This window comes from Mixophyes fleayi (assembly GCF_038048845.1).
Source record: "Mixophyes fleayi isolate aMixFle1 chromosome 1 unlocalized genomic scaffold, aMixFle1.hap1 SUPER_1_unloc_2, whole genome shotgun sequence".
Classification (NCBI taxonomy): domain Eukaryota; kingdom Metazoa; phylum Chordata; class Amphibia; order Anura; family Limnodynastidae; genus Mixophyes; species Mixophyes fleayi.
The window spans coordinates 545,454-617,542 of record NW_027445876.1 but is presented as its reverse complement, the minus strand read 5'-3'; the positions used below and the strand labels follow the sequence as shown (position 1 = coordinate 617,542).

The following is a 72,089-nucleotide window of genomic DNA, read 5'->3' as shown; positions in this document are numbered from 1 at the left end:
TGTTCCTGTAGCAGTGAGTAGTCCTAGAGGTACCAGCGGTGGCTGAGGGGTACAGGGACATTATAGGGCAGCAGGAATGTACAAAAGCATTGAGGGTCGGTAGGGATCAGCACTAGATGTAGGGCTGAGGGGTTGGTGGATTAGTGTGTACTCAGTTCCAGGTGTGAGGGGGCTGTCTGTAATTACCCCGCAGGGGGTCTGGGGGTTATGAGCGGGCCACGGTGCAGCAGAGAGTCTGGGAGTTATGGCAGGATGTTTGCCCCAACTCCTGGTAACATTAGTAGGTGTGGCCCACTTACTGAACAAGTGCCGTCGGCAATGCAGACGTCCTCCAGTGGGGACGGCCTTTAGTAGCTTTAGACACACCCACTAGTTATTGAGCCACACGCCAGTGACGTGAACACACGTGCTGCAGCCCCTAGAGGGGCATTGTCATATATATGTCCAGTACGTCACCTCAGGTTAGCACTTGTCACCCAGCACCCAGTCATGAGTTCAATTCCCAACCATGGCCTTATCTGTGTGGAGTTTGTATGTTCTCCCTGTGTTTGCGTGGGTTTCCTCCGGGTGCTCCGGTTTCCTCCCACACTCCAAAAACATACTGGTAGGTTAATTGGCTGCTAACGAATTGAACATAGTCTGTGTGTCTCTCTCTGTCTGTCTGTGTGTTGGTGAATTTAGACTGTAAGCTCCAACGGGACAGGGACTGATGTGAATGAGTTCTCTGTACAGCGCTGTGGAATCAGTGGCGCTATATAAATAGATGATGATGATCTCTAAACATATGGTGTGTAATTGCCATTTTTTGCACCAAGGCTGTATCTGGGTTCTGTCCAACGGTCCTTTATTAGTTTTACATTTATAATTCATTTTGAACACTTTCACAGTGTTTAAAATTAATTTAATATATTATGTGAGGGACTATAAAGGGTGTTTACTAGCAGAGGAAAGTGTGAGAAAACATTGGATATAAGGTATCTCCCACCTACATAAAGGTAACGTGGATCTCTGTCTGCCTGTGTTATATCCTGGGGATATAAAAGGGACACGTATTCCCCTAATAAGAAGTATTTATACATCAGCCCCTGCGACTGGGAGCAGAAGGGTCTGGTTAGGGCTGGGTGTGTGCTTCCCATGATATATCCGTGTATTCCAGGAATGTGGACACATGGATCAGATTAAGTAACATGATCCCACAGCTGAAAGCGTCTCACATAAAATACTATTCCTCCACCACCAATAGGAGGACGGCGGCCTGATCCCTCTGCGTCGTTACCTTCATTACTCCACTCATTGTGGAACGTACAACACACTCAGATCTCATTATACAAACCAATATATCAATACATCTCTGGGTTAACTTAGAACAACCTTAATTACTGGTTTATAGGATTGAGGTAGCAATTATTATCATAATTATAATGTTAGAAGGTTGGTGTGTATATTAAATGTACTTCAAAAACAAAAAATATATATTAATATGTGCTGATTTATTTTATGAATAACTAAGTTTAATTGTTTTAATGTATACTTGTATACCCAGGCCTGTCCTGCTATTATACCGCAGCGCCCCGCCAGGGCCGCTCCTGCTGTTACACGGTGCCTCACCCAGCACCTCCCGCCAGGGCCCCTCCTGCTCTTACATGGTGCCTCACCCTGCGCCTCCGCTCCCAGGCCAGTCCCGCTATTATACCGCAGCGCCCCCCGCCAGGGCCGGTCCTGCTGTTACACGGTGCCTCACCCAGAACGGTTCCTCTTCCTGCACTAATTTTGGGTAAAATGAGATCTCGTCCTATTAATAATGGATGATGAAATCACTAGGAATACGGCAATTTCCCAACGATCACCATCCACAGTCAGAGGGGGCCGGATGAGATTATTCTGGTGAATCCAGAACCAGAAGACGACTTGGAGACAGCAGGCATCTGACTTTACACTGGCGGCGGACATGAGGGGACATCTCTTCTGCAGTAGAAGGAATCCCCCATCCCCCTCCTTGTTGTTTGTTTTAGGAAGTCTGACAAAGGGGCTGAGTTGAAGGGGGAGGGGGGGGGGGGGGTGCTGCACAGTGAAATCCTCACCCCCCTCCCAATTAGTTCTGCTTATGCCAGAGGTAGGATAAGAAGCACACAGGGCCTGATGCATTAAGTGAAGTAAAACAGACAAAAATGAGGAACTTTCCACCTGGGCAAAACCATGCCATACCATGCACACAAATATCAACTTCAAATGTCAGTGTAAAAATAAAGCTATCAGGTAGTTGTGTCCTACATGAAAAAACAGTATTTTCCTTATCTACAAAATAATAAACTAATTTGGACCCCTTGCATTGTAACATGGTTTTGTCCAGGAGAAAACTAATTTTTTCCTTTACTTTTCTTAATAACTCAGGCGCACCGAGGAGAGACCTGGGGTGGAGCGTGACATAGGTGAAGACCAAGGGCAAGTAGGGTGTCCAGAAGAGAGTGGTTGTACGGAAGCAGCATTGAGGTCAAGGAAGACATGGAGGGAGAAGGGGTCCAGTGACTGAGTAGATGATTGGTCACTTTAAGGAGGACCGTGTCAGAGGAGTGTAGAGGGCGGAAGCCTGACTGCAAAAGGGCGAGAGAAAGTGGGTGAGGTGGTTATATATAAGCCCCTTACGTAGCTCGGAAGCACCGTGGAAGAGAGAAGCGGGGCAGGAGCTGGAGAGGACGTAGGTTTGAGAGATGGATTCTTGAAGAACAGAATTTGCTGGCGCTGTATAAATAAATGTTGATGATGAAGATAGGATAGATGAGCACATGGTTAAAGACAGAAGAGAAAGTACCAGGAGGCATTGTGGGGAGGAAACTGGAACATCAGGACTGGTTGAGGGAGAAAAGGAAGAGAGAAGTGTGAAGACCTCGGGCCTGATTCATTAAGGATCTTAAATGAAGAGGTGCAATACATGGGGTGCAAACTAGTTTTTTCATGTAACACACAAATACTTGATAGCTTATTTGTACACTGAAATTTAAAGTTGATATTTGTGTCCTACATGAAAAGTCAGTATTTAACATATGTGCAAAACAGAAAACTAGTTTGCACCCCTTGTATTGTAACATGGTTTTGTCCAGGAGACTGAAATAAGAATCCTCTTCATTTAAGATCCTTAATGAATCAGGTCCCTCATCTTCAGTACCTGGAGAGAAAGAACGAAGAAGTAATGAAAAAAGAGTTAGAGCGGAGATGTTGGAGAGGGGGGAGGTGGAGAGTGGACAATGTGTGTATGAGAGAAGACAAGTGATTCTAGAGGGGTGACGAAGGAGGAATTGTATGGGGCAGCCAGGACAGGTCAGTTGGTGGGTGGTTGTAGATAAGTTGATCGCCATTCGGGAGCGACGGAGTAAGTGATGGTTGATAAACTTTTCTCCTCTCTGTAGTCCTTTAGAAAAATCTTTGTATTGATCTCAAATATATTTAAATATACACTAACTAGGTCACTTCTAGGGCACATTTTCCCACAAATTAAACAAATCTAGATTTTCTAACCATTCTTTGTAATTTATCCCTTCCCTTTAATAATAAAGTTTCTGGCCTCCGAACCCTGTTGACTTCTCCTATGTCCTTCTTACTGGACCCAGAGCTCCTACAGTTATCTCAGGCAGCTCAAGTTCTTGTCCTCTGTCTGTATCTTAGTCTATGACCCCTGACTATGGTTTGTTTCTAACCATTGTACCTGCACCTTTCCAGATCACAAATCCAGTTTGACACAAAAGCATCCATTAGCGTACCAGTATGGAGAAGCCACATGCACGCGTCGTAGTAAAACTATATCCTGGTTTACCCCCAGTATTTCTCCTTTACCCCATCATCTCTGCAAGAGACTAATTTGTCTCTTTTCTGGTTTTTGGGTTGTTTATTCCTCTCTAGTTTTTGAGACGCTAACTTTTGAGTGCTGAAATAACACAAAATACCCTGAATGTAAGATTTGGGAGTTTCCCTTTTGATTAGAGTCCAATGTTGTCACACTACGCTCCCCGGGTATTTCCACCTGAGCCTCAAACACTGACTATCACTTTAAACCTCTCTTCTTAGTACGTACAGGCTGTCAGCCACGGTTGTACCTGTGATTATTTCACCTATGTGTTAGTCAGTTCTATCATTGGTCAGTCTCCCTTTATAAGGACCCTCCTTTTACCTTTTCCTTGCTGGTTCTTCAAGTCTACACCTGACCTGGTTCTATGCCGGCTCCGTGATCCATATCCCGTGGTATCTGTGCTCCATTGCTGCTGTGTGTCTGGACTCCGCTGACCTCTGCGCACCTGTTCCGCTTACCTGTGGGAATCACTGTGATCAACATCCACTGCCTACTGCTGCCGTGTTCCACATCTCTGTGGTAGCTGTGGCCTATCATTGCTGTATATACCTGGACTCCGCTGATCTCTGTGCACCAGTTCCACTACTGTGGTAATCGTTATTAACGCCCGCTATTCATCCAGTCTACACCGCTGACTACTGCTTTGTTCCACATCCCTGTGGTAAGCTGTGGCTCATCGTTGCTGTATATACCTGACTCTGCTGACCTTAGTGTACCTGCCGTGGGAACAACACTTGCTATCTACCCTATCAACATCGTTGTCTAGTGCTGGCTCATTTTCCATCTCCGTAGTGAGCTGTGATTCATCACTGCTGCAAATCTAGATGTCATTGATCTGTTCATCTTCAGTAACTTCTTTGAACTTTATATTATGTTCCACTCCTTAGTGATATAAGTGGTGACTTTGCTTATTAGGCATTCAGTCTGCTTTATTAAACTTTACTGATGGTTCCTACTCTCTGTATATTATCAGGATCATCATCTACAGTTTATTCAACCTTCAGTGAACTTTGTATTATATTTTACAATAAAGTGGTAATCCTTATTATCACCACTTGATGTCCGAATTGGATTTCTTCTGCTATTAAACCTGTCCTCCATCTGTCTCACTGGGAACTTCCCTGGAGGGCCGCGACCTGCAGGGTAGAGGCTACTGAAGCCCAAATTCCCTTGCGGGAGTCTCTGATAAATACCTTCCACCTTGTGAGACTCCACCCCTCTAGGGAAGTCTAGCCAATACCAGTCAAGACAGCAGGATCTCACGCATCTATTCGTGAGCTAACCTGACACATGTACTGCATAAAGCCGATATTAAACACGATGGGAGATCCTTCTTCCTATTCCAGCTCAGTCCTATGGCTGACTGTGTAGTGGTGGACTAGGTGTGCTACTTGAGCAAGTGGTGACTTTATCCACAAATGTTAAAGATGACTTCACCTTTCCACATATCCAAGTCCTGCCTGAGAGGTCTCTTATACTCCTCCTGGAGAGATATGTAAACGTGTACTTTGATGATTGCAGACCACAATTTGGATAATACTCCTGTGAAGGAGCATACTGGTTCCAACATCAGGACCTATCTGTGTCTAAGTGTTGCTGTACCACCGATACAGTCCTTTGTGTAAGATAATCCCTTGACTTGTTGTACAGGACTGTGAGGTGTGCTCTCCGCTCATTCCAGCTTCTAACTCTTCTTCAGCCGATCATTCTCTACTTACACCAGCTTGGATCTGAATCGTTTGACATTTTAGTTCGGATCTGCATAGATCAGGGATTCTGACCTCGGTTTTCTTCCAGAGCTGCAGTCTTGCTGCCCCTGGTTTAGGGAATTATGTTCCATGGTGTAAAAGCTTTCCAGATATTTCACCTTTAGGAACAGTGCCCAGCTGTGCCAAGCCATTTCCTGCTCAATTCACCCCGAACCTGCGAGGTATTTTCAGATTTAACCCAAAACCTCTGGGAAGTATGAAACAAGGAACATATTAAAAACTGTACATTTGTGAAGCAGATACAAGAGTCTGAAAGATTTTGTTTCCTTCTATGTTTCTCCAATTCACGTTCCTGCCCCAAGGGGCGCGCTACTCTCCATGAGATTTAGGAATAACATTACAGTGCAATAAATGTAAAAAATCTTACAGACGAAGAGAAAAATGAGTTCTGTTTGTAATTATTATATTCTTTGTTTGAAAGGAGCTCTTGTGCTAAGGAAACATCTCATTCAGCCTCTTACAAAAAAAACCCCCCAAATACTTATTATTAATTTTCTGTGCCTTGCCTACTATGGAAAGCTTAGCCTGTTCCTTGGTCCAGAATTTTTGTAATGACCCCAAGAACTAGCTCAGCATCTACTTGGTTAACAGCTTTGTGTTGTGGAAGAATCGCAAGATTTCAACCACCAGTACAACACCAACAAGTCTGTTCCAGATTAGTGGGCAAATCTCCCACACGTCTGATCATCTCCACTGTACAAAGACTGTCCCCATTCCCACATTATTATTGTTCAGTGCCTAAGATCTAGGGACTTATTCCTGCTTGTCCGATTACCTCCTCTGGGTGTTTTTCTGTGATCATTGAGATGTTCTCATTCCTGTACGGTCGCTTCCAAAAAGTCTCCATTAGAAGCACATCCGACTTGTGTGCAATTCCAGAGCATATATAAGCACCTCGAGCTGCTCGGGGTGCAGGACACACTAACCTCTCACTTGTGTTGATGGTGCAGAATGCAAAAGAAACACATTAGTTCTCTGGCCACGTATGGATATGTAAGAAACCTTCATCAAGCTTAAAACTGTATCAGATTTAGGAAAAAGTGGGACTTGGAGACACTTATATGGACATAAAATGCCAGATCTGAGCCATTCCTCCTGAATGACCGCGGTCTTATAGGGGATGTCGCAGCAGAGCTCAGTCGAAGTTATTACAAAGTTCACTTCATTTAAATGTTACAGAACACCCACATGTACTAACAATGGATCTCAGCAGGGAGGACTCCAGCTTGATGCCCCCACACAGGGTCAAACTCTGACCCAATTTTTATTTTGCAGGTTGCTACACAGACGGGGAACCAAGACGCACAAACCACAAGGAAGTAGGGAAGATTCATGGGAGCAAGGTCCAGAAAGCCACCGACTGCTCTACACAAGACTCTGGATTGGAAAATTTACTTATTCAAAATGGGTAGACTATTATATTTAATAAAAAGGAGTTTTTCAAAGATTCTAATACAAGCGTTAGTTAAAGTGGTCAAACTCATCTTTACTTTAGTTCCCTATTCCCACCCCCGTAATCACCAACAAGTCGGAGACTACTCAAGAACAGTTTCAGCGGAACTAAATGAAAAAAGATAAGATCTGAAAACGATCACGTTGGAGAGACAGAATATTTAAGATTGCGTCAGTGACCATTTCCTATGTAATAGGCTAGGTGACAATGCTCTATTGTTGTAGTTTTATAAATAATATCAGAGTATTACAACACCTCAATGATCAAAGCTCTTGGGATCCTAAGGTTTAAAGATGTCATTGACCAGATAATTCTGGATTATTTAATTACATTACTGAAACTTCTGCTAGATTTCTTAAGATTCAATTTGTCCAGCTTTGTATACAGTAGCAAGAATTCATAAGGAATTTACCCCCCCCCCCCCCCCCCCCCGTTAGCCATAGAATTCCAGCAGTCTTTATTACAACCAAGTTTTTAACTCACTATAACTTTCAGTCCAAAAATATGATTATAGGAGGTATAGAGTGCGCTGTTAGGAGAAAGCACTAAAAAAAAATCTGTCTATCCTGCTCTCCTCCCCTCTATGCCCCACTGGCCACCATATTTGGATTCTTTAACTAAAAGCTGCCAAAGAGGGCAGAACACAGCCAGCAGAAAAAACAAACAGAACTGTCAGAACAAGGGTGGGAGCGCAGTGTCCCCCAACGGGGTTAAATAAAAGATTTTATGGTAAGTACAAAAATCCCATTTTCACTTGCACCAGCAGTTGGGGGGGGACACTGCTCACCCTGGGGACATCCCAAAGCTGCCCCTATGGGTGGGACTGACGTGACCGTGTGGCACATTAAACCTTACGGCAGAAACAAGCGTTTTTGGAAGTAAAGACGTGGAACCTGCAGAAGTTTGTGAACGTATGGACATAAGACCAGGTAGCGGCCCTGCAGAGATGCTCAACTGAAGCCGCATGTTGCACTGCCTAAGAAGCGCTAACAGACCTAGTAGAATGAGCAGTAAGGCCCTCAGAAATAGGAGATCCATCCGAAACGTAAGCCTGACGAATTGTCTCAGTAAATCCATCTGGCAATCGTCCGTCTCGTTGCTGGCCAGCCACGCCTGTGAACATCATAAAGCACCAGAAGACTCTCGTCTTCCACACAGAAGACATAAGAATTACATAAATCTGTAAGGCCCTAACCACATCCAAGAGAAGAGTAGAACTCTGCTGATTTGAAGCAATGTCCCAAGGCAACACAGGAGGAACAATCTCCTGGTTGATGTGAAGTTTTCACACTACTTTTGGCTGAAATGATTGCAAGGTGCGTAAAACCACCATGTCATCATGAGAGATCAAGAAGGGAGGGCGACAGGAAAGAGAGGCTAATTCGGACATACGCCTGACCAAAGAAACAGCCAACAAAAACTAAACCTCCCAAGTAAACAGATACAAATTGATTCCAAAGGTTCAAAGGGCGCTTTCCGCAATGTCGAAAGGACTAAATTAAGATCCCGCGATGCTACTGAAGGATTAAAACCGGTGATTGGACATGCAAGATACCCTGTAAAAATGTCTGAACATCTGGCAATAATTCCAGACACCTCTGAAAATAAGCCAAGGGCGAAACCTGCAACTCAAGGAACGCCAGACGCAGACCCTTGTCCAAACCATCCTTAAGAAAAGCCAATACTCTATCCAACCAAAAGGAAAAAGGTCGAACACTGAAGTGTTTCACACCAATCAATTTAGGATTTTCATATGCAATGGTAATTATACCGCTTTCATACTGTCGCCCCGGCAATATCCCGGGTTTTTGCCAGGGCTCGGAGCGTCCCAGCTCAGAAACACCATTCATACTAGAGATGAGCAGGCTCGGATATCTGAAATCCGAGCCCACCCGAACGTTGCCGATCCGAGCCGGATCCGAGACAGATCCGGGTATTCCCGCCAATTGCAAAACTGAAACCGAGGCTCCGAGTCATAATCCCGCTGTCGGATCTCGCGATACTCGTATTCTATAAATTCCCCGCTAGCCGCCGCCATCTTCACTCGGACATTGATCAGGGTAGAGGGAGGTTGTGTTAGGTGGTCCTCTGTCCTGCTATATCTCGTGCTGTGCTGTATTTTTCAAAATAAATCCAAAACCTTAAATCCGAACCAAAACCTTTCGTCGGGTGTTTTGCGAAACAAATCCGAATCCAAAACACCAAAAGTGGCCGGTGCACATCCCTAATTCATACTGCACCTCGGACCCGGGAATTTCCCGGGTGGACCCCATTCATACTGCACAAGTCTGTGCCCTGGCACTTTGTGGGAGTCATCACCAGAGCAGTTTTCATTGGCTGAAAAATGGTGATGTCATTGAAAGGTGACTTTTTTTTCTTCCACGGGCTCCCACCGATGACATCATCCTCTAGAGACAGGCAGACAGCCAATCAGCTTGTTTTCTGTGCAACCCGGGTTGCACCATTCATAGTGCAGGCAACCCGAGTCCGACCCGGGAATTACCCCTCGATAAATCCCGGGTTGAAGACCCGGGATTTTTGACTTGTACCATTCATACTGCACCAAGACCCGGGTCGTTTGAGCATGCCCCGGCAAAAACCCGGGATTTTGGTGCAGTATGAATGGGGTATTACTAGAAGCTGAGGGCTTCCTTGCAAAAAGCATAGTATGAATTATCTTATCTGAGAGACCCTTCTCCCTTAAGATTAGGGTTTCAACTTCCACGCCATTAAAAGTTAATTGCTCTAGTACCTGATGAAAGAAGGGACTCTGACTGAAAAGATCCCTTCCTGTGTGGAAGTTGCCACAGACGATCTACTAACATGGCAAGAATATCCACATACCAGGCCCTCCTTGGCCAATCAGGAGCCAAAAGAATCACTGGAACTTTTTCGCATCTTACCTTTTTTTAACACGCGAGGTAACATCGGAAGTGGAGGAAAGATGTATACCAACCTGAAATTCCAACAGATCGTCATGGCATTTGTCAGAAACACCCGATTGTCTAGAGTCCCGGCACAATACCTGTCCGTCTTGTTGTTCCAGCGAGAAGCCATCAAGTCCATCACAGACTGACCCCACCTGTGTACCAGTTGTGCAAACACTTCCAGGTAAGGAGACAATTCCCCCCGGTGAATGGGATGCCAACTCAAGACTGCCAAGATGGCCAGAACCCACCATTCCACCCACTTCATGATTTTGAAAACTTCGTTAATCTCCATGGAACTTCTGGTTCCGACCTTGATGATTTATGCAAGCCACTGCTGTGGGGTTGTCCGATTGATTTCGAACTAGTCTATGCCACAGTCACGACTGAGTCTGAACTAAGGCATTCAACATTGCCCTTAGTTCGAGAACATTGATGGGTAATCTCACTTCTCCTGGAGTCCATGTCCCTTGCATCCAAAGAGAGTAACCGCCCAGTCTCAAATGGAAAATGAACATCCCCTGTTGAGGTTGGTCATTTTTACCCACCATATCAGAGACATCCAAGTTGTGGTCGACAACAGGAATAACTGGACCGCTAACCTGGTGTCTGATCATTTCCAATGTAGCAGAATCGCCTTTTGAAGAGGCCCAAGAGTGAAATCTGGCCCACGGAACTGCCTCGAAACAGGACACCATGCGACCCATCAGCTTCATGCACTGAAGCACTGACACGCTTAAGAGCCAGTAAATGTCTCACTTGGTTCTCTAAAGTTAAAATCTTTTCTCGAGGAAAAAACACCTTGACACCTGGTGTCGAATAGGAGCCCCAGAAACATCATGCACCGAGTGGGGATGATGCTGGATTTCTTTACGTTTATAATCCAGCTGAGAGCTTGCAACATTGCAAATGATTACAGAGGCGAATCTCGAATCTGCTTTTATCAGATCGTCTAGAGAATGAATAATCGATACCCCTTGTAACTGAATTGTCGCGGTCATGACAGTTATTACCTTGTGCCGTGGCTAAACTGAAAGGAAGTACCAGGAAATGAAAATGATTCTGATGCACCAAAAACCTTGGCTGGTGGTGACCCGACCATATCAGGAGATGTAGGTACACGTCCTTGAAGTCCAAAGACACCATAAATTTGTCTTTCTCCATAGAATTTACGATGGAACGAATGGACTCAATCCAAAAACTTGTAACCTGCAAGTGAGTGTTGAGATCCTCGAGATTGAGGATCCAATGGCCTAAATGATCCAAAACCTAGCTTTTGTACAAGGAAGAGGTGTGAATAATAACCCAGACTCTTTTCCTCTCTTGGAACAAGATGTCACCAGAACCCCGACAGCTCCTTGAAGTGCAACCTTCCAGACCCTGTCCCTGGGAAGAGGAGATATGAAACGCCCGGGAGCTGGACCCTCCAGATCCAATATGTATCTCCTGGAGACCACACCCCTTACCCAGGTGTCTGTGGTAGAGCAAAACCATTGATCCTAAAAGTGGACCCTGGTGGTAGTGCCAGCGAGTTTTGCCATGGGTTTCTCAGAGGGCTAGGTTGTGGGACAACATCCAGACAAAGCCTGTCTACTTCTCTGACCTCCCAAGAGGTAAACCTTTTGTTCATACCACAAACCAAAAGAATCTCCCTTTGGATTTGGAAGCAGCCACCGGAAGAAACTCTTTCCCCCCATAGTCTGCACAATAAACTTTTCTATGGTCTCTCCAAACAAAAAGGTAGCCCATTATTGGGAACGGCTTCCAGAGCCCTCTTGGATTCGGCGTCAGCCTCCCAAGATCTCAGTCAAAGAGTACACCTGGCGGCAATAAGGAAGAAGTGTGTGGCAACCCCTAACCCGCATCCATAACTGCGTCTACCAAATATTCAGCAGCCTCCTTTACATTGTCTGCCAAAGGAAACCGTTCAGCTCTGGGTAGTCCCTCCTGGATACTCTCAGAGCAGAAGCTTTACTGCCACCTTGCTCACCCAGGTTGCTTTACTTAAGCATCAGGCAGGATGGATTTTTAGACTTCATATTGTGGCCTAACTCTGAGAGGTCTGGGAATCATGGTCTGTCAGTATTACACATCTCACGTTTTATCTATTGTATAGTTTTAGTCTTTGATTGAAGAACTAAATGTTAATTTAAGCTTCAGATCCACAAACTATAGGCTCCATTCTGTTCTTCTGCTGCCCATACATAGAATAATGTACCTGGATTGCGGTCAGTGTCAAACATACAATTCCCTCACAACAATTTGTTGGTTCATTGACCAGATATGTATTATATTCTGTGTGACAACTTATCTCTCAGGGTTTATGAATGGACACTACACATTGCTGCAGGACGGACAGTTTGACGGCTTTATCCAGTCTATGAGTAGCGTTTACATCACTAACGGTCCCCCTGGCTTTTCATTAAAATAAGTGATCACGTGCGTTTCCTTGTCAGACACATGTATGTGTTACTCTGGTCCTGATAGTATCAAAATGTTGATGCTATAATAAAAACTTTAGTGATTGTTTTTTTTTTTTTTTTTATAATCTACAAGCACCATGATACTCAGATTATATTTGTAAGAGCGGAGACACAAATCTGTTCCATATTTAGGAAAACGTGGAATTTGCTTCCAGATGTTTTATGGCCCCAATGAAATGAGAGTTCTGCGCCATCTGCCAATGTCTGTCTGACCCCAAACATTCAGCAGCACATTCAAGGTTATTAATAAGTTGTGTGTAGTCTCAGTGGCAGGATTGAGAATGAAGTCCATTGTCCGATTGCTCAAACCTGGAACAAAACTAGAAAAACAAAAAGTACACAGAACAACGACAGGTGATGGAACACGATATAGCGTGTGCCCCCGGAGCACTCACCAGCACGCGATATAGCGTGTGCCCCCGGATCACCCACCAGCATGCAATATAGCGTGTGTACACAGGATCACTCACAAACACACAATATAGCGTGTGCCCCCGGATCACTCACAAACACACAATATAGAGTGTGCCCCCGGATCACCCACAAACACGCGATATAGTGTGTACACAGGATCACTCACAAACACACAATATAGAGTGTGCCCCCGGATCACCCACCAACACGCGATATAGCGTGTGCCCCCGGATCACCCACCAACACGCGATATAGTGTGTACACAGGATCACTCACAAACACACAATATAGAGTGTGCCCCCGGATCACCCACCAACACGCGATATAGCGTGTGCCCCCGGATCACCCACCAACACGCGATATAGTGTGTACACAGGATCACTCACCAACACGCGATATAGCGTGTGCCCCCGGATCACTCACCAACACGCGATATAGCGTGTGCCCCCGGATCACCCACCAACACACGATATAGCGTGTGCCCCCGGATCACTCACAAACACACAATATAGCGTGTGCCCCCGGATCACTCACCAACACATGATATAGCGTGTGCCCCCGGATCACTCACCAACACATGATATAGCGTGTGCCCCCGGATCACCCACCAACACATGATATAGCGTGTGCCCCCGGATCACCCACCAACACATGATATAGCGTGTGCCCCCGGATCACCCACCAACACACGATATAGCGTGTGCCCCCGGATCACCCACCAACACATGATATAGCGTGTGCCCCTGGATCACCCACCAACACACGATATAGCGTGTGCCCCCGGATCACCCACCAACACACGATATAGCGTGTGCCCCCGGATCACCCACCAACACGCGATATAGCGTGTACACAGGATCACTCACCAACACACGATATAGCGTGTGCCCCCGGATCACCCACCAACACGCGATATAGCGTGTGCCCCCGGATCACCCACCAACACGCGATATAGCGTGTACACAGGATCACTCACCAACACACGATATAGCGTGTGCCCCCGGATCACCCACCAACACGCGATATAGCGTGTACACAGGATCACTCACCAACACACGATATAGCGTGTGCCCCCGGATCACCCACCAACACGCGATATAGCGTGTACACAGGATCACTCACCAACACACGATATAGCGTGTGCCCCCGGATCACCCACCAACACGCGATATAGCGTGTGCCCCCGGATCACCCACCAACACGCGATATAGCGTGTACACAGGATCACTCACCAACACACGATATAGCGTGTGCCCCCGGATCACCCACCAACACGCGATATAGCGTGTACACAGGATCACTCAGACAGCTGATTACAGTATAAAAGGTTTATTTAGTGTTTGCAGGCAGCTGGAGGCAGTCTGGTTACTATCTACAATGTACAAAGATTGCATCAATTAGAAAACAACAACAAAACAGTACAAACAGCCCTTATCTTAGGAAAAGATTCAAACCCCCCTCAGCTCCACAAGTCTGTCCCAGGGGCAGCGGGGTACAATATACATATGGGGGGGGGGGGGTTAGACTGTCACATGCGGTTTCTCACCTGAATTACCACCAGGGTGCATATGGAAGTGAAGGAAATGATCCCACAGTCACCTGGAATTTCTAACTTCCTTTTTCCCCTTATAGAACAAGCCCCAATGTCTGCAATTACCATGTTATACTGCAGCCCTGAATCTACAGTATACCTAGGTGTGACCAGGGTACAATACAGCACACAACCCCCTGTACTGATCAGCCACGCGACACACACACACACACAGATCAGCCACGCGACACACACACACACAGATCAGCCACGCGACACACACACACACAGATCAGCCACGCGACACACACAGATCAGCCACGCGACACACACACACACAGATCAGCCACGCGACACACACACACACAGATCAGCCACGCGACACACACACACACACACAGATCAGCCACGCGACACACACACACACACAGATCAGCCACGCGACACACACACACAGATCAGCCACGCGACACACACAGATCAGCCACGCGACACACACACACACACAGATCAGCCACGCGACACACACACACAGATCAGCCACGCGACACACACACACACAGATCAGCCACGCGACACACACACACACAGATCAGCCACGCGACACACACACACACAGATCAGCCACGCGACACACACACACACAGATCAGCCACGCGACACACACACACACAGATCAGCCACGCGACACACACACACACAGATCAGCCACGCGACACACACACACACAGATCAGCCACGCGACACACACACACACAGATCAGCCACGCGACACACACACACACAGATCAGCCACGCGACACACACACACACAGATCAGCCACGCGACACACACAGATCAGCCACGCGACACACACACACACACAGATCAGCCACGCGACACACACACACCAGCCACGCGACACACACACAGATCAGCCACGCGACACACACACACAGATCAGCCACGCGACACACACAGATCAGCCACGCGACACACACACACACAGATCAGCCACGCGACACACACACACACACAGATCAGCCACGCGACACACACAGATCAGCCACGCGACACACACACACAGATCAGCCACGCGACACACACAGATCAGCCACGCGACACACACAGATCAGCCACGCGACACACACACCAGCCACGCGACACACACAGTTATGCAGCCACATTTCCAGGATTTAAGTGTATCTGCTTTGGTGTATTGTGGTGTTTTAGACTGAAATTTGGTCAGTGAAAGTGCAACACAACAATCACACAACAGCTTCTTACACACAATGCTCTCCTTCCTTACACTTACAGTAACTGTCCACACCCTTCCATGCAGTCTACAGGAGCGGCAGGACAGACTTGTGGAGCCAGGGGGGGGCGACTGACGCTCCCGGCAGGGATTTCCTCCATTGGGGTAACAGGACACCACTTGTCCAGTTCCCGTTGGGATGGAGAAGGCACAGAGGTCGTGAAGCAGGAGGTTTTTTGCAGGACGGGATTTGTGCTGTAAACATGTGAGAGCAGGAAGAGCCTCCGACACGTGACCACAAGGACGTGGCTGGCGTTTGGCAACTTGGGTGAAGGAACGAGTCCGTTTAGTATAAGTCACAACAATAAAAATAAAAAAAAGTATCTGTTCTATCAAATGATTTCCCTTCCGTGCTAAGAACTTGGACCTCTGAAGAGATCTCAGCATCCACGGAACCACAGGAGACGACGTTTTACTTTACAGGCGCAGGAGCCACGACCACAGCAGAGCATCCGTATAATCACATCCTCTACTTGCTACTAATTTAGGCCTCAGGCAAGTGAGTGAAGACCACGGCATACACTGAACCACCCTCCATGGTAGAAGGATGGACATCCAATGACCACCAAGGTCAAGGCGTTTACTGACCGCATGCTACCGAGACATCCTTGCTATGCTACAAGGTTGGCCCTCCGGAGAGCGAGTAAAAGCCACAGAATTCCACCCAATCACATCTCCTCCATTCTGAGGTTAGACAACCAAAGAGCGACGGTCTAATTAATGCACCAAATCACATCTCCTGAAGTGAAGACCACAGAACTCCACTAAACCACGTCACCTCTAACTTGTGAGAGAAAGAATATAAGTAATGCATCCAACCATATGTCCTCCGCGCTGCAAGACTGAAGGTCCAAGCATGCCACCCAATCACATCTCCCACATGCCGAGAGCTTGGATCAGATGGTCTAAGCACTCAGGAGATGTGATGCAGCAGAGACGGCCACAACATGCTGCTGAATTATATCCCTTAATAAAGATAGACTGCAGCCAACGTAAGGAATACAGCAACCCTTAGCATGACATATCACCGGCCAGTGAGTGCCCTACAGCTGTCTGACGCACTCCATATCAGGTATCATTATACAGAGGACGAGCAATATTGTGGCCACTGAAGTTACAAGCTCTGCACTCAGGGATCCTATAAATCTGTCTATTAAGAAACATCTCATTCAACAACGCTCTCAACCCGCACCCGAAAACAAGGCAGTGAGTTCATGTCCAAGTTATTCACAGCCAGGCGGCAGGTTGGATGATGACACAGGAACACGGATAGACATGCACACGTGTTTAATTCCCTATGATTTACTGTGCATTAAAGTGTCACTATCTAGAGACACTCCTGAGGTGTCACAGCCCAGCAGGGTTAGGGACATACATCCAATGTAACAAAACAAAACACTACTGTGCATGCACATGCGTGTACTGCAACACCATTACATACATGCACGTCCTGAAACAAGACAATAACCATCTTCCCATTCAAACCAATCTAAATGCAGTGTTACAAGACAGAACAGCACATGCATGTAATGGGGAAATACGTGTTATGTAACATGCATGTAACATAAGAAAGCGGGAAGCATGTAATGTAATTAAAGTGATGACCGCCTTCCACACCTCTCCTATAATCATACGTGTGTAGCGGTAATAAATCCAGCACATACGTGTTGTCCATAAGGACAAACCAGTAATCCCAAAACGATTAACTGCCCTTAACAATGAGCATGCTGCATTATATAGCAGTGCTGAGTAACTATGTAGCCCTTTGTCCTCAATATGCTGCACTGTATAATGAGACCGAGTATCTCTGTAACAATACTGAGCTCTATAATAATACTGAACAACAAGGTAAACTTGCAGTGTAGAGTGATACCGAGTATCTCTACAGACTTCACATACTGGGGTATATACTAGTATCCGGTCACCACCATGGTCCGCGCCATCAGACAAGTCCTCAGAGAGTCTACACTGAACATCTAATAACTCCCATATCCCAGCATTGGAGGAATCGGAGTTCAGTTGAACACGCTCTATAAAAACCATCGTTTTGTTCCTCAAGGTCACCGAACCGTAGAGATGTCTACACAGTGGAAATAGATTGTCTATAGCACCCCGATGGATGTGCAGCGATCTCCTATCCTACGTAACAGATGCCTCCACCTCAGAAGATCCCCAGTGGTTATTATTCATCTCCGGCTCACACCTATTCAAGCTTGTGTGATCCAATTCCTGCCGCAAGTTGCCGGCTATAGTGCAATAACACGCAAGGGCGCTGGCCTTTAGGCTGCGCAGTGGAATACTGTAATATATACCAGGCTAGGAGAATTCAGGGACAGATTGGCCTCCGTCACCATGGAAGGCACAGAGCGAGGAGCCACGGGGCTCAGGACACAGATGATGAGGAGGAGGAGGAGGAAGGGCGCCAGAAACACCACTTGCTCTTGCTGTGCTGCTTACGGATTATTTCTTCCTCGCGTTCTCGCTCCTTCTTACAGCGGAGGTAACGATCTTCCTCCTTCAGGTACCACACCGGGGGCCAGCGGAAACGCTCAAAATGCCTCTTGTTCTCTAGAAACAGAACAAAGATATCCATGTAAATGTCTTATAGTAAACCTCATCCCCCGCTGTTCTGCTAGTACTGGGGTGACCACACCCATGGGCAGAGGAGTATTAATGGCTTCTCTCAGAGCTGACACTGCAACCGGAAGACCCAGAGGGAGATTTACATATACAGATTCTGTCTACAAGACACCTTCCAGGAGAACTCTCCAGGATACCACTATAGAACAGTCAACAAATCTTTGCTGCTCCTTGGAGGACCCCTCTACCCCATGGTAGCAGCGTTGCCCCCATTGGATGATGATAGACTATATTGGTCATGTGATTTTATATAGGAGGGCATCAAATCAGTGGGCGATGGGATCAGTTATGGCCGCCTACACCCTCAACAGTCCAATACCCTGAGTCATTTTTTGTAGTCTTGAATATAAAGTCATTTATAACAAAGTTCTGTCCTAGTCTGTAACACTTCTATCAATGTGTGTCCTATAAACACACTCACCTGGTGACATGTACTTCATCTCTCGGGGAAACTTCCGGCACACGGAGTTGAAGTTGGTGCAGATGTAGTGAAGGCACCAATCCTCCAGCTGGCGGGCATTGTGGAACTAAGGGAACAAGCAGATACATTGAGCAACGCAGGGTAGAGAGGGCTTTATGGGCATCAGGTGTATGGTCAGACACACGTATGTATATATGTACTCCGTGCGTGACTCCATTATAGGGGGCTTCTGACATCTCTTTCAATCATACAGAATTAGAATTATTGGGGGGTCTCCACCAACTGGGGCGGAGGTCAGATTATTGAATGTATTACAGTCTGAATGAACACTCGTCAAATAGACGACACTTGGAGATGACGGATCAGACTGGTTTATTTCAGAATGACCAACAACCTGAAAAGCATCCAAGTAAATCAGTTTTCAAATACCCCCATTACGGAGAGGAACGTGGCTCATACGGTGCAAATACATCCAGGGATTCTCAGATGGTGAATATAAAGTGAATCTAAACTCCTGAAACCATCACCCAACCATCGCTCCCTGGACATAAGTTGGTGGCACTTAGTAAAGTGTGGAATCTATGTGGACATTTGCTGCCCCCATCCAGTCACATGGAGACCCCACGCCTGGAACAGACCAGCATGCAGGTATGAGGAGACTCACCTGTGCGATCTCCAGGTAAAGTAAGACTTGTCCATCGATATCTTGTCCTTGTACATAGGATGCCAGGAGCGCGTCCACCGCATGTTGTTCTAATACAGCAACAGAGACACGTTACAACAATGTCCCAAGATACATGGACAGTTCATATGTCATCTACACTGGACCTCGGCCATCACTGCAGATCTAGGACTCAGAAAAGCCCCCACAAGTCTACAAAGGAAAGAGGTCCCCGGTCTCGTGGCAGCTGGACCGCACTGCGCTCCTCTGAACGGGGAGTAATAAGCCTTCAGCTCCCCACAGTACCAGATGTCCCAGCGTTTGCAAGATAGTCTTACAACCTCTTTAGGTCACGGCCATCAATTGAGCTCTCACAGCAAGGGTTAAAGATAGAATTCTATTTGAACACTTATTTGTAAACAGGTACTGCTGCCCCCCCAGACACATGTTCTTCCGGCTGCCTCACTAAGCCCTCCCTGAGCGCACGACCCCCTTCCTGCCGTCCCCAGACACCACGTTCTTATGGCTGCCTCACTAAGCCCTCCGAGCGCACCACCCCCTTCCTGCCGTCCCCAGACACCACGTTCTTATGGCTGCCTCACTAAGCCCTCCCTGAGCGCACCACCCCCTTCCTGCTGCCCACAGACACCACGTTCTTATGGCTGCCTCACTAAGCCCTCCCTGAGCGCACCACCCCCTTCCTGCCGCCCCCAGACACATTATGTTCTTCCGGCTGCCTCACTAAGCCCTCCGAGCGCACCACCCCCTTCCTGCCGCCCCCAGACACATTATGTTCTTCCGGCTGCCTCACTAAGCCCTCCGAGCGCACCACCCCCTTCCTGCCGCCCCCAGACACATGTTCTTCCGGCTGCCTCACTAAGCCCTCCCTGAGCGCACCACCCCCTTCCTGCTGTCCCCAGACACATGTTCTTCCGGCTGCCTCACTAAGCCCTCCCTGAGCGCACCACCCCCTTCCTGCCGTCCCCAGACACCACGTTCTTATGGCTGCCTCACTAAGCCCTCCCTGAGCGCACAACCCCCTTCCTGCCGTCCCCAGACACCACGTTCTTATGGCTGCCTCACTAAGCCCTCCCTGAGCGCACCACCCCCTTCCTGCCGTCCCCAGACACATGTTCTTATGGCTGCCTCACTAAGCCCTCCCTGAGCGCACCACCCCCTTCCTGCCGTCCCCAGACACATCATGTTCTTCCGGCTGCCTCACTAAGCCCTCCCTGAGCGCACGACCCCCTTCCTGCTGCCCCCGGACACCACGTTCTTATGGCTGCCTCACTAAGCCCTCCCTGCCGTCCCCAGACACCACGTTCTTATGGCTGCCTCACTAAGCCCTCCCTGAGCGCACCACCCCCTTCCTGCCGTCCCCAGACACATGTTCTTCCGGCTGCCTCACTAAGCCCTCCCTGAGCGCACCACCCCCTTCCTGCCGTCCCCAGACACCACGTTCTTATGGCTGCCTCACTAAGCCCTCCGAGCGCACCACCCCCTTCCTGCCGTCCCCAGACACCACGTTCTTATGGCTGCCTCACTAAGCTCCCCCTGAGCGCACCACCCCCTTCCTGCCGCCCCCTAGGACACACCACGTTCTCCAAGCCCTCCCCGAGCGCACCAACCCCTTCCTGCCGCCCCCCAGACACACCACTTATACTACTACTATTATGATGCCATCACTCAGAGCTTTCTAGTATGAATGACGCTCTGGTCTTTTCTGACACGCCCCTGCCTCACACACATTATATATTTATACAGAAGCTCAGTACAGCCTGGAGGGAAGTTCCTATTGATCAGGAATCTCATTGTCTGGAGGTCACATAGATAATCTATATCCTGCAGAGGACAGAAAGTGGAACAGAGCTGGTCATTCACAGACGCCACCATCAGCTTCAGCTCGTTTCCAGTGACCGAGCCGCTGATCCGGAGGTTTTATAACACACTGTACAGGTCACGCTCCCCTTCTACACAGCAGGAGCTGTGGGTTTTATGGCTGGTTCTACACAATGACAATTAGTTCCTTCCATTATAAATAAGGAGATGTGGAGGGGGAGGGAGGGGGGGGAAATGTACAGATCTAAAGCGACGAATCTTAAATGGATGAAAAAGCGACCAACATCTCCAGTAAAAACGGAACCTTGTGCCACAAAGCGGAGCGCGCGCACACACACACACAGGCGCGCACACACACACACACACACACACACACACAGGCGCACGGGGTCCTTTCACATAACTAGTTGGACGCAACTGCAGGTGTGACCACAACTGTGCCGAGGCAGCGACATGAGAGGTAGGGGACACTATACGAGTGCCAGCTCTTATGCCAAGTGATCATACTGACTACGTAACAACGCTGTGCCGCGATATAGGATGGCCTGGCACCCACTCATATCACCCCTGGTATAATCTGCTGCTAGACCTTCATATGCGGAAGCACCACCATCAGGAGGAGAGAGCCACTGACAGGTGGGTGCGCCGTAGGTACTACAGCGGTAGGTGTAACTAATACGCCCCCACCAGGTAAGCAGGCGCGATATAAACGGGGCGAGTGCGATTATAACGCAGCTACAGTAAACATGGCACCATCACTGGATGCAGCGACTCACCTGTCAGCGCCTGTAAGTGAGGAAGACACAGCCGGTTACTCAGTACTTGTAGCTCCATAGAGTCCAGCTCGGGCTCCGGACAGAAGTGACCTAGGTACAGATACTCCAGCACGGCCCGCAGACAGGTGGCCGACGTACCTGGTAGAGACACCTGGGAGAGACAAGGAACTTGCATTAAAACGTCCCCTCTCTCAATCATCCCCGAATACAGATAATTCCAAGCGCTCTGCGTATAAACCGCCCATCTGTGATTCCAACGTCCCGGCCCCATCTCACATGTGTTAGGGGAACGGAAGAGACCTGGATCACCGATACTTTACAGAATATGGAAGATAATTATTTTAAGACTACCATCAACAACACCTGCGATCTCCACCCCCTGCTCATTGTAGTTACCCCCCAGAGGGCTATGAAGACAATGGCTGACCCAACAGATCCCAAGTTTTATCTGCCTACCCCATAGATATTGGGGAGTTAGACATACTGGGAAGACGTAGACAACACTTTTACTCCAAGGAACAGATTGTGAAGCTTTGGATAGAGGTGTATAAGTTTCCCAGCTACAGTAAGGACATTCTGCCCCACAATGCAGCAGGCTGAGGGAAAGCTGCCTCCTAGAGACACGTAGCCATGTGGTTCCTCGTAGCCCGTTCCACTACTGCAGAGTTCCTGTGCTAGAAGATACACGAGATACAGCTCCATCTAGTCCGCGCATCGTTCTCATTAAAGGGAGAGTTGGGTACATCTCCCCCAAACATCTAAGAAACACTTTGTGACGAAACAAGTGTGATAACCCTGTAACCATTCTGTGTCTCGTTTCTCACATAATGTGGATTATAGTACTTTTTATAGCCTATGCTTTTGTTCCCCAGCTCACCAGACTACAACTGCATTGTCCAATTACATGTGGTTAAGGGGACATTGTAGTTCAGTGTAAATATGTATATTGTGTATTATATATGGATGACTTGCAGTAAGGTTATTCATTGTCCTTAAACTGAAGCCAGGAGGGTTATGGGTAAAGATCAGGTGGTGTCCAGGATACAGGTGAGAGGGCTGGAGCTGCATTCATTCTCCCCCCTCCTTCCTCTACAGGATGCATGGAACAGCTGGGGACCCTGTGACATCACAAAGTAGTGTAAGAGGTTAATTTTAGGAGGGGCTCACTGCTACCTTAACCTTGGAAGTAGGGGAAGCCAATTAGTATCAATTGTTCTCCTTAGGACTAGTCCAGATGTTCTGTCTGCATCCCAGCAGGGGGCTTCTGTGGAAGGACAGCTAATCTTCACTGCCCTGTCCAAACCCCTTAGTCCTGCACTGACCAATGGTTAAGAATAGACCCAGGGATTTGCCCAGGGAGGGGAAAGACTGTGGAAATTAGACCTGAGATATAAGGAACGACTCCAGGGGGGGGGGGGGGGGGAAGGGTGTTCATTCTGGGATTTCATTGATGAAGAGTGCAAGACTGGTTTTGAGTTGTCGTTCTCTACTATAGTCTATATATGCAGCTGAGAGAGATCCATGGGCCGTGAAGTCTGGACAGCCAGGTGACTATAACTTATTAAGCGATCGGGGTAAGGGACAGATGTGGTAAACCTGCCTGGCATTTATTTACTGTGTGTACATTATATTCTAGTGTTGTTTGTATGACAATAAATGTACTGTTCTATTTTTGTAACTGCATTTGCCTGAGTAACTATACGAATCCTAGAAGGTACTGGGTAGACTTCCCTGACATAGGAAGGCACCCGTGGGTGGCCAGCCAGCGTGAAGTGAGTAGCATTGGGCCAGAAAACACGGTATCTTCACACACTTAAATACAGAACCTCCATTTATACAAAGTATATTACTCTGCTGCAGACATCGGGGATTACCCTTCGGGTGAAGCTTTCTCTGAAGGAGCCGCGGAACATGGCCACCATCCAGTCACAGTTGGCAATCAGAAGAGGCTTGTGGGCTGGCACGGAGCCGTCATCCACTGTAAACACCACATCTGGGAGAAGGAAGAGATTCACCATAAGAGACAATCAAAGTCTGGCTAAAAACAGGGACACCACGTAAATAAGCCACAGCAACGCAGGAGGATGGACTACTGGGTGTCCCCAACTTTTAAAGCCAATACTCTACTCAATGGGTTTTAAAAGTATAACACAGGACATACTCAACACACCACCAGCCTGTTTTACCCTTGTCAGAACTCCTTAGTACAGGTACCAGTTAGATCGATTAACGTGCAGAATGTCCACTAGTGTAGCTTAAAATGCTTCCTAACTCTTCACTGGTTTAGTCTGGCCGATTCAGTATCCGATCCTACACTGAGGAAACCCAAGAAGGATGAAACAGGCTGTCTGCAGGTGGATATTCTGTGCATAAGTCCAGCATTGCCTTAAAGTGCTGCCATGTACCCTGTAGTCTATTCTCTGTTGGCCGGGCTTACTCACAGACAGTATGGAGATGGGGAAAGAGACATTTCATACCCGAGAAGAGACCTCGGTTCAGACACTCCCTGATCCGGTTTGCTCTCCGCACATGGAAGGCTTTGGTGATCTCCTGATTCATGAAGCCTTCTTTGTTCAGCAGGTTTGAAACCATCATGCGAAGGTCAAACACCTCCAAGGCCTCAGCGATGATGGCGATCTGCATGAGGTCAGCCCTGCACTGGTTTAGGTGTCCCGTATACAGGTATTCCAGCACCACTCGTAGTGGATCTTCCTGGATGAGGGCGTCCATCTGCACAACCATCATGGGCCTACTACGTTGTGTTAGAGGATCTTCTACAATATCCACGTGTACACTGATAAACCCTCTACCCCATTCCGATAACTGCCTTCCCCATCCGAGGGGAGTGTTTGCCCCCACACTGACCGCATCGTCACCAGAAAGTGTAAACTCAGAAACACTAAGCTCTGCGTTTAAGGCCTCATGTTTACAGTCCACAATGAGACTCCGGGTCCATGAAGATCCAGCCACTGCTGGACTTTCTGTCCCGTGTTGTTCTCCCGGGAGGACCTGCTTCTCATTCTTCTTCTCAATTGGCAACAAGTCCAAAGTGAAGAGGTCATAGAATTTGGAACAAGCGGTGGCCAAGTAGACCTTATGGGCGAAGATTTTCAGGCCACTCTGCAGCTGGAACACGACATCGGCACATAGTGGGGTGCTGAACAGGGCGGCAGGACCTTGTCCACTGCACTGCGGGGGATCTGGCATGTGGATGATGGGTGGAGGTGGTTTTGGGGGTAGGAACGGGGCTTGGAGTAATGGACGTTGAACTTTCTTTAAATGAGATTTCCAAAACTGCAAATGTCTCCTGGAAATAAGTGCAGCTCGGATTGCATTATCAAAGACGTCTTTCACCCCAAACTGGGCCACCACACTCGTCTCGTAGTAGGGGATCCCCATCTCCTTGGCCACCTCATGCCCAGTCTCTGGAGGGAGGATGTCGGTGGCTTTTATTGGCCTGAGACAGAAAGTTAGTGAGAATCTGATTTTGGAAGTTCAAAATTACAGAATGACAAAAACGAGAGGGAGAAAACCACCAACAGCGGCAAACAGGATACAGTGGAGATTATTAATCCAAATAAACATATACAATTGTAGCACAGAATAATTAGAGAACAGTTACAAAAATGACAAATTGAGTTGATATTTGCACTTTTCCAATGTACAATTCCCTCCACAAATTACAGGCCCACGTCTCACTTCAACCATTAAACCATTGTACAGATCACTGACCCACCCTCAGTCTGGATTTGTATTTTGATGGAGTAAATCATTCTATGCCCATCTCCAACAAAGTAAAAAATGACTAAAGACACAACAGCCTATAGCCAAGAGATGATAAATATAATGTCATAGGTCAAAAAGTGTGAAAAGCAAAGTACAGCATGCCGGTGCTACCAGCAAATACCACTAGAGGGCAGAACATCACGCTCCAGCTCCCCCCATATCACTCTATTGTCTGTTTCAGACAGGACGCCGCAGATGGAGACGTAATAATATAATGACACAACAGAAGTTACTGCCCTGCCGGAGGCTGAAACATGACAAAGTATCTAGTCTGAGCTTCTGTTATTAGGAGACAATGCTTTCATACTATCAGGACACCGCCCCCTCATTTACATAATATGTTCTAGACACTAGGGAGGGTCAATACTCAGGATGTAGATTAGTGATCATGTATAGACAACAATGATCGTTCCCAGTGACATGATGCCTGGTTGCTGCAGTAAGGACAGCCTGGGCACTCTCTGCGTAACTCACTTTGCCAGGGGGCGACGGGCACGGTTGACAGCGTCCAGATCAGCATATCGCAGGTCCAGCTGACACCCCACCAGCACCACCGGGGTTCGAGGGCAGAAGTGTTTGATTTCCGGCAGCCACATGCTCTTGACATGACGCAGAGAATACGGGTTGGCCAAGGAGAAGCAGAGGACAACCACATCCGACCTACGGAGGAGAAGTCATTAAGGATCACCGATAGGTGGCCGAGACTGGGCAAACACTCAGTTACTTTGTGACACGTCACACGACACCAACATGCTTCTCCTCGAGTCACATACGTGAACCACAAACATCTAAGCACAATCCATGCACACTGACATCACCGTCCGTACTGTCTTCCACACATTCTGTCCTAGGGGACTACAGACCCTTCTCCGTTCCTCCCCAGCCCCCCACCATATACTCTGTGCTGACATCTACGTGCTGGGTCACACAGGGCAGGAAGTCAGACTGTGGTTATTGGTGGACGGAGGAAGCCACAAGCTGTGTACGAGGAAGTACAGGTAATGTACTCATGTGACGTTAGCTTCATATTCACACAACATGGAGAATCTACACAACAGGCTCAGCATAGCGGGAGCTAGAGGGGGGGGGGTATATGGAGTATTAGGAGATATATGGAATACTATGTGGATATATGGAGCAGCAGGGAGGGGATCTAGAAAAGGGACATAATAGTAATTGAGGACATAGGGATTAATAACCAGGTGTTATAGAGGGGTCTGTGGGACTACAGGTGATAAGTGGAGGGCAGCAGACAGCAGTAAGGGGCTCTGTACACATCAGTGTGAGAAGTACACAAGGTAGAGAGTACAACAGACAGATAACCCCAATACACAGGTCAGAGAAATGTGAGACAGACACCTAATATACACATCCCCCTACAGTGTCACTATACACTCACTCCATCTATACACATCACACAAGGACCATAGAGGAGAGAACGGGGCGCTGGAGGGTGCATGAGACTGTGGGAGGTATCTCAGCGTTGATTTAGGGAGTTATTGTGGTATAGTATTAATCAGGGGTATGTGGATGCGTCATGGTGCACAGTATTAATATGGCATGGCGACATGATGTACAGAGTTAATCTGGAGAAGTGTAACAAGATCAGGTGTTGAATGAGGCATGAGGTGTTGGAGGTATCACAGTGCACAGTGGTGACCTGCAGATGTACGAGATGCTGTGAGGATGGTGGATGAGGCATGAGGTGCCGATCCGGGGAGGTATCAGTGTTACAAGCAGGGAGGAGCTGCGAGGATGGTGGATGAGGCATGAGGCGCCAATCTGGGGAGGTATCAGTGTTACAGCAGGGAGGAGCTGCGAGGATGGTGGATGAGGCATGAGGTGCCAATCAGGGGAGGTATCAGTGTTACAGCATGGAGGAGCTGCGAGGATGGTGGATGAGGCATGAGGTGCCGATCCGGGGAGGTATCAGTGTTACAGCAGGGAGTAGCTCAGAGACTGGACATTGTTATGGTGAACATTGTACTATGTAGGCTACGTGTCCCACTCCTTCCCCGCCGATTAGCCGGTGTGTATAGGGATAGAAACATCCGTATGTTCTCCCCATGTTTGCGTGGGTTTTCTCCGGGTGTTCCGGTTTCCTCCCACACTCCAAAAACAGTGTGTGTGTGTGTGTGTGTGTGTGTGTGTGTGTTAGGGAATTTAGACTGTAAGCCCCAATGGGGCAGGGACTGATGTGAGCGAGTTCTCTGTACAGCGCTGCGGAATCAGTGGTGCTATATAACCAGCTGATGATATGCCCTTCGTTACATAACAGGCCCAAGCGCCACTGGTCTCTTTGAACACAGATCTGAGCGTACAGAACAGGCCGGGGCTACAGAGCGATACCAGATGTCTATAACGGAGGCCACGGTGGGGAGTTCAGCTGGGGCCCAGGCACTGATCAGGCCGAGTTTAGGTTCTGAGGTCTGGAGAACAGAACATTCCAGAGTTATCTGCAGCCGTCACACAGCCCGGCTGGGAAATATCGGCGCACTGCTCACGTTTAACCCTTCATTGTATAATGAAGGACAGACAGAACGAGCCGTAATACAAAGAGTTAAGATGATGCTAGATGTCCGTGAACAAGGAGAGGTTAACGGTGGTGTATCTAGGATGCAATGCAGTACATAGACAAGACAGAGGGGGGCGCTACTGTGTGTGTCCTATAAGAAGACAGTAGTCCCAATTTTCCAGTGTCCAAGCTCAGCATTTACCTCTATAAAGCTGTAGGGGAGGGGGGGGGTGGTGAGGTTTCCTCATGACAGTGTGGGAAACCCCCACCAGAGTCTTTATAAATTATAGTAGTGTAGACACAACCTTCAACATTTTTCATTATTATTCCCCCATCCACCTGCGTTTTCTGGCGAGAACACTGCCAAATCCTGGATCACCGAGACATCCAGCTAGTGAGGTTTGAAAGACATATGCAGACTGAGCCACCCTGTTGTCTCACAGATCTATGGTAGCAGATGCTCTACCACCCCGCTGTGTGGTATAAGTCAGAGTGCCCAGAGATTCTTGGGAGGAATCTTAGAGGTCCAACCCATCTGGTCATTGTGATCTTCGATGCTTTACGGACGTTGCTCTTCTCCAGCGTTCAGTAAAGCTGGGTACACACTACAGAAATTTCGACTAACTTTTTATGCCGAGCGATTTTACATGCCATCGATGTTCCGATCGCTCGGCCCATGGACTGCATACACACTAGCCTTGTTTAGGACGATAAAGGGAAGAGCGGACGTCCCTTTAGCAACTTTTTACAGCCATGTTGTCGTGAGCAATGACTAATTTCGTACTCACTGTTGTGGATCTGTCGGAAGTTTATACACACTACACAGCGGAAACGAGATTGGACCGAAAATATTAAACGGTACGACCAACCAAATGAGGCGATAATCGTCCATTTGGGCAGACTTTCGACCAACGTGTCACTGCACACACTGACCCGACTTTTGAACGAGCGGTCGTATGTCGGCTGTATGAGCCAATTATTGGACGAAAACAGTGTAGTGTGTACCCAGCTTAACTTGGAGATTGAAGTTGTCTCCTCGGACAACGGAACATTTTCTCAGGTTTGTTATTCGTACAAAACGAAGAAGAGACCGCCACCCGGGAATTGTTGAAACTAAACAGTTTTGGGATGTAATAGGCTTCTAACCGAAGTAAAATTCTATCATCCAAATGTAATTTCTTGCCAGAGGGTCCAAGTGGACAAGTTGCCGGCCCTGGTGGAAGCAAGGACTCCTGGGACCAGGTGACCGGCTGCTTGGGAACCTCCCTGGATCCAGGAGGATCATGCAGCTTGTAGTCAAGAAACGCTCAAGGCTGAAATCTGAACCTTATGTTGGGTTTGAGACCTGGATCCAGTCCAATATCAGAGCAATGCTGGGACTTGTTCAGAGCTACGTTTAATGAAGGACAAACATCTTCCAAAATTGTCCAGCAGACTTTGGATGCATCATCTTTTAATGTCTTAAGTAGTGTTGTAACTACTGTATCTAAAAGTCACTATTATAATGCTCTATACAAAGCTGGGCTGACAGATTAGGGGTTATGCCATATAAAGCACAAGAAACATAGAATCTTAGGCATCTGCTGCCTCTGGACCCTCCTTGGGGTTTAGGGGATAGAATCCAGGAACCAATCTGTGATAAACAGGTCAGTATCTGGAACGTCCCATAATCACCCTTATAAATACGTATTCATCCAGACACCATTCCTTTGTCTTATTTGTTGATGGCTCAGGAAACCCATAATTGTATTAGTCTGTCCTGTCAGATGAGCTGCCGACAGACAAGAGATTCTCTTCAGCCAGACGTGAAGGTCCCATCCATACAGTGCCCAACGCACTCCCTTATCCAGGTTTCTGGTCTGCATCTGAAGGACCATGAGCTGGTCTACAGACCTTGAAGGAGCCTTGAGACAATCACAGCCCAAGTGCAGGACATCTTGTAAAGTTCTTTTATAGACTCTCTGGATGAAATATTCTCCCGCCTTGTAAGGTTGATACCTTTTGCCAGAGATCTCTTTCTGAAAGACCATTTTCTTCAGAAACCCTAGAAAGAGGCTTCATTTTGAAGATTTGACCTTCCCACCAGTGTATTAGCCAAATTCATTGAGTGGTTTGATAGTTTAATACAAGCCTTTGTACAACATTTTCTCCTACTTAGACAGACACGAGAAGATTCCTTTCACAGGATTTCGGGTTTAAACATAGAAGAGTTTTTCTTCAGTTTTAGAACCACAAAGTCTTTATGGTTCAAAAAGAAAAAAATAATTAAGAGCTGCCTTCCTGTGCTTCACTCAATTAAATCTTGGATAAATCTGTGCACCAAATCATCCCAATCGCCAGTCCTCCAAACCTGGATGGTCCAGGCCTCCCTCACTTCCTCAACACCCATAGTGGTCCTAACCACTTCACGCAGCTCATCGACCTCCAGCTAGGCACAGTAATTAGTCCCTTTATCATCAGCCGACGGGTCCTATCGCCTTGCTCCAAGTCTTCCATTCTGAGTAGCTGAAGCATTACCCACACGCTCTGTACAGAGTAGGCAAAGTGGCCTCTTATACAAGAGTAACCTCCTACATATACCACACTTAGTTCCATGGAACATATACTTGGATAATCCTCTCTGATGTATCCAGGAAAAGAGGAGGAATAGAATTAGGACGATTAGCTCTAAGCGATACCAGACTCTACAGATTGTGGGTGGAAGAGTAATTTGGCAGCCCACTCTCTCACCACCAACAAGAATATTTATAGAGCACAATCAAAACTCAGATGCAGACACTTGAATCCATCCCCTGATCAGAGCTCATAATCCTGCGATATACCAAACAAAACCAGACTCCGCTCACATATGGAACACTGGTCCCTACAGCTCGGACCTTCTCTCCAGATGTTTGGGGGGCACCTGGCATCCTTACAGTGGATTATACCACACACCTTCCACCTCCGTCCACCTGAAGGGACTGTAATACCCGGGAATGTGGAGGAGGAAGGGGGCATTTAATCTTTCTACCCCGAATTCTTCAGGTAGATGAGACGCTCTCTCTCCTGGTGCTGTCACAGAGAACTCAAAACAGACCAGTCATTTATAATATTAAAGGATCAGTGTTTGAGGTATAAGGCTACATCTACACTCTAGGAGTCACCAACCACCCAGAACATGAAACAGATACAATAAGTGTGAATAAGGCCCACGGTCACCTACTAGGTGAAATGTTAGTTTTTTTTCTTTTTACATAGCAACATAGTTGATGAGGTTGAAAGAAAAGACACCAGTCCATCAAGTTCAACCTATTTTGGATCTCCTGCGATTCCTCACTTATATCAGCGATTGATCCAGATAAAGCAACCACCGATCTATTTCGAATCGGGAAAAATCCCTCCTGACCCAATAGTCCTATTGCTCCCTGGATGCACTACTATCCTTCACTTTAATTAACGGTCGTATCCCTGGATACACTTTTCCGCAAAAAAAAATCGTCTAACTCTTTCTTAAACACATCTATTGAATCTGCCATCACAACCTTCCCTGGCAGTGAATTCCATATCTTGACTGCCCTTACTGTAAAGAACCCCTTCCTTTGCTGGTTGTGAAACTTCCTTTCCTCTAACTTTAGGGGGTGACCCTAAGGCACATATATATATATATATATATATATATATATATATATATATATATATATATATATATTCCAATGATCTACTGAAGCACCTTGTTCAGTCACCTACTTGTCTATTGTGTCCTCTGACCTGTAATGTAAGAGGTTGAGGTTCAGCAGATGTTTCCCTCATACAGAGTGGGGTATGGGGCTTGTCCATTCCTATTATTCCCCATAAACACGCGGAGGAACGGACAACCATCATATGTTCTCCAAAATATAGTGCAAAACGTAGGATTGGACCATTGAACTGAAAGTGGAAACAATGCGGATAATGGGGACTTCACACCGGACACACAAAGATGAGACACAATATCTGGACACCTCCGAGTTCTGCATCTGTATCGGCAAACACTGATATATGGTGGATAATAATCTACTGCTGCGAGGGACACGGACATAACATCTGACGGAGTATGTATAGTGTACAGCACTCAGCCCATATGTCATCTGTAAGAGGAGACTATCTCCACATTTGTAATTTTCTCTTAGTATTCCAGCCCTTTGTAATGTAATATGAAGGTGCAGCGGTAGTGATGGGCCGCGTTGCTCCAGGATAAGGCTCCTCCTATTTTAGAGATTGAGGATTAAGATAACAGATAAGCGAGTGTGCACTCACTACTGTGAATTAAGTGCTTTGTCAGTAAGTGATGAGTGCGGAGATGATCACAGCCCCAGCCTTATGTAATAACTAATGAAGGCGGCACAGCTCAGAGGCGTCTGGGGTACGACCAATGACGCCTTTCTTCGTGCCAATGTCTGGGGAGGGTGAAGTGGTGAAGGGGGGGGTATATTTTCATTGCTGAACATATAAAAGCCAATCACAAAGGATAGACACATTCCAGCTATTGAAATCCCGCAGAGGGTCCTCACCTTCCATACGCAAACCGTCTGTCCTTGTGGTGGTCTCCGAAGGTGTCCCAGAGCCGCAGGGAGACGCTGACCTCATCGACCACATCCCGGGACCGCTCTAGAACCTGGAACAGTGGGCGGCAGAGGAGAGGTAGAAACATTGGTACAAAATACAGATTTATTTCCCTGTACATTAGGATATAGAGGCTCTTCCCTTATACTGACCAGAGGGAGAGACCATTATCCATCATGGCGGATGTCCACCGATTCTAATGACAGGTGCGACACAGGATTACAGGACAGCGGCTCAGGGGAAAGGAACGTGGAGATACAGAAATAGGACCAATATGGTGACCATCAGGTCTGAACCTTCCTCCATCCTCGCTATAAACCCCAGGAGGACATCGCCCCCTATCTGTGGGTGACTGCACTAAGGTTACACATTCTTCCTGCATTGTCCCATCTGAGGAGGGGAATATTCATCTGCCATCATTGTGGATCTGGCTGTTCCATCACCGACAAGGTCACCTGCTGACCACACAACGTACAGGACATTCACCGGAAGGGAACCATGGCGTTAGAGACTGTGCAGGTTTTGGTGTCAGGAGGACTGCTCACTAAACCAAGATGGTAATGCCACCTTTATAGACACCCGCATGCTGCAGGGTTTATGGACTAGACCCTCAGTCACTATCTGCTCGGGGGCTTGTTATCCTGTAAAGGACGACAGGAAACACCGAGTTGCTGTAGATGGAATTAGAACTTGGACTGGAGCGTCCGGAGGGCCATGAAGTGAGCATCGTTCACCTTGGCGCTCAATAGTGGTTATTTGCCCACTAAGCACAAATAAAAGCGTGGCGAGAGGCAAGATGGCTGCCGGGGTAGGGGGGGGGGGGGGTCACTCATTACCAGACAGTAGTGAAATAAAGTGAAATAAATAGGGAGGGGAACCAACACCCGTCCAATGGAAGATCTTCCACCCCCAGCCCCGGATCCTCCTACCTCCTGGCACACTCTGTACTGGTCGATGGCCCAGACTGTGGGCACATGGGTAGCCAGGAGCTGGTACTGGGTTAGGGTGGCATTGCAGGCTCGGGCACAGATCAGCCGGGTCTTCCCCACCGCGTTGTCTCCAACTACCACACATTTGATGGTTTCCACATTCGGCCTCTCATAGTCCAGGTCAATATCCATCAAGATGGATCTGTGGAGAGAGGACGGCAGGTTACAATAAAGACTATTATAGCAGATGGGGGGGGACGCACTGCGCAACAAGAGGTGGAGGGGGGGGACGCACTGTGCAACAAGAGGTGGAGGGGGGGACGCACTGTGCAACAAGAGGTGGAGGGGGGGGGGGGGGACACCCAGCAACAAGAGGTGGAGGGGGGGGGGGGGGCGCACTGCGCAACAAGAGGTGGAGGGGGGGGGGACGCACTGTGCAACAAGAGGTGGAGGGGGGGGGGGGGACACACAGCAACAAGAGGTGGAGGGGGGGGGGGGGACACACAGCAACAAGAGGTGGAGGGGGGGGGACGCACTGCGCAACAAGAGGTGGAGGGGGGGGACGCACTGTGCAACAAGAGGTGGAGGGGGGGGACGCACTGTGCAACAAGAGGTGGGGGGGGACGCACTGTGCAACAAGAGGTGGAGGGGGGGGGGGGGAACACCCAGCAACAAGAGGTGGAGGGGGGGGGGGGCGCACTGCGCAACAAGAGGTGGAGGGGGGGGGGACGCACTGTGCAACAAGAGGTGGAGGGGGGGGGGGGGCACACAGCACAAGAGGTGTCACTGGGGGGGATCCTGGACACCACACAAACAATAATACTCATCTAGTCTGAGACCGACTGGCTGAGTCTATTGGTCTCTGGGGGTGTAGTCAGTGTATAGTGCACAGTATATAACGTACAGTGTATAATACATATAGGATATAAGACAATATACAGTGTATAATACACGAGATGTATGTCAGTATATAACATAATACAGGTGATATATATTTATTATGTACAGTTAGTAGAGTGTGTATAATACATATATAGTGTATAATGTACAGGAGATATACAAGATATAATATAGATATATGTATTATACACACTGAGCATAACATAGTATATAATACACAGTATAGGAGATAGTATAGAAGATATAATACAAGGTGTAATATAGGTAATATGTGTAAGCAGCATATAATGGACAGTATGTCAGGTAGAATACTGGATATAAATATATATGGTACACTATAAAATGCAGTCAGTGTATAATGTGATATATATATAGTCAGTATATGAGGTGTAAGATAGATGATGTGTGTATATATATATATATATATATATATATATATATATATATATATATATATATATATAATATATATATATATATATATATATATATAATGATAGTACAGTGTATGAGGTATAACATAAGGTATAATATATATATATATATAATATGATATAACAGTGTATAACAGATACATAAGATGATATAACAGTGTATAATATATATATATATATATATATATATATATATATATATATATATATATATATATAATGATAGTACAGTCAGTATATGAGGTATAACATAAGGTGTGATATATATATAATGATAACACGGTGTATAATATATAGATAGGAGACAGATATATAATAGATATAGTCAGTATATGAGGTGTAAGATAGATGATGTATATATATATATATATAATGATAGTACAGTCAGTATATGAGGTATAACATAAGGTGTGATATATATATAATGATAACACGGTGTATAATATATAGATAGGAGACAGATATATAATAGATATAGTCAGTATATGAGGTGTAAGATAGATGATGTATATATATATATATATATAATGATAGTACAGTCAGTATATGAGGTATAACATAAGGTGTGATATATATATAATGATAACACGGTGTATAATATATAGATAGGAGACAGATATATAATAGATATAGTCAGTATATGAGGTGTAAGATAGATGATGTATATATATATATATAATAATAGTACAGTATATAACAGATATATAAGATGATATAACAGTGTATAATATATATATAATGATAGTACAGTATATAACAGATACATAAGATGATAACACTGTGTATAATATATATATATAATGATAACACTGTGTATAATATATATATATAATGATAACACTGTGTATAATATATATATATAATGATAACACTGTGTATAATATATATATATAATGATAACACTGTGTATAATATATATATATATAATGATAGTACAGTGTATGAGGTATAACATAAGGTATAATATATATATATATATAATGATAACACTGTGTATAATATATATATAATGATAACACTGTGTATAATATATAGATAGGAGACAGACATATAATAGATATAGTCCAGTATATGAGGTGTAAGATAGATGATGTATATATATATATATATAATGATAGTACAGTGTATAATATATAGATAATGATAGTACAGTGTATGAGGTATAACATAAGGTATAATATATATATAATATGATATAACAGTATATAACAGATACATAAGATGATAACACTGTGTATAATATATAGATAGGAGACAGATATATAATGATAGTACAGTCAGTGTATGAGGTATAATATATATATATATATAATGATATAACAGTATATAACAGATACATAAGATGATAAGACTGTGTATAATATATATATATATATATATAATGATAGCACTGTGTATAATATATATAGATAGGAGACAGATATATAATAGATATAGTCAGTATATGAGGTGTAAGATAGATGATGTATATATATATATATATAATATAACAGTATATAACAGATACATAAGATGATATAACAGTGTATAATTATATAGATATAATATGATATAACAGTATGAGGTATAATATATATATATATAATATGATATAACAGTATGAGGTATAATATATATATATATATAATATGATATAACAGTGTATAATATATATAGATAATGATAGTACAGTATGAGGTATAACATAAGGTATAATATATATATATATAATGATATAACAGTATATAACAGATACATAAGATGATAACACTGTGTATAATATATATATATAATGATAGTACAGTGTATGAGGTATAATATATATATATATAATGATATAACAGTATATAACAGATACATAAGATGATAACACTGTGTATAATATATATATATAATGATAGTACAGTGTATGAGGTATAATATATATATAATAATAGTACAGTATATAACAGATACATAAGATGATAACACTGTGTATAATATATATATATATATAATGATAGTACTGTGTATAATATATAGATAGGAGACAGACATAGAACATATAGTAATATATCATCCAGGCAGCGGTTCCTCGCCTGTCTCTCTCCCGCTCTCCGCCTCCTCCGGCTCCGGCTCATCCTCTCCGGGGTCCCCGCTCACACTGAAGCTTCCAGCAGCCGCGGGCCCCGTTACCCGTCCTCCTGCAGCCAATCACAGCGCTGACTCCGACTCCAGACTCTCACCCCCTCAGCCAATCACACCAGCGACCAGCTGACTTCTATCCCGCCCCCCGCTCTCTGTCCCGCCTCTTCATCCTAACGCGGCCAATCAGCTGACAGAACGAGTTTGACAGGACGCCCGGGAGTCCTGACGCCCCGCCCATTCCCGCCTTACTATCCTCTGCTTATAAACAGCACAGGCCCCGCCCCTCACATGTGACACAGCAGCTTAAAGGGACAGGAGCCCCGCCCAGACCAGCCACGTGTCTGACAGCTCCAGGAGGGTGAGAGCACTAATATAATACTAATATAATACTAATATAATACTGCCAGAGAGTACTAATATAATACTGCCAGAGAGTACTAATATAATACTACCAGAGAGTACTAATATAATACTACCAGAGAGCACTAATATAATACTGCCAGAGAGTACTAATATAATACTGCCAGAGAGTACTAATATAATACTACCAGAGAGTACTAATATAATACTACCAGAGAGCACTAATATAATACTGCCAGAGAGCACTAATATAATACTGCCAGAGAGCACTAATATAATACTACCAGAGAGTACTAATATAATACTGCCAGAGAGTACTAATATAATACTGCCAGAGAGTACTAATATAATACTACCAGAGAGTACTAATATAATACTACCAGAGAGTACTAATATAATACTGCCAGAGAGTACTAATATAATACTAATATAATACTAATATAATACTTGCCAGAGAGTAATAATATAATACTGCCAGAGAGTAATAATATAATACTGCCAGAGAGTACTAATATAATACTACCAGAGAGTACTAATATAATATTGCCAGAGAGCACTAATATAATACTGCCAGAGAGTACTAATATAATACTACCAGAGAGTACTAATATAATACTACCAGAGAGTACTAATATAATACTGCCAGAGACTACTAATATAATACTAATATAATACTAATATAATACTGCCAGAGAGTAATAATATAATACTGCCAGAGAGCACTAATATAATACTGCCAGAGAGTACTAATATAATACTACCAGAGAGTACTAATATAATACTACCAGAGAGTACTAATATAATACTGCCAGAGAGTACTAATATAATACTAATATAATACTAATATAATTACTGCCAGAGAGTAATAATATAATACTGCCAGAGAGTAATAATATAATACTGCCAGAGAGTACTAATATAATACTACCAGAGAGTACTAATATAATACTACCAGAGAGCACTAATATAATACTGCCAGAGAGCACTAATATAATACTGCCAGAGAGCACTAATATAATACTACCAGAGAGTACTAATATAATACTGCCAGAGAGTAATAATATAATACTGCCAGAGAGTAATAATATAATACTGCCAGAGAGTACTAATATAATACTACCAGAGAGTAATAATATAATACTGCCAGAGAGTAATAATATAATACTGCCAGAGAGTAATAATATAATACTGCCAGAGAGTACTAATATAATACTACCAGAGAGTACTAATATAATACTACCAGAGCACTAATATAATACTGCCAGAGAGCACTAATATAATACTGCCAGAGAGCACTAATATAATACTACCAGAGAGTACTAATATAATACTGCCAGAGAGTAATAATATAATACTGCCAGAGAGTAATAATATAATACTGCCAGAGAGTACTAATATAATACTACCAGAGAGTAATAATATAATACTGCCAGAGAGTAATAATATAATACTGCCAGAGAGTAATAATATAATACTGCCAGAGAGTACTAATATAATACTACCAGAGAGTACTAATATAATACTACCAGAGAGTACTAATATAATACTACCAGAGAGTAATAATATAATACTGCCAGAGAGTAATAATATAATACTGCCAGAGAGTACTAATATAATACTACCAGAGAGTACTAATATAATACTACCAGAGAGCACTAATATAATACTGCCAGAGAGCACTAATATAATACTGCCAGAGAGCACTAATATAATACTACCAGAGAGTACTAATATAATACTGCCAGAGAGTACTAATATAATACTGCCAGAGAGTACTAATATAATACTACCAGAGAGTACTAATATAATACTACCAGAGAGTACTAATATAATACTGCCAGAGAGTACTAATATAATACTAATATAATACTAATATAATACTGCCAGAGAGTAATAATATAATACTGCCAGAGAGTAATAATATAATACTGCCAGAGAGTACTAATATAATACTACCAGAGAGTACTAATATAATATTGCCAGAGAGCACTAATATAATACTGCCAGAGAGTACTAATATAATACTACCAGAGAGTACTAATATAATACTACCAGAGAGTACTAATATAATACTGCCAGAGACTACTAATATAATACTAATATAATACTAATATAATACTGCCAGAGAGTAATAATATAATACTGCCAGAGAGCACTAATATAATACTGCCAGAGAGTACTAATATAATACTACCAGAGAGTACTAATATAATACTACCAGAGAGTACTAATATAATACTGCCAGAGAGTACTAATATAATACTAATATAATACTAATATAATACTGCCAGAGAGTAATAATATAATACTGCCAGAGAGTAATAATATAATACTGCCAGAGAGTACTAATATAATACTACCAGAGAGTACTAATATAATACTACCAGAGAGCACTAATATAATACTGCCAGAGAGCACTAATATAATACTGCCAGAGAGCACTAATATAATACTACCAGAGAGTACTAATATAATACTGCCAGAGAGCACTAATATAATACTGCCAGAGAGTACTAATATAATACTACCAGAGAGTACTAATATAATACTACCAGAGAGTACTAATATAATACTGCCAGAGCGTACTAATATAATACTGCCAGAGAGTACTAATATAATACTGCCAGAGAGTACTAATATAATACTACCAGAGAGTACTAATATAATACTACCAGAGAGTACTAATATAATACTGCCAGAGAGTACTAATATAATACTAATATAATACTAATATAATACTGCCAGAGAGTAATAATATAATACTGCCAGAGAGTACTAATATAATACTACCAGAGAGTACTAATATAATACTACCAGAGAGCACTAATATAATACTGCCAGAGAGCACTAATATAATACTGCCAGAGAGCACTAATATAATACTACCAGAGAGTACTAATATAATACTGCCAGAGAGCACTAATATAATACTGCCAGAGAGTACTAATATAATACTACCAGAGAGTACTAATATAATACTGCCAGAGCGTACTAATATAATACTGCCAGAGAGTACTAATATAATACTACCAGAGAGTACTAATATAATACTAATAACAGTACTGCCAGATAGTAATAATATAATACTACCAGAGAGCACTAATATAATACTACCAGAGAGTACTAATATAATACTACCAGAGAGTACTAATATAATACTAATAACAGTACTGCCAGATAGTAATAATATAATACTGCCAGAGAGTACTAATGTAATACTGCCAGAGTACTAATATAATACTGCCAGAGAGTACTAATATAATACTAATATAATACTAATATAATACTGCCAGAGAGTAATAATATAATACTGCCAGAGAGTAATAATATAATACTGCCAGAGAGTACTAATATAATACTACCAGAGAGCACTAATATAATACTGCCAGAGAGCACTAATATAATACTGCCAGAGAGCACTAATATAATACTACCAGAGAGTACTAATATAATACTGCCAGAGAGCACTAATATAATACTGCCAGAGAGTACTTATATAATACTACCAGAGAGTACTAATATAATACTACCAGAGAGTACTAATATAATACTGCCAGAGAGTACTAATATAATACTAATATAATACTAATATAATACTGCCAGAGAGTAATAATATAATACTGCCAGAAAGTAATAATATAATACTGCCAGAGAGTACTAATATAATACTACCAGAGAGTACTAATATAATACTACCAGAGAGCACTAATATAATACTGCCAGAGAGCACTAATATAATACTGCCAGAGAGCACTAATATAATACTACCAGAGAGTACTAATATAATACTGCCAGAGAGCACTAATATAATACTGCCAGAGAGTACTAATATAATACTACCAGAGAGTACTAATATAATACTACCAGAGAGTACTAATATAATACTACCAGAGAGTACTAATATAATACTGCCAGAGAGTACTAATATAATACTACCAGAGAGTACTAATATAATACTAATAACAGTACTGCCAGATAGTAATAATATAATACTACCAGAGAGCACTAATATAATACTACCAGAGAGCACTAATATAATACTGCCAGAGAGCACTAATATAATACTGCCAGAGAGTACTAATATAATACTACCAGAGAGTACTAATATAATACTGCCAGAGAGCACTAATATAATACTACCAGAGAGTACTAATATAATACTGCCAGAGAGTACTAATATAATACTGCCAGAGAGTACTAATATAATACTGCCAGAGAGTACTAATATAATACTGCCAGAGAGTACTAATATAATACTGCCAGAGAGTACTAATATAATACTACCAGAGCGTAATAATATAATACTAATAACAGTACTGCCAGATAGTAATAATATAATACTACCAGAGAGCACTAATATAATACTACCAGAGAGCACTAATATAATACTGCCAGAGAGCACTAATATAATACTACCAGAGAGTACTAATATAATACTGCCAGAGAGCACTAATATAATACTACCAGAGAGTACTAATATAATACTACCAGAGAGTACTAATATAATACTACCAGAGAGTACTAATATAATACTACCAGAGCGTACTAATATAATACTGCCAGAGAGTACTAATATAATACTACCAGAGAGTACTAATGTAATACTACCAGAGCGTACTAATATAATACTGCCAGAGAGTACTAATATAATACTACCAGAGAGTACTAATATAATACTAACAGAGAGTACTAATATAATACTGCCAGAGAGTACTAATATAATACTGCCAGAAAGTACTAATATAATACTGCCAGAGAGTAATAATATAATACTACCAGAGCGTAATAATATAATACTAATAACAGTACTGTCAGATAGTAATAATATAATACTACCAGAGAGTACTAATATAATACTGCCAGAGAGTACTAATATAATACGGCCAGAGAGTACTAATATAATACTACCAGAGCGTAATAATATAATACTAATAACAGTACTGTCAGATAGTAATAATATAATACTACCAGAGAGTACTAATATAATACTGCCAGAGAGTACTAATATAATACTGCCAGAGAGTAATAATATAATACTACCAGAGCGTAATAATATAATACTAATAACAGTACTGTCAGATAGTAATAATATAATACTACCAGAGAGTACTAATATAATACTGCCAGAGAGTACTAATATAATACGGCCAGAGAGTACTAATATAATACTACCAGAGAGTACTAATATAATACTGCCAGAGAGTACTAATATAATACTAACAGAGAGTACTAATATAATACTAACAGAGAGTACTAATATAATACTGCCAGAGAGCACTAATATAATACTGCCAGAGAGTACTAATATAATACTGCCAGAGAGTACTAATATAATACTACCAGAGAGTACTAATATAATACTACCAGAGAGTACTAATATAATACTACCAGAGCGTACTAATATAATACTGCCAGAGAGTACTAATATAATACTACCAGAGAGTACTAATATAATACTAACAGAGAGTACTAATATAATACTAACAGAGAGTACTAATATAATACTGCCAGAGAGTACTAATATAATACTGCCAGAGAGTAATAATATAATACTAATAACAGTACTGCCAGATAGTAATAATATAATACTACCAGAGAGTACTAATATAATACTACCAGAGAGTACTAATATAATACTGCCAGAGAGTACTAATATAATATTGCCGGAGAGTACTAATATAATACTACCAGAGAGTACTAATATAATACTGCCAGAGAGTACTAATATAATACTGCCAGAGAGTACTAATATAATACTACCAGAGAGTACTAATATAATACTAACAGAGAGTACTAATATAATACTGCCAGAGAGTACTAATATAATACTACCAGAGCGTAATAATATAATACTAATAACAGTACTGCCAGATAGTACTAATATAATACTGCCAGAGAGTACTAATATAATACTGCCAGAGAGTACTAATATAATACTACCAGAGAGTACTAATATAATACTACCAGAGAGTACTAATACAATACTGCCAGAGAGTACTAATATAATACTACCAGAGAGTACTAATATAATACTAATAACAGTACTGCCAGATAGTAATAATATAATACTACCAGAGAGTACTAATATAATACTGCCAGAGAGTACTAATATAATACTGCCAGAGAGTACTAATATAATACTGCCAGAGAGTACTAATATAATACTGCCAGAGAGTAATAATATAATACTACCAGAGCGTAATAATATAATACTAATAACAGTACTGCCAGATAGTACTAATATAATACTGCCAGAGAGTACTAATATAATACTGCCAGAGAGTACTAATATAATACTACCAGAGAGTACTAATACAATACTGCCAGAGAGTACTAATATAATACTACCAGAGAGTACTAATATAATACTACCAGAGAGTACTAATATAATACTGCCAGAGAGTAATCATATAATACTGCCAGAGAGTAATATAATAATAATAATAATAATAATAATAATACCAGTACTGCCAGAGAGTAATAATAATAATAATAATAATACCAGTACTGCCAGAGAGTAATAATATAATACTAATACCAGTACTACCAGAGAGTAATAATATAATACTAATAACAGTACTGCCAGAGAGTAATAATATAATACTAATACCAGTACTACCAGAGAGTAACTAATATAATACTGCCAGAGAGTACTAATATAATACTGGCAGAGAGTACTATTATAATACTGCCAGAGAGTACTAATATAATACTGCCAGAGAGTACTAATATAATACTGCAAGAGAGTACTAATATAATACTACCAGAGAGTACTAATATAATACTACCAGAGAGTACTAATATAATACTGCCAGAGAGTACTAATATAATACTACCAGAGAGTACTAATATAATACTGCCAGATAGTACTAATATAATACTACCAGAGAGTACTAATATAATACTAACATAGAGTACTAATATAATACTGCCAGAGAGTACTAATATAATACTACCAGAGAGTACTAATATAATACTACCAGAGAGTACTAATATAATACTAACAGAGAGTACTAATATAATACGGCCAGAGTACTAATATAATACTGCCAGAGAGTAATAATATAATACTACCAGAGCGTAATAATATAATACTAATAACAGTACTGCCAGATAGTAATAATATAATACTACCAGAGAGTACTAATATAATACTGCCAGAGAGTACTAATATAATACTACCAGAGAGTACTAATATAATACTGCCAGAGAGTACTAATATAATACTACCAGAGAGTACTAATATAATACTACCAGAGAGTACTAATATAATACTACCAGAGAGTACTAATATAATACTGGCAGAGAGTACTAATATAATACTGGCAGAGAGTACTAATATAATACTAGCAGAGAGTACTAATATAATACTACCAGAGCGTAATAATATAATACTAATAACAGTACTGCCAGATAGTAATAATATAATACTGCCAGAGAGTACTAATATAATACTGCCAGAGAGTACTAATATAATACTACCAGAGAGTACTAATATAATACTGCCAGAGAGTACTAATATAATACTAACAGAGAGTACTAATATAATACTGCCAGAGAGTACTAATATAATACTACCAGAGAGTACTAATATAATACTAACAGAGAGTACTAATATAATACGGCCAGAGAGTACTAATATAATACTGCCAGAGAGTAATAATATAATACTACCAGAGCGTAATAATATAATACTAATAACAGTACTGCCAGATAGTAATAATATAATACTACCAGAGAGTACTAATATAATACTACCAGAGAGTACTAATATAATATTACCAGAGAGTACTAATATAATACTGCCAGAGAGTACTAATATAATACTACCAGAGAGTACTAATATAATACTACCAGAGAGTACTAATATAATACTAACAGAGAGTACTAATATAATACTGCCAGAGAGTACTAATATAATACTAGCAGAGAGTACTAATATAATACTACCAGAGCGTAATAATATAATACTAATAACAGTACTGCCAGATAGTAATAATATAATACTGCCAGAGAGTACTAATATAATACTACCAGAGAGTACTAATATAATACTGCCAGAGAGTACTAATATAATACTACCAGAGAGTACTAATACAATACTGCCAGAGAGTACTAATATAATACTACCAGAGAGTACTAATATAATACTGCCAGAGAGTAATCATACAATACTGCCAGAGAGTAGTAATAATAATAATAATACCAGTACTGCCAGAGAGTAATAATATAATACTAATACCAGTACTACCATAGAGTAATAATATAATACTGATAACAGTACTGCCAGAGAGTAATAATATAATACTAATACCAGTACTGCCAGAGAGTAATAATATAATACTAATACCAGTACTACCAGAGAGTAACTAATATAATACTGCCAGAAAGTAATAATATAATACTAATAACTGTACTGCCAGAGAGTAATAATATCATACTAATAACTGTACTACCAGAGAGTAATAATATCATACTAATACCTTTACTACCAGAGAGTAATAATACAATACTAATAACAGTACTGCCACAAAGTAATAATATAATACTGATAACAGTACTGCCATAGAGTAATAATATAATACTAATACCAGTACTACCAGAGAGTAACTAATATAATACTACCAGAGAGTAATAATATAATACTAATAACTGTACTGCCAGAGAGTAATAATATAATACCAGTACTGCCAGAGAGTACTAATATAATACTGCCAGAGAGTACTAATATAATACTGCCAGAGAGTACTAATATAATACTACCAGAGAGTACTAATATAATACTAATAACAGTACTGCCATAGAGTAATAATATAATGCTGATAACAGTACTACCATAGAGTAATAATATCATACTAATAACAGTACTGCCAGAGAGTAATAATATAATACTACCAGAGAGTAATAATATAATACTAATAACTGTACTGCCAGAGAGTAATAATATAATACTAATACCAGTACTGCCAGAGAGTAATAATATCATACTAATAACTGTACTACCAAAGAGTAATAATATCATACTAATATCTTTACTACCATAGAGTAATAATATAATACTAATACCAGTACTGCCAGAGAGTAATAATATAATACTAATAACAGTACTGCCACAGAGTAATAATATAATACTGATAACAGTACTGCCAGAGAGTAATAATATAATACTAATACCAGTACTGCCAGAGAGTAATAATATCATACTAATAACTGTACTACCAAAGAGTAATAATATCATACTAATATCTTTACTACCATAGAGTAATAATATAATACTAATACCAGTACTGCCATAGAGTACTAATATAATACTAATAACAATACTGTCATAGAGTAATAATATAATACTAATAACAGTACTGCCACAGAGTAATAATATAATACTGATAACAGTACTGCCACAGAGTAATAATATAATACTAATAACAGTACTGCCAGAGAGTAATAATATAATACTAATAACAGTACTGCCAGAGAGAGTAATGCTAATAATAAGAATGATGTCAGAGGATAATAATGGTATTAGTACTAATAATGATCAGTGTTTATCTATAGTGTGCAATGATTACAGATATGACATGTGTTACAGATATGACCTACATGAATACAGATATGACAGACATGAATATAATAAACAAGGGTCAAAGAGGCAAGCATGAAGCGTTGAGTTTTGAGTGAGGTTTTGAAGGATTGTAGGTTGGGGGAGAATTTGGGAGGTAAAGGCGGAGAGTTCCATAGGTAGGGAGCAGTGCAGGAGAAGTCCTGGAGGAAGGACCGGGACGAGGATATGAAGGTGGAGAGAGAGTTAGATATCAGGGTGTATCTCATGATAGATATTTATTGGAGAAGGCTTTGTAGGTGAGGGTGAGCAGATTGAAATGGATTTTGGAGTGACGGAGGAGCCAGTGAAGGGACTCACAGTGCGGGGCAGGAGGAGGAGCAGCAGGAGAGGACAATTAGTTTGGCCACAACATTTAGAATGGATTGTAGAGGTGAAAGGCGAGTGATGGGAAGGCCAGTGAGCAGGAGGTTACAGTAGACAAGGCAGGAAATGATGAGAGAGTGGACCAGGGTGTTAGTAATTTCCGGAGTGACAAAGGGGTGTATTTCGGTAATGTTGCAGAGGAGGAGAAAACGTGACTGTGAGAGGGGTAAAGCTGAGCGCGGAGTCAAGAATGACACCAACGTAGCATGTGTGGTAATAGGGGAGGGAGATGTGTGAAGGGTTCTGACATTAGGATGTGGAAGATGATCAGCGCAGATCTGAACACGTTAAGTTTGAGGAAGCGTTGGGTCATACAAGTTGATTAGCAAAGAGGTAGTTGAACACACAGGTTAGGAAAGAAGGGGATGACCGGTAGATTTGGGTATGGTCTGTGTAGGGGTAGTAGTGGAGTTGGCAGAGAGAGGAAGTATAGATAGATAAGAGTAGAGGTCCAATCTCAGAGCCCTGGGGTCCACTGGTAGAGAGTAGAAGAGGAGGGGAACAGTTGGACATAAAGGAGCTACCTAAGGGTAGGAAGCAGCCCAGGAATGCACAGTGTCACGAAGCCCAGGACAATGGAGGGTATCAAGGATAAGAAAGTGATCAACAGTGTCAAGCAGTGTAGAGGTCAGTATTAGGGAGAGGTGGCCCTGTGACCGCTACCAGAAGGGCATTGGTCACTTTGGTGAGGACAATTTCGGTGGCGAGGATCTCAGGCTCAGTTACAGAAGGGTAATACCCCGCGTGGTCTTATTTACAGTAATACGTTGAAGTTGCTCCTTACCGGTGTTAGTTCTCTTTCTGATTTCAACAGTTCGGATTTTCTATGCACCAGAGAGGTCAGGAGATTTATCCACAGAGATTTAAGATGACAAAAGTGTATCCTGAACTAATTTCCTCTTATTAATAAGAATTACTCTGATATTTATTTTAGAAGTGCACAATTATTTTTATCACTTTGAAACTATTTACAAATAACAAACCTTTACATTCACCATACTAAGAACACAAATATCTTATTGGGATTCTATGTCTATGGATGTTTCTGCCAGAGCAAATTATTAATCTTCACACATATATATATATATATATAATACATAGCTTAACATGATAAACAGATGAATTTCTCAACAGAACTTTAAGACCCACATCATATATTTCAATAACTATTTGTAGAAGTGCTGCACGTGGTTGGGGCCCATAGATTTCTTATTCATGGCAAATAAACTGGTGATGTTTGGATTACACGGTCTCTGTCCTCTCACACTGTCCTCAGTCCATGGCTCAGTCTCTGTTGTGTATTCACAGATCTCTCTACTGCTGAGTCATTATCAGCACTTTCCTTCTTACTCAGCCTCTTGTGCTCACATCTTCTCTTCTTACACTTTCTTCACTTGTAATCTGCTTATTTATCACTTTGTCCCATTGTCATTCTGTCCCTATATTTTCTCTCTCTGTTTATCCAGACACAGGGATCTCTCCCAGCGGTCCTGAGTATCACACTCCTCTCTCCCTGTCACCCCCGGCAACCACCAACTACTACCCACTGTCACCCCCGGCAACCACCAACCACTCCCCACTGTCACCCCCAGCAACCACCAACCATTCCCCACTGTCACCCCCGGCAACCACCAACCATTCCCCACTGTCACCCCCGGCAACCACCAACTACTACCCACTGTCACCCCCGGCAACCACCAACTACTACCCACTGTCACCCCCGGCAACCACTACACACTGTCACCCGCGGCAACCACCAACCACTCCCAACTGTCACCCCCGGCAACCACCAACCACTACACACTGTCACCCACGGCAACCACCAACCACTCCCAACTGTCACCCCCGGCAACCACCAACCATTCCCCACTGTCACCCCCGGCAAACAACAACCATTCCCCACTGTCACCCCCGGCAACCACCAACTACTACCCACTGTCACCCCCGGCAACCACCAACCACTCCCAACTGTCACCCCCGGCAACCACCAACCATTCCCCACTGTCACCCCCGGCAACCACCAACCATTCCCCACTGTCACCCCCGGCAACCACCAACCATTCCCCACTGTCACCCCCGGCAACCACCAACCATTCCCCACTGTCACCCCCGGCAACCACCAACCATTCCCCACTGTCAACCCCGGCAACCACCAACCACTACCCACTGTCACCCCCGGCAACCACCAACCATTCCCCACTGTCACCCCCGGCAACTACCAACCATTCCCCACTGTCACCCCCGGCAACCACCAACCATTCCCCACTGTCACCCCTGGCAACCACCAACCATTCCCCACTGTCACCCCCGGCAACCACCAACCATTCCCCACTGTCACCCCCGGGAACCACCAACCATTCACCACTGTCACCCCCGGCAACCACCAACCACTACCCACTGTCACCCCCGGCAACCACCAACCACTCCAAGCTGTCACCCCCGGCAACCACCAACCACTCCAAGCTGTCACCCCCGGCAACCACCAACCACTCCCACTGTCACCCCTGGCAACCACCAACCACTACCCACTGTCACCTGCAGCAACCACCAACCACTCCCACTGGCAACCACCAACCACTACCCACTGTCACCCCCGGCAACCACCAACCACTCCAAGCTGTCACCCCCGGCAACCACCAACCACTCCCACTGTCACCCCTGGCAACCACCAAGCACTTCCAACTGTCTCTCCTCCCTCCAGGAATCCTTTTTTTTTTTTTTTTTTTTAAATCTTTATAAACACTTATAACAATTAACAATTTAAATTAACAAATTAAAAACATGGATACACCCCAGGGTATTCAGGTTTTGGGGTATCACTGAAGGGAAGAAACTGAGGGTGGCAGGGTGATATTCGTGCAGTTGGTGAGGTTGTGGGGAGTGCCAGGGTTGGTGTTTGACAAAAGATGATGCTGGTTGACTGGGGCGGCTGCAACAAGGGCATCAGAGAGGGTGGTGTTATAAGGAGCAGGACTGAGAAGAAGTATAAGCGAGGACGGCTTCTTGGGCGGTTGGGAAGAGGTTGTTAAGGTGTTGCTGTGGGTGGTTTTGGGGCAGGAGGTAGTGAGTGGAAGAAGTAAAGGAGATTGTGGTCAGAAGACTGAAGTAGAGAATTTGGAGATGTCACAAAGGAGAAGTCAAGAGCGAGAGAGTCCTTCACGAACTGCGGGAGATGACATCCATTGGGAGAGGCCATAGGATGAGGTGAGCATGAGGAGGCAGCGGTATGTTGAGGGTGTCAGTGAAATGATGAAATCCCTGAGACCAAGAGTGGGTAGGTCAGCGGAGAGATAAGCAAAGCAGCACAGTTGTCTAGGAATTTGAGGGGGGGGACCAGAAGCGTGGTAGATGAAGAGGAGAGAACAGCTGAATGGAGTGAACATTGCAGGAGGAGACGTAGAGAGAGGGTCCAGGGGGCATGACACTGTAGGTACAGTCAGGAGGCAGTAGGTTGCCTACTCTACCACCGTGATGGTCACCAAGATGTGGGTGAAGGAGAGACCACCATAGGAGAGATCAGAATAGGAAATACACATTTCTGTACTGGACATGGAGAGGACAAGGTTGTGGGTGGGTGTAAGCTTCCTGCAGATGGATCTAGCGTTTCAGAGTGCACAGGAAAGGGGAAGGTGGAGAAGAGCAGGGATGAGAATGAGATTGGAGGTGCAAGATGTGAGGGAGGTTTTGTGGACAGGGAAGGGGAGAGGAGGAAGCCTGGGATTTGGGCTGATGTCCAGTAACCATGAGAGAGGAAGAGGATAAGGGCAGAGATATATGGATATGGGAGATGAGGAAGAACCAATGGGGGTAGGTTAGGCAGGGAGGAGGTGAAGGATGAGGAGATGCCAGCAGTAGCAGAAGATCCAGGGTGGGAAGCAGTGAGGGTCAAGGACTAGCAGTGAAGCAGAGGGGGGCAGAGGGGGTTGTTAGGCAGGGGAAGGTAGTGATGAAGATAGCAGTTTAAAGATGAATGAAACGGATGGAGTTGAACCTGTCGGTGGTTAGTTCGACAACAGTATGAGACTTACTAAAAAATAAGAAAAAAAACCAAAATATGTTACTCCCCTCTACAAACACTATTAACCGTAGCGCTACCAAGGTAAATAGTGTTTATACCAAGCACCCCCACGCTTTTTTTTTAAATCTTTTTTAGTAAAACTTGTAGATTAAATCGCTGGTGGGTCCTCTCATTGCCCCCTTAATTCCGCCAATGTAACTGTTCTGGTTTTAAGTGTCGCCAGTCATACTGCCTGCCGCTATTTATCCCAGGGATGTCGTAAATCATGGCTGCCACGAAGTCTGTATTTTGTATATGTCGCTATAATCGTGGTCGTCATTTAATTGTGGATGTAACTCTTGCCGGAATCATTAGCATTGTACATTTCATGTCCACCGCTGCGTGGTCTCTTCTGGGTGCGCGGCTCTCTCCCCTGTGCGATCATGTGATCGCAGGTGGGGAATTCAAACTTTCTCCTGCTATATAAGAACCACTCTGACACTTGTCCAGTGTCAGAGAGAGAGAGGTTTCTACCCCAGCATCTGACTCCTGTACCCTCTCTCCTTGTGCCCTGTCTCCCTGCATTGGAATCTCTGTGTCTGACCTCTGTTTTCCCCCGACTTCGGCTCCGGATCTCCCTTTTGTACCACACATTCAGGAACGTGCACCAGACCTCGGCTATCTTCAGTGTCTACGGCTTTTGGTCTCCGTGTACTGCGCAACTGAAACCTGTAACAGACCTTTTCTTTCCTCTACCATGGCTGTCTTTGTCCTGCATAGCTGTACTATACCTGATCCAAGGGCCGTGACTTGCGGATTCCCGCCCTCTAAGTCCACCTCGCCATGCAGCAGGTCCATGTAAAGACTGGGGAGTTCGTTAGACTCCGCAACCTTGGAAGGCCAGCATCAACTCTGACTTACGTACTTTCCCGTGTGCATAACAGCTCTTTGCTGAGCGCTGAGTTATCTGATTGGCTGACTGAGCTCTGCAGAGGCTTGAACTGAGTCAGCTAGGAGCCACCTTCTGTGGGCCCCGTGTCTTACGTTGCAGGACTGTTCTATTGTCCAGGTCACTCGGGTATATCCAAGTTGCTGCACCATGAGTTCTACTTAGGATCGTCCTATTCTGTTTCGAGTGGCTGCCCTTGTGAATACAAATGGTGGATTCTGGGAGTGAGCGCACTTTAGTCTCTAGCTCTGTCATGCCAGAGTTCATAACCACCAGACTGCCCACAGTTAAAGTACTGTGTATCCATAGAGCCACCGAAATTTTGTTTGCCGGTCACTGTGAAACACCAAGATAGACAGAAATGTAAGAAATGATTTATTGAATCACAAAGCTGCAATGGTTCCCATGCAAAATGGCAATATAAAAGTACATACATATGGTATAAACCAGCACTATAACTTGCTTCAAATCCTGGATCAGCAATAGTCCTTTTAAAAGGTGGACACGGAGGTCCTGAAACTGAAAACGGTTTATTGAGTCCCAATGTAAAGCGTTAGTCCAAACCTAAATGGGATTTGCAGTCTCTGTGTTTATATAATGACAATAATCCGTGCTAGGATGTAGGTATAGTCAGAACTGTAGTATGGTTCCGGCACAGAAAATCTGATATAATAATCAACACAAAGCTGCAACGGTTAACATACAATGCAAGGTGACAACCTTAGTACATCCATATAGTAAACATCAAAATACACTGGCTCCAAATCTATAAACAGCAATAGTCCTTTGATAATGGACACGGAGGTCCCAACAGACTGTTAAGATTGAATGAGTCCCAATGTAAAGCATTTCTCCCAACGCGACTGTGCTCGCAGTCTCTGTATCAGTATAAAGATGTTACTCCGTACTAGGTAGTAAATAAATAACAATCAGAAGGTGCAATGAGTGGAAATAATAGGCAGACAGATAAATCCAAATTCTGTAGTAAAGCTCCGGTACTTACAATAAATGCCGATAGTCAGTTGGCGTTGAGCGGTCAAAGACTCTAATCCAGTAGTGAAGGCCTCAAGGTGTCAATTTCACTCACCCCTGTAGTGGTAGCGGTGCCGCTGTATCCTCTGGATTTACAGGATGAAAGCGAGCCTCCAAAAGTTGGTGTAGTCGCGGCCGCGTCTGACACCAAAAAAGCGCATGCGCATGCGGCGTGGGGAAAAAAAGAAAGAAAAGTCGCTGTTCCAAAATCCGGTTCTGAATGTACTCAAATAGTGGAGTTGTGGGTGACAGCTATCTTCCTCTCACTACGCGTTTCGCTTACCGCTTCATCAGGGAAGTATGGTTAAGTAGAGGCAGCTCCATTCTTATAGCGGCCGCGACTACACCAACTTTCGGAGGCTCGCTTTCATCCTAACCCTAAAGAAGTATATTATATCTTTCAATTTGTATCACAGGTGTATGAAAGGTTGGCAAAAATAAGTCCCTTAGTCCAACAACATGTTCAAAGTGCCAAAGAACGTCAAAAGAGGAACTGCAATAAGTCTGCAGTAGTTTGTGCTTTTCAGTTGAGCGACAAAGTCCTGGTACTGGTGCCAGCTCACAAGAGTAACCTGTTTGCTCAGTGGCAAGGTCTGTGTGAGGTGGGTTAGGGTTAGGGCTGGTAAACTACAATGTAGAGCAGTTGGGTAAGAGAAGAGAGGAGCAGCTCTATCATATAAACCCTGGCATGATGAGAGTGAAGAGGTCGGGTTAGTGGGTACCATTTGTTAAAGAGTCCGAGGTGCCAATAGGGTCCTTGTTGTCTCCGCAGCAAAGGTACCAAGTTGAGGACATGTCGGACCAAGGGGCGTTTTTTTTTTGGCCCTGTCGGGATGTACCACCATGAATCTGACATCAATACTCCTCTGTTGGTGGTAGCAGAGGAGTCATATAATATCCCTGAAGCGAGATGCTGACAGTAAAGCAGGATGTACCGAAAATGGTCGAGTAGGATGTGATTGAAGAATCCACAAGTGAGTGGAATAGTCCAATTGTACTTGTACCGAAAACCAATGGGACCATAAGATACTTCCAGACCTCTGCACATTAAGAAGTGTCTCATAGTTTGATGCTTACCCAATGTCCCAGGTAGATTAGCTGGTAGAGAACTTAACGCATAGTAATTATTTGACCACCCTGGATCTCCACCCCGATTGGCCTTTTCCAGTGAAAGGTCTTTCACTTTGGCCTACATGGAGGTACTGCCACTTTCCAATGGCCCATGCATAAGTTCTTGTGGCCTCATGGAAATTATGCTTCTGGATGATATTTTCATTCATTCCCAGGACTAGGAGACCATCTTCCAAAAGTAGAGGCCATATTGACATTTTTAAGGTCTGCTGGGTTAATTACTTATCCAGATAAATGCACAGTGGCTACGTGTGAAGCCACATGGACATCACTTGCGATCAATCATACTATATGCATATGCTTAACGTTTACCTTCTCGCTGCGATGCAGATGCTGTTGTCATTGTGTTGTTCTGATTGTGATTGTTTTAATTCTGTTGTTATATATATTGCATTGTGATGTCACCATGAACAGGGTTTCCAGGTGGGTTAAATCTGAGCTTGTATAAAAGAGATCTGGTGTAAACATCTAACATATGCAGATCTAATTGTATCCTGCCTGTCCTGTTAGCCAACAGTCTTATTGATCCAACAGGGTTTGACTTAGTGGCACCTTCCCAGGGAATCAGTGGTCCTCAACCACTGGGAGAGATCACACTGAAGATGGGTCTTTACATCTGCCCTCCTATCATGGCTTATTTACTGCCCTTAGCCTGTCCCCCCTTTAGCTCCGCTACTGTGAGAGAACAGAGGGTGAAACTTTGGAGACTTTGAACTGTGCTTTCCTCCCAGGTGTCTGCTATCCTGACTCCATGCAAATGTACTCCTCTGCTCCGCAGTAAAGCTGCCTAATCCATTGCTAAGATCCCACACAAATGTACAGTCCTCACATTTGGTGGCAGCTATAGTTCAAGCCAGGAGGGCAGGAAGACAGAATACTGCAGGCAAATAAATGCAGGAAATCACCGATAATGTTTCTAAGGAATGGCACATGCGGGAGAAATGGCTGGACCAGAACAGGAATGCAAAAAGATATGGAAAGGACACTTGCAAGACATTTTCCAAGGTTGAGATATTGCAGTCGCAAAACATGAAAGATGTGTTAGTGGTCAAGCTGCTTCAATGGGAGCAAGAAAATCCGACAGGTCAATCTGAGGAGGATATATAGGAGATGTAGCGAATGGATCAGGAATCGTTTCCAGGAGCAATATGAACTCAGGGCAATCCTGTATAACCTAAACGGACCAGCCGAGGCCATGTTTAATGATCTGAGACCCAATCCTAAGGATCACGAAAGGACCTGTGATATGGACACAGTTCTGCAAGTACCGTTGTCGTTGCCTGAAAGGACTCAAGAAACAGTTAACGGATAATATTATGATGTGCCAACTTGTAAAGAAAATACCAGATATTGTCACACATCTCCACATTAATATGATGGTGGTCTGTGGTGTCGAGGAAGAAAACTGGCCGTGTTATTTGGTTCCGGGCACTTAGCAAAAAGGGAGGCAGCTCCCATAAGGAGTTTAATAGCAATTTACTGTTAGAATGTACCCTATGGCTGGAGGGGAAAAGAATTGTCTTCATGGATGAGATGCAGGACATATTCATATTGGAGCAGGTGCTCTGAAAATTGGTTTCAGAAGTAAGGGAATAGCTGAAGGATCGAAAATCTGTGACCCCTGAGCAAACAGCTCATCTGGCTGATGAATATTTGGTTAAATGGCCACGGTGGAGATCTGCAGGGCAAGAGAACTTCCCCTACAACAACCAGACTGGAAGGTCTAATGGCCCACTGAGATGGGAGAATTGGTCCCAGATGTCACAATTACAATATACAATTTTGTCCTATGGGATTTCAGTATTTGAGGAAGTGTTATCTGTGCAACTGGTTGGATCACATTCAGTAGGACTGTCCTAGCAGCTGCGACCCGGTTCCTAGCCCTCAGCCTGGGGTTCCAGTGGTAGCTTGTTGCAATCAGGAGGAATTTGTGTAAGGTTCTGAGATCAACTACGAACTAATGCACCAGGGGCAGAGGGAATTGTGTATAAATTTTAGACCATTGGGAGTGTGGGGAGGGTTGATCCAGCTAATATGCGATCACATTTTCAAGTCGTGTGGGTAGGAAGGCAAATGTGCCAAGGCTGAGGGACCCATCACCTTGATGTGTCCGGGTGTCTTATTTACTTCCTAACCAGAGGATTTGTATCTCTGCAGTAGGACAGGACTTGAAAGATACCGATGGTCAGGGTTTGGTTGGATTGGGGACTCAGTAAGGGATAAGTGAATGTGGGGCTTATGAATTGGGTCCCATCGGATGTTGTTTTCGGAAACAATTTGGGCCATGGATTAATAAGTAATTTTGCCAACGCCTTGTTCCGCAGGCAAACTAAGGCTCTAAAGTTAAGCGCGAACAGATCTCAAGACCAGCACCAGAAGTCTTTGATGTGTCGCCCACCCCAGCCCCTGTATCATTGCCAGTAAGTACATCTCTGGCTGAGCAGACTCTGACGCAGGGGGACTTGAGGGAGGTGGAATGGAGAGTTTAGATGTACCCAACGCCCGGATCCCTCTTTACCTGGCTTACTCAGCCGAGTGGACATACCCATTATTAAAGGACAATAGTCACAGGTATTGTCGGGAATGATGGCTTGTATCGCATAGCAGAGGCACCTGTGGTAAGTGAGGCTAATAAGCAGTTAGTGGTGCCTCAAGAGTACAGGTCCCAGTCACTGGCACTAGCTCCTGACATCCCAGTAGCTAGCCATCTATGGGTTAAGAAATCAGAGCCTGGATTTTACTGGCCCGGTCCAGAGAAGGGGGGCTGCACGGGAAAAGTCTTGGATTCTGGAGTGGTAAGAGGTGATAAGAGTGGAGGAGAGGCGGCGATCATTGGCCGAGCGCAGGGAGCGGGCAGGAGTGTGAATGAAGAGGAGGTTAGAGATATAAGGGGCAATAGACTGGGAGAGAGCCTTGTAAGTGGTGGTGAGGAGTTTGAAAAGGATTCTGTAGGGGAAGGGGAGCCAGTGTAGGGCAAGGCAGAGAGGGGAGGCAGAGGAGGAGCGGCGTGAGAGGAAGATGAGTCTTGCGGCCACATTGAGTATAGAACGGAGAGGGTATCCAGGCTAAACAGGTGTCTGTCACTTCACATAAAGACTTAACATTTCCTGCTATCAGCAAACAGACTTCCTCTAGCAAAGTTACAAACCCAAACAATGAGAATTGCGTACAAAACACATCCCAATGTAACACGATAAGTGCATTTTAAATTATATACATTGGTGCCTGCACCTCTGAATGAAATACATTTCTACAATAAATTATTTCTACATGATCCAGCCACAAATAGGTTATTTATCAGTGATCCAGTCACAGACGTATTATTCCAAATCTCCTGTACTAGCTGCCCCTGAATTGTGACTGTGATTCACTGCTCAAACCGACGCATCAGGTTGCGGATTGGGAGTAGTGTTTAATCCGGTTGGGGAGGATGGTCAAGAACACCCTGTGGTATAGTTGACATGGAAATTGGTGGCTAAGGATATTACCTATTCCACCAGTGAGTGTTTGGCCATAGTACGGGCACTGAAGAAACTTCATCGACTGCAATATAGGGTCTGGGTGGATTTTCACAATTATCTGTTTCTATAAAGCCGGGAGTTCTTACACTATGAGAGAGGGTGAGTACTGGAGCTACATAGTGGGACAGGGGAGGGTGAAACCTCAATTGGACAAGGTGGAGAATCTGTAAAGAACTAGCTGAGGCCACTTAGTAAACCTGCAAACCTTCCTAGGGTTCGTTGTTTATCATCAGAGATTTGTGAGTCATTCTACCACTTGGGCTGCTGTGCTCGCGGGGTGTTCCTGAACCAGCGGCCCTGATAACGTAGTGTGGACAGATGCTGCTGTAGCAGCCTGGACTGATCAGCGATAAGCACTTTGTTCTGCACTGGTGCTGCAAGCTCCAGACTTAAACCAAAGGTTATGGAACAGAAAATGTAACTCGGCGCTAGAGGGATCACATACAATAGAATGCCAGCATCCGTGGATAGCTGTAACACATAAAATAATACACACATAGAGCAGTAAAGTCCCAACAGATGGATAAGGTATCTAGAGTGCCGTTAGGTGATTAGTCCCTCTTCCAGTTGTGATCTGAGTGGCCAGCTGATGTAAATAACCACGTGAGGGGATCCCCGCAGGGTGGGAGCTTACAAGATAATTTCTTGAGGCCCAGCACATCAAAAACCCATCTGGTAGTGAATCCAAGATTATCTTCCACAAAGGACTCCAACGATATAAAATATATATACAGAAAAAAGATCATAGCGTAATACCATTTTATTAAAATGTTAGAACAATACAAATATTGATGTGCTTCTAGGAGCGTACCACAATAAAAGATTCAGACAGCATATCGAATGGGAATAGGAGTGGGTTTACCCGATGCCAATCCGCTCCCAAACAGCAGCAGTGAATCCTAGGGTAGTCCTGGAAAAAGGTCGTCCTATTGATCCAACGTGTTTCGAATATAAAATATTCTTTGTCAAGGTCATATTTCAATATTTTATATTTTATATTTTTATTTATATTGTTTTAACATTTTAATAAAATGGTATTACGCTATGATCTTTTTTCTGTATATATATTTTATATCGTTGGAGTCCTTTGTGGAAGATAATCTTGGATTCACTACCAGATGGGTTTTTGATGTGCTGGGCCTCAAGAAATTATCTTGTAAGCTCCCACCCTGCGGGGATCCCCTCACGTGGTTATTTACATCAGCTGGCCACTCAGATCACAACTGGAAGAGGGACTAATCACCTAACGGCACTCTAGATACCTTATCCATCTGTTGGGACTTTACTGCTCTATGTGTGTATTATTTTATGTGTTACAGCTATCCACGGATGCTGGCATTCTATTGTATGTGATCCCTCTAGCGCCGTGAGTTACATTTTCTGTTCCATATTGTTCATTTAAGGTGTAGGTGGCTCCTTTTGTGCACCTCAGGCTGCTGTTTGGAGATACATTAGCGCTCATTCTTGTATTATTGTATTTATTAAACCAAAGGTTCATTCTGCAGACAGATGCATCTAGTGTTGGCTTCGGGGGCAATTCTGTCCCAAGTAAAGAGTAAATAATTTATTTGAGTTGTAAGTTGCTGCCACATGAGCAGACATATGCAACAGTGGAAAAATAATATTTCTCAAATCCATCTTGAATGCCGCTGCCCATCTTATTTGTTCTCCTGCGGCTCTATCTCTGCCAGTCGCTGCATTGGCTCTCCGCCACCTACAGAATTAAATTTAAACTCCTTATGTTCACCTACAGAACTCTCAACCAATTCTTCCCACCGTCCAATCTCCTCTCTACCCGCTCTCCTTGCCACCCCTCCGCTATGCCAACGACCGACACCTCAATAGCTATGGACCTCCCACTCTCCATCAGGGAAGTCTCCACTCTCCAAGGCTGCAAGTATGCCCTCAAAACTCACTTCTTTATTCAAGCCTATCAGCCTCCTTATAACTCCTCTGTCTCTGCTTTCACCCCCCAGTCCCCCAATTGATACCACACTCTTTGTGTCCTCCCCTTCCCTGTAGGATGTTAATTCCCACAAGCCGGACCCTCTTTCCTCGTGTTCTTCTACGATTCCATCACCCTCTGTACACCTCGCCCTGTTGTTTTGAGCCCAGGTCTACTTCATGTTGGATATTAACATCACTCTCAGCCACTGTCCTGTAATAACTTATCTGTGTGTAAGTTGTTTAATCAGTAGGTCTGGTCTTTGTATTCTTTTGTTTTTTTATGTATAATGTAATGTATTATGGATTATTACTGTTTATTGTATACTACTGTAAATGTCTGTGGACCTACTGTAAGTAAGATATAATAGTAATAATGTACTCTAGGTGATAGAATATTGTTATAACAATCTGTAAGGGTGAGTGAATAATTGATGTTATACCATGAGGCACCAGTAGATGGAGACAAAATACTGTTGTGTGATGCACTGAAGTCAAACTACGCTGGAATATCTGCACTCTGGGGAAATGTTTGAATTAATGTAAGTGGCCTTTAAGGAGTTAACACCACAGTGGAATCAGCTACTGAGAATGGTCTGATTCAGTTCCTGGGAACCTGATCACATAAAAGCAACTTGAAAAGACTGAAACAACTATGAGATGTATTCAGGAAGGACAAGTGGCCCATTGGTCGGTTACATACTGGTCACTGAACGTGGTCATCACAGCACTTACTACAAGCAGCGTTATATCCAGCAGTGGGTCAGGTGAGGAGAGATCTCTATCACTGGATCAGGTGAGAGCAGACCTTCAGAAGTGCATCAATGGGAGGAGACCTTTCACTGCTGGGTCAGGGAAGGAGATAGCAAGCAGTGGATCAAAGGACAGCAGATCACCAGCAGTGGATTAGATCTCTATCAGATTAGATCTCCAGCAGCGTAGTAGATCTCTGGCAATAGATTAGATCTCCAGCAGTGGATTAGATCTCCAGCAGCAGAGTAGATCTCCAGCAGCAGAATAGATCTCCAGCAGCAGAATAGATCTCCAGCAGTGTAGTAGATCTCTAGCAGATTACATCTCCAGCAGCGTAGTAGATCTCCAGCTGTGTATTAGATCTCCAGCAGCGTAGTAGATCTCCAGCTGTGTATTAGAACTCCAGCTGTGTAGTAGATCTCTGGCAATAGATTAGATCTCCAGCAGCAGATTACATCTCCAGCAGCGTAGTAGATCTCCAGCTGTGTATTAGATCTCCAGCAGCAGATTAGATCTCCAGCTGTGTATTAGATCTCCAGCAGCAGAGTAGATCTCCAGCAGCGGATAAGATCTCCAGCAGCGGATTAGATCTCCAGCAGCAGAGTAGATCTCCAGCTGTGTATTAGATCTCCAGCAGCAGAATAGATCCGCTCCAGTATCAGGGAAGGTAGTGGTGGATTCTAGGCTCTTGGTGATAGGAGCGGGTCAGGCTTGAAGTTGAGCTGTGCACAGACATGAACAGTGATAGTTTGGGTACAAGGCAGCAGAACGCGGGCACTGATCCGTTAGATAACCGGGGCAGCTGCTCACAATGTGGACATTGAATTATAGATTGTTCATTAAGCGCAGAGGATCAATGACTGATAACTGCTGGGAAGAGACGTCTGGGCCGTGAGCTTCTAATGAGGAAAATCTGCACCCAACTCATTTATACCAAATGCTGATACCAGGACTGGGTCCAACAGTAATCCCCTTACACAATGAGAGTCTGCACTCAGCAGAGCACGGGGTTAAAGTCGCAAACACATATACAGTGTCCACACACTGCAACCTCAGCAGCTCCTTTATTTACTGTCCTGGCCGTGACCACTTCTGTGCCAGACCTTCACGTGACATGTCCATGTGTACTGCAGAGAAAGACCTTCACGTGACGTGTCCATGTGTACTGCAGAGAGAGACCTTCACGTGACGTGTCCATGTGTACTGCACAGAGAGAGACCTTCACATGATGTGTCCATGTGTACTGCACAGAGAGAGACCTTCACGTGACGTGTCCATGTGTACTGCACAGAGAGAGACCTTCACATGACGTGTCCATGTGTACTGCACAGAGAGAGACCTTCACGTGACGTGTCCGTGTGTACTGCACAGAGAGAGACCTTCACATGACGTGTCCATGTGTACTGCACAGAGAGAGACCTTCACGTGACGTGTCCATGTGTACTGCACAGAGAGAGACCTTCACGTGACGTGTCCGTGTGTACTGCACAGAGAGAGACCTTCACATGACGTGTCTGTGTGTACTGCACAGAGAGAGAGACCTTCACGTGACGTGTCCATGTGTACTGCACAGAGAGAGACCTTCACGTGACGTGTCCATGTGTACTGCACAGAGAGAGAGACCTTCACATGACGTGTCCATGTGTACTGCACAGAGAGAGAGACCTTCACATGACGTGTCCATGTGTACTGCACAGAGAGAGACCTTCACGTGACGTGTCCGTGTGTACTGCACAGAGAGAGACCTTCACGTGACGTGTCCGTGTGTACTGCACAGAGAGAGACCTTCACGTGACGTGTCCGTGTGTACTGCACAGAGAGAGACCTTCACGTGACGTGTCCGTGTGTACTGCACAGAGAGAGACCTTCACGTGACGTGTCCGTGTGTACTGCACAGAGAGAGACCTTCACGTGACGTGTCCGTGTGTACTGCACAGAGAGAGACCTTCACGTGACGTGTCCGTGTGTACTGCACAGAGAGAGACCTTCACGTGACGTGTCCGTGTGTACTGCACAGAGAGAGACCTTCACGTGACGTGTCCATGTGTACTGCAGAGAGAGAGAGAGACCTTCACGTGACGTGTCCGTGTGTACTGCACAGAGAGAGAGACCTTCACGTGACGTGTCCGTGTGTACTGCACAGAGAGAGAGACCTTCACGTGACGTGTCCGTGTGTACTGCAGAGAGAGAGAGACCTTCACGTGACGTGTCCGTGTGTACTGCAGAGAGAGAGAGAGACCTTCACGTGACGTGTCCGTGTGTACTGCACAGAGAGAGAGACCTTCACGTGACGTGTCCGTGTGTACTGCACAGAGAGAGACCTTCACGTGACGTGTCCGTGTGTACTGCAGAGAGAGAGAGAGACCTTCACGTGACGTGTCCGTGTGTACTGCAGAGAGAGAGACCTTCACGTGACGTGTCCGTGTGTACTGCACAGAGAGAGAGACCTTCACGTGACGTGTCCGTGTGTACTGCAGAGAGAGAGAGAGACCTTCACGTGACGTGTCCGTGTGTACTGCAGAGAGAGAGACCTTCACGTGACGTGTCCGTGTGTACTGCACAGAGAGAGAGACCTTCACGTGACGTGTCCGTGTGTACTGCACAGAGAGAGAGACCTTCACGTGACGTGTCCGTGTGTACTGCTCTGCACGGAGGGGGTCCTCCACCCTGTTGAGAGGGCCGCACATTACTCTTAGTAATAATTAAGGCATCAGCAGGTTTTGTAACAAGTAAATCTCACAATAAAGCAGATAGATCTGGGAACTGCAGGTGAGGGGTCGGGACTGGCTGCTGCTCATCTGGTGCCCACTTACAGTAGCTGAAGTCCTTCTCTTCGGTCATCACTAACGTTCTGGAGGAACATCTAGCTCCTTCTCGGCCTCCTCCTCCTGTCATAAACAACATCCACTTGGTCTGCAGGATGCACAGCGCAGCTTCTGAGCGGGAGCTGGCGGGATTCCTCGCCGGGTGCGGTTTACGTGGATCAGGACACTTATTTATTACCCAGATAAAATGTAGTTTTTGCAGGACGAGATTATTTAAATGATAAAGTGGTGAAGGATTCTTTGGAATACATGATCCCTGCAATGCAGGAGGGCGCACAAACTTATTCTTTCTGCACAAGTACTTTTTCCAACATTCTTGAGAAGGTAAATATTGGGCCCTTTCCTACACTCTCCACAGCAGCATCCCAAGGTGTACTTCAATGGAATATAGACATTCAAAGACCCAGCCGTGTCCCGATGTCTTCTCTCGTCCATGTTTAGCATAACATAGACAAGGCGGAACAGGGCTGTGTGTTAGCAGAAGAACCCAAAGGCTTCCATGAATTAAGGGGTTGGGGATAGTAAAACAAGTAGTAGTCTTTAATGCAGTGGATTGCAAACTTTTCAGTTCAAGGCACCCTTAGGGTCTCCAAAATTTCTTCAAGGCACCCCTAAGCCAAAATAATTACCAAATAGTCCCCCTCCTTGCTTACTACTGACCCTGGCTGAGATCTTCAAGGCACCCCTGGGAGCCTAGGCGCACAGTTTGGGAACCACTGCTTTAAGGTATATATTGTGTTATCGCCCATATGCTTGATGTCTGGCTTCAGGAACTACATTCCATTAACATCCCAACATCGTGCTGTCCTCATTGACTTCTCAGTGGTCAGAAGGTCAGAATTTGGACTTTGAAGGGACGTTTTCAAGTTTTCCATCAGGCTCAGGTGTGTAAACAAAAGAGCTTGAATGAGCCACAAGCAATTTATAAAGCTAAAATATACATCCAAATAAAATATAAGCAGACATGTAATAAAACACAAAAATCAAATACCCATCATGGACATAGCTAACTATAAAATTGTAATATCATCCATCGCTGTTTTATCTTAGTTGGTGTTGTCAAAAGGATCATCATCCAAATATCCTCATAAGAAACCCCTTTCACAAAGCATGTGCATGAGATGCAGAACTGTGTACCATCATCATCATCATCATCATCAGTTATTTATATAGCGCCAACATATTCCGTAGCGCTTTACAATTGGGGACAAACGTAATAAACTAATAAACAAACTGGGTAAAACAGACAAAGAGGTGAGAAGGCCCTGCTCGCAAGCTTACAATCTATGGGACAATGGGAGATTGACACATGAGGTTAAGTATACATTTTGCATCTTGGCCCAGCCAGACTGCAAAGGTAGGGTGATTCATAAGCTAAATGATCCTGTCACACAATAATGTTGGTCCGGGGGTAGTTGTCTTGTGTGAAATTGTGTAACAGGCTAAAGGTAGTGAGGTTAAGATGGTGGTTGAGGAATATTATACGCTTGTCTGAATAGGTAGGTTTTCAGAGAACGCTTGAAAGTTTGTAGAACAGAGGAGAGTCTTATTGTGCGAGGGAGAGAGTTCCATAGAGTGGGTGCAGCCCGAAAAAAGTCCTGTAACCGGGAATGGGAGGATGTAATGAGGGTGGATGAGAGACGCAGATCTTTTGCAGAACGGAGTTGCCGAGTTGGGAGATATTTTGAGACAAGAGAGGAGATGTATGTTGGTGCAGCTTTGTTGATGGCCTTGTAGGTTAGTAAAAGTATTTTATATTGGATTCGGTAGAAGACAGGCAGCCAGTGTAGAGACATACAGAGTGATTCAACAGAGGAATAGCTATTTGCAAGGAAAATCAGTCTTGCCGAAGCATGCAAAATAGATTTTAGGGGTTTGAGTCTGTTTTTGGGAAGACCAGTAAGGAGGGAATTGCAATAGTCAATGCGGGAGATGATTAGTGCATGAATTAAGGTTTTAGCAGTGTCTTGTGTGAGATATGTGCGGATTCTGGAAATGTTCTTTAGATGTATGTAACATGATTTAGATATAGAGTCAATGTGGGGAACAAAGGATAGGCGTGAATCAAGGATTACACCTAGGCAGCGAGCTTGTGGGGTGGGATTTATGGTCATGTTATCAACAGAGATAGAAATGTCAGGTATGCTCTTGTTGGCGGGTGGGAATATTATTAACTCTGTTTTAGAAAGATTAAGTTTGAGTTGACGAGAGGACATCCAAGATGAAATGGCAGAAAGACAGTCAGTTACACGGGACAACACAGATGTCGAGATATCAGGAGAGGATAGATAGATTTGGGTATCATCCGCATAGAGATGATACTGAAAGCCAAAGGAACTTATTAGATTTCCAAGAGAAGCGGTATAGATAGAGAACAGCAGAGGACCTAGCACCGAGCCTTGTGGTACTCCAACTGATAGGGGAAGCGGAGCAGATGTGGCTCCAGAGAAATTAACAGTGAAAGAGCGATTAGAGAGGTAAGATGAGAACCAGGATAGAACTGTGTCTTGAAGACCTAGGGATTGCAGCGTTTGTATGAGAAGAGAGTGGTCAACTGTGTCAAATGCAGCCGAGAGATCAAGGAGAATTAGGAGAGAGTAATGGCGTTCAGTCTTAGCAGTGATCAGATCATTAACAACCTTGGTCAGCGCAGTCTCTGTGGAGTGTTGAGAACGAAAGCCTGACTGAAGAGGATCCAACAGGTTGTTTGCGGAAAGAAAGCGTGTGAGGCGAGTGTAGGCAAGTCTCTCTAGAAGCTTGGAGGGGCAAGGGAGCTGAGAGATGGGACGGTAATTTGAGAGAGAGTTTGGGTCGGAGTTTTGTTTTTTTAGAATAGGAGTAATCACTGCATGCTTGTATAGTGATGGAAAGATGCCAGTAGAGAGTGAGAGATTACAGATTTGAGTTAGAGGTGAAATGAGCACAGAAGACAGGGATCTACCAATTTGCGAGGGAATAGGATCAAGAGGACAGGAGGTAGAGTAGGAAGATAAGAAGAGCGTAGAAATTTCCTCTTCATTTGTGGGGTCAAATGAAGAGAGGGTGTCAGAGGGTAGTGGGAAGGAAATGAGCTGATGGCTTGTTGAGGAAGAGGATACCATTTCTAGTCTGATCTTATCAATCTTGTCCTTGAAGTAGGTAGCAAGATCCTGAGCACTGATAGTAGATGGAGGGTTCGGGGTGGGAGGATTGAGAAGATGATTAAATGTATTGAAAAGGCGTTTGGGGTTAGAAGCCTGAGCATAGATAAGAGATTGAAAGTATGTTTGTTTTGCAGTGTCCAGAGCATTTCGATAGGAGTGGTAGACAGAAGTATATGTGAAGAAGTCATTAGAGCTTCGAGATTTACGCCAGTGACGTTCTGCTTTACGGGACAGTTTTTGAAGATTTTGTGTTGCTTTGGTGTGCCACGGTTGACATCGAAGTCGACGTGTAGTATGAAGTGTCGCTGGAGCCACTTGATCAAGGGCCGTTGCTAAGGTTAGGTGAAAATGAGGTACTGCCATCTCAGGGGATGAGAATGTAGAGATAGGGGAGAGAAGGTGTTGGAGAGAGGTGGAAAATTGTTGAAGATTAATAGAATTCAGATTTCTACAAGTATGAGGAGGCTTGGTTGAGTTAGACAGTAGAGAGGTTAGAGCAGTGGGGGTGAGAGTGTAGCTGATAAGGTGATGATCCGAGAGGGGGAAGGGTGTATTAATAAAGTTAGAAACTGAGCATAGTCTAGAGAAAACAAGATCAAGGCAGTGGCCATCCTTATGAGTAGATGATTCAATCCACTGGGAGAGGTCAAGTGAGGATGTTAGAGAGAGTAGTTTGGAAGCAGCTTTGGAAGGTGGGTTATCAATGGGGATGTTGAAGTCACCCATGATGATGGTGGGGATGTCTGAAGATAAGAAGTGAGGGAGCCATGCAGAGAAATCCTCAATAAATTGTTGGTGTGCTCCAGGGGGACGATAGATCACCGCAACACGTAGGGAGAATGGATTAAAAATGCGAATAGCATGTACTTCAAAAGATGTGAACGTGAGTGATGGGACATTTGGTAGAACTGTGTATGTGCACTGTGGGGAGAGAAGTAGTCCAACCCCACCTCCTTGTCTGCCTTCAGGTCTGGAGGTGTGGGTGAGATGGAGGCCACCATGTGAAAGTGCTGCAGGTGAGGCAGTGTCTGATTGCATGAGCCATGTTTCTGTTATTGCCAGAAGGTTGAGGTTTTTTGAGAGGAAGAGATCATGAACGGAGGTAAGTTTGTTACAAACAGATCGTGCATTCCAAAGGGCACATTTAAAGGACTTGGGAAGAGAGGGTAGACAGGTGATGTGTTTGAGGTTTGCTATAGAACGGTAGTGTTCTGATGTATGTGTGTGTGAGGAGTGTGGGGGACCTGGATTAGGTGATATATCACCAGCTAATAGAAGCAGAGTGAGCGAAAGATAGGCAAGGGGATTGTAAGATGTGTGGCCTTTTATTTTCTGGCGACAGGTGGAGGCTGTACTTGTTAGAGATAATAAATAGGACAACAGTTCATGGGTGTTAAATAGAGGTGAGTGGAGTAATGCAGGTGCAATATGAACAAATTTGTGTGTTGGTGGAGGGGTGAAAGATGACACAGTCCTAAAGATCATGCCATGAAATGAGACTAAGAAAAGCAATTTGTGAAACATTGTGAAAAAAGGGGTAAAAGCAAGGATATTTTAAGAATTACCTCTTAGCAGTATTCCATATAAATAGACAAGTAGTGCAGAAATAGGCTGTGGCAGATGTTGCTTATTGCTGGGAGTTAAATCAAGTCAAATGTAGTCCAATGTTTGTCCCACTGTGTTGTCTAACTGTGCATTTTCGTCCACTTTGTGAGAAAATCCCACTTAGTGCAGAAATCACACACGTCTAACCCCACATACGTCTCCCCATAGAATGAAGCTAAGATGTAGTCAGTCTAATTTAGGAATACACTACAGATGTGCTAATTGGTCAGCTAATCAAAGGAAAAGAAAACATTTGTGGGAAAGGATAGAGGAGGCCAGATACCTATCATAAATTAGGCAGCAATAAAAGACTGTGCCAACCTAAGTTTAAACAGATAACAGTTTCCTATAACATACTTAAACACAGATTGCAGGGATGAAATTCACAGAATAATGATCAGAGTAGTAGTAGCAGCATGGATGAACATACTTAAACACAGATTGCAGGGATGAAATTCACAGAATAATGATCAGAGTAGTAGTAGCAGCATGGATGAACATACTTAAACACAGATTGCAGGGATGAAATTCACAGAATAATGATCAGAGTAGTAGTAGCAGCATGGATGAACATACTTAAACACAGATTGCAGGGATGAAATTCACAGAATAATGATCAGAGTAGTAGTAGCAGCATGGATGAACATACTTAAACACAGATTGCAGGGATGAAATTCACAGAATAATGATCAGAGTAGTAGTAGCAGCATGGATGAACATACTTAAACACAGATTGCAGGGATGAAATTCACAGAATAATGATCAGAGTAGTAGTAGCAGCATGGATGAACATACCTGAAGATGAAAAGAGAAGAGAAAGATGAGGATTAGTTGCTGTGTTGTCTAACTGTGCATTTTCGTCCACTTTGTGAGAAAATCCCACTTAGTGCAGAAATCACACACGTCTAACCCCACATACGTCTCCCCATAGAAAGCCATTGAAAGCCAAACATCTCGGGTGCACCCAGAGGTTTCGAAGATCACATGTGCTGTGGGCATCGGGGATCTCAATTGATTCTGATTGGTATGTCGGCTTATGTCTCGTGACTCTAATACTTACTGAAACGCATTAGCAATGTAATAAGGAGACAACTTTTCCTTTCTTACATTAGGTGTCCGTTCTTTACCTACCAATAAACTCAATCAATTGGGTGTTAAGACTATTAAGGTTTGACTTTTTTGCTAACATATGTCTCTTGTAGAGGCACAGGAGGTATAATACTGACTCTATTTTATTTTGACTACTTACAGATGATAGGAACGGCCATTGGGGTCTGGTTCGCCCCTAGTTACACCAACCACTACATGGGGCTTTGGAGTCCCAGTACATATGGGGTGACGACTGTGGGGCGAACCTGGTCCTCTATGGCTGATATAGAGATTATCTATTTATATACAGTGTGTATGTGTATGTGTGTTTATATATATATATATATATATATATATATATATATATATATATATATATATATATATACAGTATATATTATTTATTATTTGGGATTAGAATGAGCACTCGGCACTCAAATTCTTTACTTAATATTCCTTCACACATTCGTTAAAACCTCCATTGACCGTTGACTGCTTGGATTTGACACTGTCGGTCTAGGGCTCTACAGAATCTATCTCCACTTTTTGAGAGTGTCCATTATGCGACAGAAAAGAAAAACATTCTGAAAGGTCAAATTATGTGTTATCTATAAAGACGTACAAACGCATCATCACCATCAACATTTATTTATACAGCGTCAGGAGATTCCGTAGCGCTTTACAATTGGGAACAAACAGTAATAAAACATTACTGGGTAATACATACATACGTAAAGGTAAGAGGGCCCTGCTCGCAAGCTTACAATCTATGGGACAATGGTTTAATACACAAGGGTAAGTGCAACATCATATTGAATATTTGTCCAGCTAGAATGCAAAGGTTACAAAGTATTTAGTAGGCTGTATGCTCAGTGAAACAACTATTTTGGTCAGAGGGTTGTTGTCTTGTGTTAGCTGTTTAGAGGGTGGTAATAGGGTAACCTAGGGAGATTAAGAGGGTGGTAGAGGAATATTATAAGCTTGTCTGAAGAGGTGGGTTTTCAGAGAGCACTTGAAGGTTTGAAGACCAGAGGAGAGTCTTATTGTGCGAGGGCAGGAATTCCACAAAGTGGGTGCGGTCCGAAAAAAGTAATGTAAGCGGGAATGGGAGGTAGTGATGAGAGCGGAAGAGAGACGCAGATTTTGTGTAGAACAGTGGTGTTGAGTTGGGAGATATTTTGAGACAAGTGAGGCGATGTATGTTGGTGCAATTTTGTTTATGGCCTTGTATGTTATTAGAAGAATTTTATATTGGATTTGTTGAAAAAGAGGCAACCATTGTAGAGACTGACAGAGTGGCTTAACAGAGGAAGAGCGATTTGCAAGGATAATCAATCTAGTCGCTGCGTGCAAAATAGATTGTAGAGGCTCGAGTCTGATTTTGGGAAGACCAGTGAGGAGGGAATTACAATAGTCGATGCAGGAGATGATGAGTGCATGAATTAAAGTTTTTGCAGTGTCTTGTGTGAGATATGTATGTATTCTGGAAAAGTTTTTTAGATGTATGCAGCATCATGTAAATATAGAGTTGATGTGGGGAACAAAGGATAGTTGTGAGTCATGGATTACACCTAGGCAGCGAGTTTACGGGGTGGGATTTATGGTCATGTTATCAGCAGAAATAGAAATGTCAGACAATAAACTTCTATTGTTGGGTGGGAATATAATTAATTCTGTTTTTGAAAGATTGAGTTTGAGTTGGCGAGAGAACATCCAAGATGAAATGGCAGAAAGACCATCAGTAACGCGAGACAACACAAATGTCGAGAGATCAGGAGAGGATAGATAGATTTGTGTATCATCCGCATAGAGATGATACTGAAATCCAGAGCTTATTAGTTTTCCAAGAGAAGTGGTATAGATAGAGAACAGCAGAGGACCTAGGACTAAGCCTTGTGGAACTCCAACTGATAAAGGAAGCGGAGTGGAGGTGGATCCAGAGAAGTTAACACTGAAAGAGTGATTAGGTAGGTAGGACGAGAACCAGGATAGGACAGTGTCTCAAAGACCTAGGGATTGTAGCGTTTGAATGAGGAGAGGGTGGTCAACAGTATCAAATGCAGCCGAGACATCCAGGAGAATTAGAAGAGAGTAATCACCTTTAGTTCTAGCTGTGATCAGATCATTGACAACCTTGGTCAGCGCAGTCTCTGTGGAGTGTTGAGAGCGAATGCCTGATTAAATAGGTTGTTTGCAGAAAGGAAACGTGCGCCGCGAGTGTAGGCAATTCTCTCTAGGAGCTTGGAGGGGCACGGGAGCTAAGAGATAGGATGGTAATTGGAGAGAGAGTTTGGGTCAGAATTTTGTTTTTTAGAATAGGATTAAACACTGCATGCACTGCATGCTTGTATAATGATGGGAAGAGACCAGTAGAGAGAGAGAGAGAGATTACAGATTTTAGTTAGCGAGGGAATGAGCACAAGAGACATGGACCTACCAACTTGTGAGGGAATG

The 72,089-nt window shown here is 43.8% G+C and overlaps 1 protein-coding gene across 2 annotated transcripts; it reads right to left on the bottom strand.

Moving 5' to 3' along the window:
- Positions 1-14,200: 14,200 nt before the first annotated feature.
- LOC142109497 (rho-related BTB domain-containing protein 2-like) lies at positions 14,201-61,258 on the bottom strand. 2 transcript variants are annotated; one of them, XM_075193676.1, is made up of 10 exons: positions 60,956-61,258; positions 33,862-34,063; positions 32,881-32,984; positions 26,311-26,496; positions 24,528-25,507; positions 23,925-24,043; positions 22,051-22,201; positions 19,439-19,527; positions 18,775-18,880; positions 14,201-18,281 (listed from the first exon to the last, which is right to left on the bottom strand). In XM_075193676.1, exons 2-10 carry the CDS (start codon positions 34,051-34,053, stop codon positions 18,097-18,099), a joined length of 2,112 nt encoding a protein of 703 aa, XP_075049777.1. In that variant the 5' UTR covers positions 34,054-34,063; positions 60,956-61,258; the 3' UTR covers positions 14,201-18,096. The 2 variants fall into 2 exon arrangements, with proteins under 2 accessions (XP_075049777.1, XP_075049776.1); XM_075193675.1 differs by lacking the exon at positions 60,956-61,258 and adding an exon at positions 37,253-37,359.
- Positions 61,259-72,089: the final 10,831 nt, after the last annotated feature.

Bases quoted from the DNA above. Each gene is read 5' to 3' on its own strand.
- LOC142109497 (XM_075193676.1), bottom strand. From the start codon at position 34,053: ATGGATATTGACCTGGACTATGAGAGGCCGAATGTGGAAACCATCAAA. The intron at 32,985-33,861 runs GTAGGAGGATCC...CCACTGTTCCAG, and splicing joins AGTACAGAGTGTGCCAGGAG to GTTCTAGAGCGGTCCCGGGA. The intron at 22,202-23,924 runs GTAATCCCCGAT...TGTCTCTCCCAG, and splicing joins GAGAAAGCTTCACCCGAAGG to GTGTCTCTACCAGGTACGTC.